The sequence below is a fragment of the Thamnophis sirtalis genome, unplaced genomic scaffold, assembly GCF_051295495.1.
Source record: "Thamnophis sirtalis isolate CommonGarterSnake01/CBP01778 unplaced genomic scaffold, rThaSir2_p1.2 scaffold_5, whole genome shotgun sequence".
NCBI lineage: Eukaryota > Metazoa > Chordata > Lepidosauria > Squamata > Natricidae > Thamnophis > Thamnophis sirtalis.
The window spans coordinates 110,398,814-110,470,902 of record NW_028261385.1 but is presented as its reverse complement, the minus strand read 5'-3'; the positions used below and the strand labels follow the sequence as shown (position 1 = coordinate 110,470,902).

General features: G+C 40.0%; 1 protein-coding gene across 2 annotated transcripts; it reads left to right on the top strand.

The window, feature by feature from the left end:
• Positions 1 to 41,147: 41,147 nt before the first annotated feature.
• On the top strand, positions 41,148 to 71,760 carry SLC22A15 (solute carrier family 22 member 15). Of its 2 annotated transcripts, XM_087716539.1 has the most exons (12): positions 41,149 to 41,426; positions 42,940 to 43,152; positions 46,378 to 46,510; positions 48,619 to 48,783; positions 54,183 to 54,312; positions 56,500 to 56,715; positions 58,927 to 59,067; positions 60,548 to 60,633; positions 61,931 to 62,051; positions 64,279 to 64,351; positions 69,114 to 69,302; positions 71,111 to 71,760. In XM_087716539.1, the coding sequence occupies exons 1-12, from the start codon at positions 41,340 to 41,342 to the stop codon at positions 71,189 to 71,191; spliced, it is 1,635 nt and encodes a 544-aa protein (XP_087572665.1). In that variant the 5' UTR covers positions 41,149 to 41,339; the 3' UTR covers positions 71,192 to 71,760. The 2 variants fall into 2 exon arrangements, with proteins under 2 accessions (XP_087572666.1, XP_087572665.1); XM_087716540.1 differs by lacking the exon at positions 48,619 to 48,783 and having other exon boundaries at positions 41,148 to 41,426.
• The last annotated feature ends 329 nt before the right edge of the window (positions 71,761 to 72,089 follow it).

The following is a 72,089-nucleotide window of genomic DNA, read 5'->3' as shown; positions in this document are numbered from 1 at the left end:
ACCTTCAGGTAAATATGCTTATTATTTATAAGCTACAACTCTGCTACCTGATGAGATTTTGGGAGATGGTTTGTATTCATCTTTTTTCTTTTGGGCCATTGTTTATTAATCAACTATTTGGTTGTTTGTTATTTTATTGTGGTTGTTTTATTGTGTTAATTATAAACTGGTTTTAGGGGATGTGGTTGCTCAGTGGCTAAGACGCTAAGCTTGTCAATCAGAAAGGTCGGCAGTTCAGCGGTTCAAATCCCTAGTGCCATGTAATGGAGTGAGCTCCTATTACTTGTCCCAGCTTCTGCCATCCTAGTAATTCAAAAGGACGTAAAAATGCAAGTAGAAAACTAGGGACCACATTTGGTGAGAAGGTAACAGCATTCTGTGCGCCTTCGGCATTTAGTCATGCTGGAACAGAGATGAGCACCACCCCCTAGAGTTGGGAACATCTAGCACATATGTGCGAGGAGAACCTTTACATTCTAAGCTGCTTAGAATGTTTGTAAATCAATAAATGAAATTAAACTACATTTTGTTGTCTTCATGCAATGTAAAAGGCTAGGCATTTAAAAAGTCTAGGCAATATTCTCATTTAGTTACCACTAAATACAACCCTCTCAAGCATCTAGATAGATCTGCCTCTTTATTTACAACATCTCATCCTGTGGTCTCTTTCTTAGGGAGTGTGTCAGAGAGAAAAAAAAATCAAAGCACTGAGCTTCTGTTAATGATCCTCCTTCTTTGTCCTAAACCAGGATTCACTTTTTTTTGGCAGAGGACCAAACACTTCTTTCAGTGTTCATCCCTGAACACCAAACACTGGGTAAAGCTAGGATGAAGAAGTGGATGGTTACTACTACTACTACTACTACTACTAGTAGTAGTAGTAGTAGTAGTAGTAATAGTAATGAAAAAAGTCTGGTTCATTGATATTGCAATACCAGATGATGTATGTATTGAAGAGAAACAATCAGAAAAAATAACAAAATACCAATATCCGCAAATTGAATTTGAGTGATTGTGGAAGAAATTAATGGTTCCACCAATAGTAACAGGAGCCCTTGGAGCAATACCCAAAGGATTGCCTAGATACATGGACATTTTGAACTTATCAGACCTAAATATTCTGACTTTGCCAAAAAACCAACCTTATATGGAACTACCTATATACTCAGATGTTACCTTAACAACTTTTAGGTTCTTGGTTAGGACTTGAACTATTAAGATTTTATCAGTCCCAGACTGTGAATCAAATTGAAGATTAAATTAACAACAACAACAACAACAACAACAATAATGATAATAATAATCACCACCACAGATGCAGAATTGAAAGAACAGCAAAGGTCTACACAGGGCAAAGAAATCAAAGCCTTGCCAGACAGCAGTGGCAAACCAGGGGGAGTTGGGCAGTAGGGAAAGTCAGCTTGGTTATCAGGTGCTCTCTCATCTTCCTCCTCATCAGAAAGAATAAAGTTATCTAGTTAAAGTTGAAGAATTGCAACATAAAGTAACTGAGCATCTAAACAGAACAAAAACAACAGAATAAGGTTGCCTGCATTGAAGTTTGCTCCAAAGAAACAGCTAGCACAAGTACTAAAAGATGCCAATATTGTAATATTAAATGTAAGCACCAGCTCACTGCAAGAAACATCCAAAAAATTTTAGATTTACATTAGATTTAACTTTATTTGTATGCCGCCCTTTTCCCTAGGGGGACTCAGGGCGGCTCACAATATAAGGGAAGGGGAAGAACAGACAAGTTACAAACATGAAAACAATACACCGTTAAAAAAGCACAACAGTCATACCATTCGAGTGGGGTTGAAGTCTTTAGCCCCAGGCCTGTCGGAACAGCCAGATTTTAAGGGCTATGCGGAAGGTCTGGAGGGTGGTGAGGGTACGAATCTCCACGGGGAGTTCGTTCCAGAGGGTCGGAGCAGCCACCGAGAAGGCTCTCCTCCGGGTAGTTGCCAGTCGACATTGGCCGGCTGATGGAATTCGGAGGAGGCCTAATCTATGGGATCTTATTGGTCTAGTGGAGGTAATTGGCAGTAGGCGGTCTCTCAAGTACCCAGATCCTATACCATGAAGGGCTTTGTAGGTGACAACTAGCACCTTGAAGCGCACCCGGAGATCAACAGGCAGCCAGTGCAGCTCGCAGAGGATAGGTGTTACGTGGGTGAAACGAGGTGCACCCACGATCGCTCGCGCGGCTGCATTCTGGACAAGCTGAAGTCGCCGAATGCTCTTCAAGGGCAGCCCCATGTAGAGCACGTTGCAGTACTCCAGCCTAGAGGTCACAAGGGCACGAGTGACTGTTGTGAGAGCCTCCCGGTTCAGGTAGGGACGCAACTGGTGCACCAGGCGAACCTGGGCAAATGCCCCCCTGGTCACAGCTGACAAATGATGTTCAAAAGTCAGCTGTTGGTCCAGGAGGACTCCCAAGTTGCGGACCCTGTCTGAGGGGCGTATCATTTGACCCCCCAGCCTGAGAGATGGAACACTTGGCCAATTAGTGGGAGGGAAGCACAGCAGCCACTCGGTCTTATCTGGATTGAGTACAAGCTTGTTAACCCCCATCCAGTCTCTAACAGCCTCAAGGCCCTGGCTCATCACGTCCATCGCTTCATTGAGTGGGCACGGGGCGGACAGATACAACTGTGTATCGTCCGCATACTGGTTTTATCCCGTGCCGTCGAATGATCTCGCCCAGCGGTTTCATGTAGATATTGAAAAGAAGGGGAGACAGGACTGAACCCTGCGGCACCCCATACGTTAGGGGCCTAGGGGTCGATCTCTGCCCTCCGACTAACACCGACTGCGACCTGTCCGAGAGGTAAGAGGAGAACCACCGTAAAACAGTGCCTCCCACCCCCACCTCCCACAGTCGTCGCAGAAGGATACCATGGTCGATGGTATCGAAAGCCGCAGAGAGGTCAAGGAGTACCAGGATGGAGGCATGACCTCCATCCCTGGCTCTCCAGAGATCATCGGTCAATGCAACCAAAGCGGTTTCTGTGCTGTAGCCAGGCCTGAAGCCTGACTGGAATGGATCAGGATAACTGGTTTCCTCCAAGGACCGCTGGAGCTGAAAGGCCACCACCTTCTCAACAACCTTCCCCACAAAGGGGAGGTTGGAGACTGGATGATAGTTGTTTAGAACGGCTGGATCCAGAGATGGTTTCTTCAGGAGGGGTCTCACCACCGCCGCCTTTAATGCGGGGGGAAAGACCCCCTCCCGAAGGGAGTCGGCAACAACCGGCTGGATCCAGCCCCGTGTCACCTCCCTGCTGTTAACAACCAGCCAAGTGGGGCACGGGTCCAGCACACATGTGGAGGCACCTACAGCTCTCATGGCCTTGTCCACGTCCTCAGGGGTAACAGCTTGAAAATCAATCCAGCAATGACCCACCAGATTATCCCTTAGTGCCTCAGGTGGTTCTGCAGGATTGGAGTCCAGGTCCGCCCGAAACCGAGCAACTTTATCCGCGAGGAATTGGACGTAATCCTCAGCCCTGCCCTGCAAAGGATCACCCGTATCCCTCCTATTTAGGAGGGAGCGGGTTATCCTGAACAGGGCGGCTGGGCGCGACTCAGCAGAAGCAATCAGAGTGGCAATATAAGTTCTTTTCGACGTCCTGATTGCCCTGATGTATTCTCTGATGCAAGATGTTAAAAGTGCTGGTTTGATTCGGATTTATTGGAACTCCATAAGTGCTCTAGGCGTCTCTTCCAGCGCTTCCTCTCCCGGAGTTCCTCAGTAAACCAAGGGGGCCTCCTGGATCCACTGCCTCGGAGCGGCCGTAGAGGGGCAATCCGGTTAAGAGACTCCATCGCTGCTGAGTTCCAAGCAGCAACCAGAGTCTCTGCTGGACTGTGGGCGAGAGTATCAGGAATAACCCCAAGCTCCGTCTGGAAACCCGAAGGGTCCATAAGTCGCCTGGGGCGGAACCACCTGGTCGGTTCCTCCTCCCTACAGTGGGGGTTTGGTCTCCGAAAGTCAAGCCTCAGTAGGTAGTGGTCTGACCATGACAGGGGTAAGATCTCACTACCCCTGAGACCAAGATCACAACTCCACTGCTCCGAGAGGAATACGAGGTCGAGCATGTGACCCGCCGAGTGGGTTGGGCCCCGGATTACTTGGGTCAAGCCCATGGTTGTCATGGAAGCCATGAACTCCTGCGCTCCATCAGAGTGTTCACCGAGCGAAGGCAAATTGAAATCCCCCAGAACCATGAGCCTGGGGAACTCAACTGCCAGCTCGGCTACCGACTCGAGGAGCAAGAGGAGGGCTGCTGCAACGCTGTTGGGAGGCAGGTACGTTAGCAGCAAGCCCACTTGACCCTTGAGGTCCAACTTCACCAGCAGGGACTCACACCCGACAAGCTCCGGAACAGGGATCCTACGAGGTACTAAAGACTCTCGGATAACAACGGCCACACCCCCACCCCTTCCCTGGGCCCGCGGCTGATGAAGCACCTAAAAACCCTCTGGGCACATCTCTATGAGGGGGACTCCTCCCTCCGGGCTCAGCCAGGTTTCAGTAATACATGCCAAGTCTGCCCTCTCGTCTAAAATTAAGTCCCGAACGAGAGGAGCCTTATGAACTACAGACCTGGCATTTAGCGACAGCAGCCTGAGACCAGGGTCCTGATTACTCACACCATCTGGCCTTGGAGTGGGGCTCATAGGGCCGGAAGGAGGGATCTCTGTGACGTAGCAAGCCCTCCTTCCCCGGTAATCGCCAGCCCTAAAGTCCCCGCCATATCTGCCCCTCCCTGTTAAGACCACTCCCGTGTCCATGGTCCCTCCAATACAGCATAGCTGCAGTTATAACTGAATCCCTGGGTTGCAAAATCAAAACTAAATACCCGCAACACTAAAATGGAAAATGAGGCTAGAAAATAAGAACAATAGGCTAAGTTCAGATGCAAACAGGCTAGAACAGCTGAAAGAAAAGAAATCCAAAAGTTCAGTAGTCCTGTGCAAAATTCAATGTCATAAAAGCAGATGCTGATAAATGGTGATACACTGGTAGAAGTTAATATCAAAAAGGAACGTTTCAAGAGGCTCACTACTACTACTATTACTCCACTACTATTTGTCATTGTGCTGATTCCTCTGTCAACAATGCTGAATAACTTTGTCGAGGTCTACAAAACATCAAAAACATTGGCACACTGAAGTCACTAAAAAGTTTAGAAGTGAATACATCAAGAGAGTAAACAAGTCCAAACTCAGTGGAGGAAATACTATCAAGGTAATTAACATCAGGGCAATTTGAGTCATTAGAAACACAGTTGGAATAGTGGACTGGGCTCAACAAGAACTAAAGGCTCTGGATAGGAAGATCAGAAAAATAATGGCAATGAATCAAGCACTTCATCCATACAGTGATGTTGACAGACTGTACTTAACAAGGAAAATAGGTGAGATGAAATGTTGCAAGAACACCAGACAGTTGAAGAAGAAATTGGTCTAGCACTTTAGAATTTAAACAGACAGGATCCTGACAAATAATTTTAACAATTGTCGATAAAAAAGCCAAAAACGTTTGGATAGTGAGCACTGCAATACCTGGAGACAGCAGAATAGAAGAGAAGGGACTAGAGAACATAGCAAAAATAAAAAACCCTGCAAATTGAAATAGAATGACTATGGTGGGGGGAAAAACATAGTATAAATAGTAATCGGGGCTTTGGGTGCAATCCCAAAACATCTGGAGCACCACTTGAACACCATTGACATTGCCAAAATCTCTTGCACAAACACAACTTTATTTAGAACAGCTTACATCCTGCGATGATACCTTTAACACCAACACCATCAAGCAACATCTGCATATCCCAGGTCCTCAGGGAGGACTCTATAGGTGGATACAAATGCCAGATCCAGTCTAAACATCTGGCTGATTGCAACCATCCACAATAATATATATTTAATTTAATTCTGGAAAGCCATTCTCAATTTATTTTGATTCCTGATGATCACACACACATATTCATGTAGCTTTCTTGGCAATAATATACAACTGGCTGTCTCTGCCTTTTTCATGATGTGTTTTTACATTCTATTTTTGCCTACGTCTCTGGCATTTCAGTGTCTCCTCCGGAAGTCCTAGTTATGTGCGACCCTGTTTAGACTGCCTAGACGTGCCCCTGCAGTTTTCCTGGCAAGGATTTTCAGAAGTGGTTTTGCCATTGCCACCTTCCTAGGGCTGAGAGAGGGAAACTGGTCCAAGATCACCCACCTCATTTTTTGTCTAAGGTGTGGCCAAAATTCACAGTCCCCTAATTTCTAGCCTGATGCCTTAACTACTACACCAAACTGTCTCTTATATGATTATTTTATATTAATTATTTTCATTTCCTCTTCTCTCACACTGAAAATTATTATAGCTTGATATTTCAGCCATTCCTCAAATAGCAACACCACATTTGCAAACGCAATAGTAATAAACAGTAATAATTTTGCATGTGTGCACTTATGAGCAAATTTTTGCCTGACAAAATCATATGCCGGAGTGAGAGTAACATTGTATTGCTGTATGAGATAACCTTATCCAAATAAGATGGCAGCAACCAGCCTCTCTCTGTGTGTCTCTTAGTACCATTTTGCCTAATGGCCTGATCACTGGAATGGAACTTGGTTGCTAAATGAGAAGGGAGTGTAATATCTGGAAGTACTCTGGAACTATAAATGTTTTTAGAGGATGAAAGGTACCATGAAACCTCAAATTATACACCTGTAGCAGTGGTGCTGTTCAGCTGGTTCTATCTGGTTTGGGCGAATCGGTAGCTGCAGGAGGCTCCACCCGCCCGCCTGGATGTCATCATGTCCCGTTTTTGACGTTCTGCGCATGCGCGCACATTTACATTTGCAAACCGGAAGTGAAGGTAAGTTGATTTCACCCCTGACCTGTAGTAATAAAGAGTTACTGTTTTTAAACTACGGAAGATTACAGACCGAGGAATAGAATATGTGTAAATTAATGAATATACATTAATAGTTTTTACATACATGAACAAGATTTATATGCCATTAATAGTGGTTTTCTTCAAACTGGGCTGTAATCAGTACTTTACATTCTCTGCCTTCTAATTCCATTACAGGTGTGTTTATCCAAGGCAGGTCAACCTGAGACCATTTGTCCATGTCATTCTGGAGAGGAACACATTGCCATGGCTCCTCCTGCCTCTTGCGAGTTGAGTTTGTCAGTGCTCGGCAACAGAAGCAGATACGATGCTGCTTGATGCCTGCCTCTCCTGGGAGAAGCAAACTAGTGTAAGCTACTTCATAATAGGATCAAGAAACAAAGGAGCATGAATGAAGACCTAATTGCATTCATAAAGACATTAACAAAGGAGGTAAAGGGGCTTCTGGACTCTCTTCCTCTGGATATCTAGAAACAAATATGAATTATTAGACAGTGAAGGTTAACATTTTTAGGATTGTTTGTGACAATACTTTGCATTAGGATTTGAAAGATTTAAAAAATGCCAGTTTACTTTACTTTTTAAAACCATGAAGATAGCTTTTGTTTCTTAGATAACCCTCAAGGATTGACTCTCTTTGTCTGCTTGTCCAGGCATCCATCTATCTAGCCTCATTAGACATACCAAAACAACACAAATTCACTCACTGCTGACTGGGAAATAAGAACAGATAACTTTTTAACTGTTAAATCAACACCACATATGATCATACACTACAAGGTCCTTGGATTACTTTACATCCTTCACCAGTCCTTAGACGGTCACTAGGTCAGAAATATATATGCATTAGGAGAATGAAAACCTAAGCAAGAAAAGGTGGAAAGGCCATTTTCTCTTAAGCTAAACTAAAGGAACTATATGCTGAATCCTTAGTTTATTGATTGTATTATAGCAGAAGAGTTAATCCTCAGTAAACTAAAATGCATTTGATAATTTGGTAGCTTTTATATCGCTTCCTACATTTATCAGCTTTTTCTCCCTGTCACTGCATTGAGCCTGAATGTGACAAATTGGAGGTGCCTTGGAGGTGTCTCACCTAGAGGTTTGATTCCACTGGAATAAAATATGTATCTCTGTCTAGTCAGCTGAGAGAAACCTTTTCTGCCAACAGAGAAAGAGAGCAGGTGCTGCTAATTCATTTCCATTTTCCAGCTTTGCAAGTTTAGTAACCTATTTAATGCCAGCAGTACACTATGTGCAGCAAATTGTGATTTCTAGTAGAGGTGAAGGGAGTTTTCCATTCCATTCCAGCCCAGTTCCAGATATATTTTTAAAAAACCATAAAGAGGTATTAAACAAAACATTTAAATGGTCCATCACCAATTTTGCTCTGAGTTTTTCTTTACTTTTTAAAATTGAATTGTTATTGTTTTATAATAAAAACACAATTAAACAAAAGAATTATCCCTAGTCCCAATGTATTTACCAAATATTATAATATGGCAACCCTCAAATGCCAATAATTACTTTTCAAGACAAGATTAATTCATTTGTGATTTATGATTAATGTAAGTGTCATATGAAAGCAACAAGATCCTGTTGCCTTTTAGTTTTATATGTAAACTTCCTCTGAAAATGCTGCAACTTGATCTAGTGCAACGCATGAAAGAACGTGCTCCTTTAATGAAAAGCAGCACAGTGCTGGATTCACACAGGACAAGAAGCTTTAATGCAGATATGCAAACCAAACTATTATCATCTACTATATATGAGAATCAGACAATCACCTGATAAAGCAGAGTTAAAAGGCCAAAGGCCTCCACTCTTTGGAACACCTTGCTGCAGAAGATGAGGTTTTGCACCACCCTTCTGGCCTTCAGAAAAATGCCTTAAACTTGGCTATGCGGGTTGGCATGGGATAGGGACATGAAGGAGAAGCTGTTGACTGGAGGTAACAGTGTAGTAACTGAGAAGCCACCACCATCTCTCCACTCTAAACCCGTGGTTTTTTTTTGTAATTTTAATGTTTTTACACTTATAATTGTTTTTATATCTATGTGCATTATTATGTTGTAAGATGCTCAGACCCGCCTTGAACTATGAGATGAACAGCAGATAACTTTGATGAATAAATAATTTTGATAAATAAATGAAATAAAACTTGCTATGTGTAATGTATGAACCATTCAAATCTCTAGTCACATTTGGAAAGTCTTCTCTAGATTGTCTTTGCAGATACACTAATGAGATTCTGACTATTCAGCTGATATGTGATGGAAAGTGAGCATTCAAGGCCGGCCAGCCAAGAGGCTCAGCAGAACATGAATTCCCTGTACAGGTTCATCAGTATCATTTTTCATTCTGGTAAATAGGCAGATAGATGATAGTGAGAAAATATGCGTCCAAATGTTCTTTTAGAATTGTTGCAACAATAGAAATGTCTTTATATATCTCTAAGTATACTTAAGTCTGTAATTTTTGCAGCTCTATGTTGGCTGCCTTACTGAATTACTTTTAATTTGAACTTGGAAGTGGCTAACTCTATTAGCTTCTGTATCACTTGCCAAAAAAATAAAATTGCTTTCTGTCAGTTCTAGTTTCTGTTGAAAAATGACTTTTTACTTCCCTTAGAATCCCTTTCCTTCTTCTCCATTAAGAAACACATATTTTACTACTACTGTCTACTATACATGCTGATATTTAGCGTTACTTATCCTGTTTTGTAAACTTTTTACAAACACTTTACATTCATGATTAATATGAAAATCTCCTCATTTGCATATTAATCAGTCCCTCTGTCTTGCTAATTAACACAAGTGTTTATTTAAATATTTTCTAGAATCCGGTTTTATGACTGTTACTGCACCTGCTTTTGATACTTTCCACTATGAATCTTAAGTGATGAAGTTTGAATCCTGTACTGATTATGTTGGAGCTAAATGGTTAATGGAGAGTATGATATGATATAATATACTGATAACAATACATTTGTAAGTGTTATACTTCAGAATTGGAGATATGTTATATTCCTTCCCAACCTCATTCTAGTTGATGAGTGTGTATCTTTGATTTTCATTGTTCAAAGGTAAGTGCTCTTAAGTAGACAACATGGCACGTCCATGTGCAAAAAAGAGATATTGATAAAACCCAATGATTTGAAAAATATATTTAAAAATTTAAATCCTGTAAATTAAGTATGTTGAGTGATAAGGGAAAGTAGAATAAGTATCCAGAAGATACCACTATACACTGCTATTATTATTAGTATTATCTTCCTTGTAAATGATGATGATGATGATGATGATGATGATGATGATGATGATGGAACAATCTACAAAATGATAGATAGTGGTGATCACATAAATTTCCAGTTAGAGTATTACCAGTAACGTAATTGTCTATCTATACAAACCAGTGAAATATCAGAATTGAAAAGGGCTTCTTAAATGGCAGAACCATATTACAAGTTTCCTTCAAAGGTGCTGGAAATGGGGTGGGAAGCAGACAATTTCACTGTTACAACAGGAATGCAGAAATCAAAGATATTCGTTTTGAATCCAAAGGCATACAGTATATACTGATCTTCCAGCACTGTACACTAAATTAAGCCTGCAATAGCTTTGGTCAATCAAGTAGTATTTTGAAGATATGCTCTCCTCTGCCCCATCCCATCCCTGGAATGTGTCATATAGTTTTAATATTTTTGGCCACTGTTTTTAATCTTGCATAATTTTTTAACATAAAGGGTGACTTCTAATATCTTAAGAGTTTAAATGATTGGGTACCTTTGTCTCGTTGTAAGAATCTTTCATCATATAAAGAAGTCAAATCAAATATTGGGAGGAGAACAAATAAAGATTCAAAATTTTTAGAAATAAACTGCATTAAAACAAACAATAAGTGCTATTTTAAATACTATAGAACTGTGATAGTGAACCTATGGCATGCGTGCCACAGGTGGCATGTAGAGTCCTCTCTGTTGGTATGTGAGCCATTGCCCCACCTCAGCTCCACCGCGCATGCATGCATGCCTCCCACTGGCCAGCGGATTTTCGGGTCTCTGTCGCACATGCGGGAGATGCACGTGCATGCTTGGGGAATGGGGGGTGCAGCATCCCCCCATGGCCCATTTTTGCTACCAGAAATGCTGTGAAGTTTGTTACTGGTTTCCTTCGCGCAAGCATGCACACTGTCCACCCAAACTGGTAATAAAAAAAATGCTACCGCTTTGGGCAAATCGGTAGTTCCGATGATCAGCTGTGCGACACTCAAGTGATTGTCTTGCATTGCATTATTGGTGCAGCCGCACTTTTGGCACATGACGACAAAAAGGTTAGCCATCACTGCTATAGAAGAAAGAGAATGAATGTACCAAACCTCCATTGGGAAGGTTCTCTATATCTTCATATTACTGAATACAAATTAATGATTTGTACATAAAGCACTTGGCAAGACAGAGAGATGCTAATATTTTTCTATTAGATTTTTAGGTGGAGGCTTTAAAAAAAGTAGAAGTTTGAGCTCTCAAGCAAAATGCAATTTGAAAGTGCACAATCCAGTCTTGATAGCAAGATATTGTTTCAGTTCAACACACACTCCCTCACCACACAGCCTGATTTCACTGAATTACCTGAGACTAAGATGAGGACATAGGGGTCCCAAATGTGAGATTCTTCATTATAGCAATCTTCATAGAGTTCACTGCAGTATTTCTCTCTTTTCTATTCAAGCTGCGGGATCTCCCTTCCAACCTAACAATAATTTCTCACTTTTGTTTTGCAGCCTTTCCTTCTAGCATATCCCATCTCCTTTCTTGAAGAAGTTGGCTCTGGGTTCCTGCAGAAGTTCCTACCAATTTCTATAACTAGAATCGGCTTGGCACTTAGGAGGCCAAATGCTTCTTAAGCACTTGCTCTACATGGCGGCTATGCATCTGAAAGAATCCTTTTCTCCCTAGCTTTCCATCTGTCCATATTTGGCCTGGAGTACTGAGGGTTTAGTTCCTCTTCCTTTTTTTACCCCATGCATCTGTCTTTATATACCTTGCCAGCTGATTAACATTTTGAAAAGAGAAATAAATGTATTATTGACAAAGTCTGAATGGCTGTTTTTACAAAGCAGCATACAATTTTACATGTTCCAGAATTCAAATTAAGAACCTGCAGAACTCTTAAGTATTATATACAAGGGAGCATATCTGCTTGAGCCTTGAAACTGTTATAATTAGGTGGCAACATGAAGCCATTGCAGAAGAGAAATCTGGCTGTCTCAGTCAGGAAGCTAAAGGGCAGGCAACAAAAGTGAATTCCTGTAGCCCAAGTAGGGAGGAAACACCCATCCCCCTCTCAATTCCTTACATCTGATATTGGGGATTAATTTTATTCCAGCTTGATGGATCTAATTATTAGAATAATTAGAATTAGGAGAAATTAAGCAAAAATGTTTGAAGTTGTGTGATCAGAATTAAGGGTGGCACAGGTGTTATCCACTCTGAACAGCCTGTTCCCACCTCAGTTCTGTTTACAAATCTCACTTGCCATCCTCCACCATCTGCTACTACTGGAAAAAAGAGCATTGCACGGTCAATCTCAGTCTGTTGGTGCATCTCTATTTTACATTGACAGAGGAAGGAATAGATGACTAATGGGCCAACTTGTTCTTCCAGGGAGTTGCTGTCCTCAGTATTTGAAGGTATTCAAGCATTCAGAGGACCAAAGTCATGTCTGGAATCTGCTGTTGCTCATTCTTATTTTAACAATATTTTAATTAAAGTTTTAAAATACAAAAATAATGCAGAAAAAGTGCAGAAAAAAAAGATATGTAAAAAAATACTTTCCTCTTTATCAACATAAGGAGCCAAAATTTCACTAATTTATTGCCTTCTCTAACATTTCAGTAAAACAGCTGTCTCCAACCTTGCGGCTTGGCGGCCCAGGTGAGTGGTGGAAAGGGAACGGGGTTGCGTGAGTGGTGGGCTGATGCACATGTGTATGCAACTCAATTCATATGAGCGGCGAGCTGGCACACGCACGCATGCACATGCAGCTTGACTGTGAGATGAGCTGCACATGTATATATGCATCGGCCCGCCACTAGTGCAACTTGAGGTGCTCTTGCGTGCATATACACCAACTTGGGGCTGGTTGCGAATAGGCCATGGCCCAGTAGTGGGCCCCGGCTCAGGGGTTGGGGACTACCACAGTAGGTCTCTTCTTTCCATATGTCATCTTTTATCTAGCAACATATTATAAAGCCTTAGCATTCAGTTCTCATCAGAAAAAGTCCATTAAGAGTTACCAGAAATAACAGCTTATATATGTTAACTTAAATCAAATAAATGATTTTAGTATTTATTTCCTTTACAGTAGGAACTTACAGTAACATTATTTTACCTAAAAATGCAACAAAAATATCTTCTTTCCTTATTTTATCTCTTATCTATAAGCAAATTATTAAAGTGGTGTGTACAAGAGGCGGCATCCACATGCACAGGCCCAGTTTTTGCCGCCACATGCAGGGGAACAAAAATAGTCTCTGGGACAACAGTAAAAAAACAATTCAGACCTTCCAACTTCGTGAGATTTTTTGCGGAAGGGAGAAATTGGAAGGTGAACTATTTTTTTTACTGTAGTCCCACAGACTACCTTTGTTGCTCTGCACATGGTGGCAGCAAATGGAGCTGGAAATCAGGTTAATGGAGGGATGTGGAGGGGTGGGGGTGGGGGTTGAGGGTTTGGAATGGGTGGCCTGGCTGAAGGGCCCTCATGTAAGCAAGTGCAGGGCGGGTGGCGCAGCTCTGCACCTCCTACCTTGCTTTGTCCTCCACCCCACCCCGCGTCACTTCATTCTTAGCCGCTTCTTCTCTTTGCTTGCCACCATAATGGAGCATGATACTGAGCAACGGACTGGTGCGGTGGACACAAAGCAAGGCAGTGGAGGGACGGAGAACAAAGGAAAGTGGGAGGGGTGCAGAGCTTCCCCTCCTGCCCCACACCGCCTTACCTGACCACCCCACAACCAGGTCATCAACAACTGCATCATCTTGCAGCGGCTCCAGCCGCCCTGTTCAGGACCCCATGTGCATCACTTAGCCTCTTGCTCCCTTGCGGTGGCAAGCAAGGAGAAGCAGACCGGTGGCTAAGTGGAGTCCTGGACGGGATTTCTGGAGCTCCTGCCATGAGGCCAGGCAATTGTTAAGACGTTGATGGTTTGGCTGTGAAGCCCTCAGGTAAATTGGTGCATGGGGCAGCTCTGCACCCTCTGCCTTGCTTCGTCTTCCACACACCCCACCACCTAGTTTCATCTTCCACCACCACCCCTACCTCACTTTGTGGCCACCAAACTGGTGTGTCGCTCATCCTGCTGCTCCATTTCAGCTTCTGCCATGAGGCCAGGCAAGGAGGAGAAGTGGTGAAGAATGAAGATGAACAAAGAAGAATGAAGATGAACAAACACTTCTTCCCTATGAAGTGGAGTGGGCTGAAAAGGTAGCTCAAGTCACTAAGTTTGCTTCCTTTACAGATGACAGATTTGAACAAAGATCTATCTGTTCCTAATCCAACCCCTTAACTTCTACTCATATTGGCTTTCAAGGAACAAAATTACTAGAACCATTATTAGATTGTGGGATGTGGTTCCATCACAAAACCGCGATCGACTAAACCGCGTCCGACTAAACCGTGTAGCTGACGTCATCAACAGGGCGACAACAGCGCGGAGACAGAAGCACGCTGTAAACCCTAAACCTAAAATTAACCCCTAAACCTAAACCTAACCCCCCTAAACCTAATCCTAAACCTAACCCTAAACCTAACCCTTAACGTAACCCTAAACCTAATCCTAACCCTTAACCTAACCCTAAACCTAACCCTAACCCTTAACCTAACCCTTAACCTAACCCTAAACCTAACCCTTACCTTAAGTTGAATTGCTTTCAAAGCGCTATTTAAAGCGCCCTTCTTTCTCCACGCTGGCTGTTGTCGCTCTGTTGATGACGTCAGCGACGCGGTTTAATCGGGCGCGGCTTAGTCGAGCGCGGTTTTGACGGGTCACGATGGGATGTATACATCATAATACTATTATGCTAATGAATCACTTGGCTCATATGCATATCCTTTACAGCAGAGGTCCCCAACCCCTGGCCACAGCCTGTTACTGAGCCATGGCCTATTCACAACCGGGCCACACGAGTGGCAGGCTAGCATGCATGCATACATATGCAGCTCAATTTGTACAAGCAGCAGGCGAACATGTATGCATATGCACATGCAGCTCAACTTGCACAAGTGGTTGCCACTCATGTAAGTTGAGCTGCATACACGTGCCAGCCTGCCATTCACATGGCTTGGTTCCTTTCTCCCCCGCCTTGCTGGGCTGTCAAGCGACAAAGGTTGGGGACTGCTGCTTTACAGCTTACTCTCCCAATTGCTAATACTAAATAGGAAAATGAACAGAACATTACATTTAATCATAGTTTTCTTAAAAACTATTACATAAACTATAATTGGCTGTCTCACATAATGTTTCAAGTCATAAAGCATGGTTAACATTGGAGTTAAACATATATGAAGAGAAACCTAATCCATAAGATCATAAGAAGACTGTTAGAAAAATTAACTTACATTAGATAGAGATAATATACGTAGAGATAAAAATAGTTTCATTGTTGGAACTCTTTTAACCCCATCCGATTTGTATAAAACATTTTTTAAAATAGATTTATATGAGAATTTTGCTTTGAAAAGAGTCACATTTCCATTTTTAAAAGTAGTCAAAGAGCCTGATAAATCAATGGATAGTTTTAAGATGTTAGGATTAGGATTAAAACTAAACTGAGAGTGACTTCTGTATTTTAGTTTAGGGGATTCCTTTGTATTGGTTTTGGGATATATTTAGGATTAGGATTCGACTTCATTGAAGTTTATGATTAAATTTAGTGTGAGGAGGTAACCATTTCAATTAAATTTTATGAGATATGGTTAAATTTATCCTATTCCTGACACTCAAGAATCTGCAAAGTATGGGTCAAGGCATTAATCATTTTGCTTGCAGAAGTCCAGTTTGCCTCCCAGAGTTGTGGGTGCTCCATTGCTGGTGGTTTTCAAGAAAGCATTGAACATTCACTTGTCCGAGAAACTGCTCTCTTCAGCATGAGGTTGGACTAGAAGACCTCGAAGGTCCTTTCCAGCCCTATAATTCCAAATATTCCCCTTTTGATTAATTAGGGTTTCAGTATCTCTGCCATGTTGAGGACTAGATTTCAGGGCATTGAATTCACTGACATTGATTGGTTACATACGCATTAAAGACTCAGCATTACCAGTATTGTCAACAAAGACGGTGATGTTCTTTCATTAGTATATAGTTACACTACATTCATACCTACAGGGGATTTTTTTTTTCTTCTGAGCTGCCACAGTACATGAATAGTTGCATTGTGCATTAACCATTTTCTTTTGCCACTCTGAGAATTTGTTTCCTATTTTGGCCTTGCAGTCATCCAAAGGCCAAGTTTAGCACATTAGTTACCAACCTCAAGGGAGCTCAGCTGTATTCCTTCACACCTCTGTTTTTTTCATCTCTCCTATAGCTTCTTTCGCTTCATCAACACAATTCCATCTAATAAATGCTTCCATTAAAGGCATTGTAAATGTACTATCTAAAACTCTTGCTTCCACAGAGCCTCAGGTGTTAAGCTCAGTGAAGCAGTTTGAAATGCCAAATCCTTTTAGAATGTCAGGCCCTGAATTTATATCCTACAGCAAATTTATGACAGTGACAGGAGTGGGGCATGTTAATATTACTGAAGCATGCAGGTTTACTCAGAGCACAAAACTCAACTGATGCCTGTTCTCTGCTCATAAGAAATCAGAGACTGATTCTGAACATGTAGCAGACATGTGAAGTGTTACCGAGAAAATATTCTGCTTTTTTCAAGAACCCCAATATAAGGTGTATAAACTGTTTTTTAAGCACAAGCTTCTTTGAGTGTTTCATGTTTGAAACAAAACATCTGTATTTTGAAAAGTTTGATTAAAGCATGGAATGAAATACAGATAGTTCTCGACTTATGAGACTTGAGCCCCAAATTTCTGTTGTTAAGTGGGACATTTATTAAGTAAAGTTTGCCCCATTTTATGACCTTTCTTGCCTCAGTTGTTAAGTGAATCACTGTAGTTAATATGCTAGTAACTCAGTTGTTAAGTGAATCCGGCTTCCCCATTGATTTCCTTGTCAGAAGGTCACAAAAGGTGATCACGTGACCTTGGGACACAGCAAGTCATAAGTATGAACCTGTTGCCAAGCATCTGAATTTTGATCATGTGATCATGGGGTTGCTACAAAGGTAATTGAAAAAATGGTCAAAGGTCACTTTTTTAGTGCTGTGGTAACTTTCAACGGTCACTAAATGAACTGCTGTTAAGTTGAGGACTACCTGTATAGCTCCTTCTAGCAGCATTTATTTCAAGGACTCTTGGTGACTTGATTAAAGTGCTGTTTTGTCTCTTGCCATTGGATTTTTTCTTTCTAAAAACATGTTCTTCCTGGGCCAATAAGGCAGAAGGGATCAGGCTTAGCTTACAGCTGGTTGGTGTATTGGGCTTTGGAGAGAAAGAATGCTTGGGGAGTTCTGGGAGGAGCCACTCTGAATCTGTTTTTGGGGAGAGGAATGTGATTGGACTATGCATTCCATCAGACTGTTACTATTGCTGCTGCAATGTTTATCCTTCCTCATCCCATTTTCATTTGAGGATGCTTCAATTAAGGAACGCTGCAGGTGTAATGGGATGGGTAATTCAAATTTAAAAGAACATTCTCTTACTGTTCCTGATAGGAACACTAATCCCCACCCACAATAAGGCTTGGTTGATTATTTTGGAGAATTCCAATCAAGTAATCATATTGCTGTGCTTCTTACTAGAAATACAAATATATTGTACATAGTCACATTAAATAGAGCTCTTTCCCAATCTGAACTAGAGGCGTACCTTTAAGGCTTTCATCTATGTGATCCTTCCCTTTCTATTGGGTAGTTATGTCCTCCTAATAAAAAAAGTGCTTTATATAGAGATAGAGGAGTTAGGAGTGGAGAAGTCAGAGAGGCATGAAATCCTGCCAGGCAAGGGATGCTCCAAAGAAACTTGATTTTAGTAACATTTTATTACCGTATTTTTTTTTAGTATAAGACACACCTTTCCCCTCCCCTCTAAAAGAGTGTGGAAATGTTGGTGCATCTTATACACCGAATACAGCCATTTTTGGCCTCCCAAAACCCGTCCCCACCAGGGACGTGCAGTCACTAGAGGCAAGGGAGGCGTGGCCTCACCAGTGATGAGGAAAAGAAAAAGAATTTTAAAGATTTTTTAAAAAATAATTAAAGCCAAGGTAGTTGCTGCCAGATTCACAGTGACTTGGAACAGTGCTTTGTGTTAACCATAGGAAGAGGCCAGAGAACTAGGGGCCTCCTGTGCATAAGGAATTTTTTGCTTTTTAAGAGATAACCAAGGGTTAACAAGCAAAAAATTCCTTATGCAAATGAGGCACATATTCTTTCGCCTCCTGTAAAGGGCATTTTTAGAGGCTTTTTAGAGTTCTCTGGGAGCAACTAGCTCAGTCTGACAGAGCCCTGGCCTTTCATGAGGGGAAGGCAGGGCAGGGCAGGGAGAAGCAGAGTTGAAATCCTTTCTGAAACAGCTGGAAAAGGTGCGTGTGTGGGGAGGGGGGAGGAATTCAAAAAGTTTGATTGCATACAAAACCACGTTGCCTTTTCAAACAAACAAATAAACACACACACATACACAGAGCTGGATAAAAGTATATAAGCCCAGCTTCACTGATTACAAGTTTGAAAAGGCAACGTGATTCACCTGCAATCAAAGGCTCCGATTGGAAGGCAGCAGGGGAATGGGGGGGCGGGGTATGGCAGAGGAGCTGCTTTCAAGCCTTTGGAAAATATATCCAATCCAACTTCTGTGTTTGTGTTTGTTTGAGAGTGAGTGAGTGAGAGAGGGATCCAAGTTCTCTGTGTGTGTGTGTCTGTTTGAGAGAGGGGGGAGGGAGGGAGAGAGGGAGGGAGGAGGGGGAGGGAGAAGAAAAAGAATGGGAAAACTTATTTTGCAAGGGAGAAAAATGCTGTCGCTTTAAATCGGAACTGAGCATGTCTGGCTGTGGAATTCTGGGAGTTGAAGTCCACAAGTCTAAAACAATTGCTGCCTCACCAGCCATAAAGCTCACTGCACCTCACTGCATCATCACCATCAGTATGAGGGTTTGATCCCTATTCATATACAGTAGAGCTAGTTCTTGACTTATAACCATTTGTTTAATGACCATTCAAAGTTACAACAGCACAGGGAAAAGTGATTTATAATCAATACACTGACAACCATTGCATGATTCCCATGGTCGTGTGATCAAAATTTGGATGCTTGGCAATAGGCATGTATTTTTAGTGGTTGGAGTTCCCCAGGTCATATGATCTCCATTTGCAACTTATTCTTCCAGCTTCTAACAAGCAAAGTCAATGTGGGAAGCAATATTCACTTGTTAACAACATCGTTATCAATTACAAACCATGGGGGGAAAAAAGTCATAAAATTGGGTTTGAATCACCTAACAACTGCCTTTCTTAACAGTAGAAATTCTAGTCTGAATTATGGTAATAAATTGAGGGCTACTTGTAATTTGCCATGTCAGGGTTGCGGGTATAATTTTCTCCTTGCTTAGGATATTCTCTTCTGTTTGGTTGTTTGGTATTAATCCTTGCTTATAAGGGTGTAGACTACTGGAGAGGATTCATTCTAGTCTTTTTGTTTCCTTCTTAGCCTATTTTATTGTCTCTTTTAGCAGTCAAAGTCATCACAATCAGTGTTTCATGACACAGACTTAATGTTTTATCTAGCTGTGGATAGGTGCTAGGGGTGAACCTCACATGGCTCACAAGAACTGGGCATCTTTGAATATGAAGGGGGACAAGGGGTGCCCTCATGCCACCAATATAAGGATATCATAGTTCTAATAGCAAAGGTGAATGGCAAACCTTTGCCCTAAATTCCCAATGGTTCCTCATATACGTGGTGGTCTCATCTGCTTCTTGGCTGAGAGTCCTACCCCGGAAATGGTTTTAGTGGTTTTGAATTTGATGGGGGATCTGAATTCAGCCTATTTCAGAAATTCCAAATCAATTAATCAGTGGAACGCCTTGTCTCCAGAAGTCGTGGCTGCACCATCACTGGTGGTATTTAAGAAGAGATTGGACAGTCAGTTATGGTGTCGGGTCTTCTTCTTGAGCAGGGTGGGTTGGAGTAGAAGTCATCCAATGTCTCTTCCAGTTCTATTGTTCTGTTAATCAAAGAAAACTTTATTGGATGCCTTAGGATATTTACAACATAAAAAACAAGGCATGTTTTGCAGAGAAAGCTTTTGAATGGAATTGGTCTTTTTTGTTTAAAGTTCTGGAAATTATGCACTTTGACAACAATTTTATTCAAGGAATTAAGTCAATATGTACATCTCAGAAGGTTCAAATTATGATCAATGGTGATCTAACTAAACCATGTTATATCCAGAAGGGGGCAAGATTAGGTTGTGCTTTGTCCCTTTGGCTGTTTTATTTTGGCTCCTGAAGCATTGACCAGTCATGGCCCATGAAAGGAGAGAGGAGAACATATGGAAAGTTCCATTCGGTTAGTTGCCTAACAACAGAGTAAAGAATCAGACAGTGGCAGTTTGCTGCAACAACATTCTGAGGAGTGACAGCGTACAGAACAGACTTGGCTCCCACTCTGCTCTTAGCAGGAAAGGAGGGTTAGCTCAAATGTGATCCCTGTGCATTAATTTCACATTTGAACCTTCGACCCTTGGACTGGCTGACAACCCTGACTCTGCTCTTAAGCTTTGGACTGACTGTTGCATGCTCGTCTTTGGAAAAAACGTTTTGTAGAATGAAATTCACCCCGAACATCCAGTTTCAGGAAGGATTGGCAGAAATTCTGAAAGAGTTAGCAGAAACCGAGGATCCGGGCCCAATTCAACAATTCAGCTGTGCTTGCGGATACTTATAAAGCAAAATGTCAGTCTGAAGTCACAAACCTGTTGTTATGGAGATACGTTCTGGCAAACAAAGCTCCCCGTGGAGATTCGGACCCTCACCACCCTTCAGGTCTTCCGGACAGCCGCTAAGACCTGGCTGTCCCAGCAAGCCTGGGGTTGAGTTCCACCCCCCCTACTCGAACTTGTTGTGCTTGCTGTGTTTTTTAAATTGTTGTATTGCTGTCCTGTTTGTCTTACTTTTTGTATTTGTTCCCCTTCCCTTGGTTTTTGTTCAGCCGCCCTGAGTCCCTTCGGGGAATAGGGTGGCCTACAAATCGAATAAATACCAAATACCAAATACCAAACCAAGCCCAAACATCATGTCCTCCTTTTTCAAAACACCTAGAGGTTTCAATGTCATGGCAGATACAGTAGAACCTCTGGTCATGAACGCTTCTGATCATGATCAAATCGGGTTCTGACCAAGAAATTCACAAAAGTTTTGAATCTGATCACAAACACATACTTGGGTGGTGATCAACCATGGCCACTGCCAATTTCCCCTTCCAGGCCATTTTTTGTAAGCACCGAGAAACAACGTCCTCATGTGGCCGTTGCATTAATTTTGTTTTAATTTTGGTTAGGTCATGACCTAATCAGGTTGCAACCAAAATTATGGAACGAATTATGGTCATGACCAGAGGTTCTTCTGTACCATACACACCCTCCAATCCCCTCTAGTGCACAAATCAACCAATGGCTGTCCTCTATGATGTGATACTGGAGCTTGGGCTAGAACACCATTGAAACATTATTTTATTTTATTATTTATTTTAACTGCAGCTAATCTTCCTGTAAGTGAAAGTTGCAGTTTTTTCCAATTTTCCAAATCTTTTTTTTATTCATTGCATAGTCTTATTATAGTTGTCTTCTTTGATTGTTGGGCATTTTCCTAAATGTCCCAACATTTTCCCAAATTCCTAAATATTTCACTTTTTTTTTTGCTATCTGCATGGCCATTATTTCTTCCGATCCTCTCTCCCACCCTCTCTACCCCTCCCTCTTCTTTCCCTCTGCTCCTCCCTTCGGTGTATTTCTACTATCTATCGATATATTCAGCTTCTTATTTTTACACTAAAATTAAAAAAGCAACAGTATACAAGTGCAATCATGTTACTTTAAAATCTGGCACATACTATATTTCCCCCCTCCCCCCTATGACCCCACCTCCCTTCCCCCCTCCCGACTTCCCAGAGTCCGTACACGGTATAGCTTCCCATCAAACACAGTCTAAGATGTATTAAAACCAAGAAAATTAAAAAAAATAATAATAATAAAGAAGAAAAAGAGAAGAAAAAAGTCAGTAAAATCTCTGCGTTGAACTCAGCTTCTTACCATTACACAAACTTTAAGCAGTTTACATTGTTCCTAATCTTAATTGTTTGATTACCTGCAGAATTTTCCCAGAAGTTATTTGTTGATTCAGCTTTTGCCTGTACTCTTCTCTAGCTAGGGACCTTATCTCTGTATCTAAGTATCTGTCTATTTTTAAACCCTTAATTTTGTCCCCTTTGTGCCTCCTTCCTCTATAACACAATTTGGATACATTTCAAATTTTTCTTTTGGTATCCTCTTCCAACTCTTTTCGTTTTTGCCCTTGTTTATGTCTATATATATTTTTTTATATTCATCAGTACTCCTCTCATATATGCTTTACTTACATCTCCTACAAATTCCCTGAATATACCCTTATTCATATTCAGAACAAAGTATTCAGATAGCAATTTTTTACAATCATTAATATACTTTTCATATCAAAATAAACTCCCATTCGACCTCCAAGATCTTCTTGCCTGCACTACCCTTCCCAATTCCGTCCAGACTGGGTTATGATCCAAGGGAACCCTCGCCGCAATCTTTGTCTTCTTCACCCTAGAAGATAAATCATTAGTGATTTGTATAAAATTCAAAGTTGTCCATCAAGTCTTTTTCCCTTCTAGAATTAGGTCTAATGCGATATATCTTCCAAAGGGATCTGCTTCAGTTCACTCAGCCTTAATGTCTTTTCTTAAGTATACAACTATACCATTTTTCTTTTGCGTAGCAGAGGTCACAAAATATTGACCAAGTTCGAGGTTGAGCAGATATTTTGGATCAGTTAATTTAATATGAATTTCTTGCAGACAAGTTATATCGTTCTTGAACTGTTTGAGATAGTAAAATATTTTCTTTCTCTTCTGTAAAGAGTTCAGACATAACTCCTTGATCAATGGCCAATGATTATTGAGGTTGTTGCAATTGTTTTCCCATTCGTCTGGTAGTCGTACGGCTAGGTCCTTGTTCTCTGGTCCCTTGCCCTTCCGGAAGGAGGAAATGGTGCTTTCTGTCTGGTAGTTGTGTGATTTGCTGTTTATCTTGTCCTTCTCGTAGTCTTTCTCCAGATCCAGATGATTCAGGGTGTCCCACCTTCAGGGTCTTGTGATAGAAATCTCTGGCTTCCCATACAGAGTTGAGACGATATTTTTGCTTATCAAATGTAATTATAATACCAAATGGCACATCCCATCTATACTGTATCTGACGGTTTCTGAGTTCTTCCACTAGAAAAGCATAATCAGGGATTGCTGAAGCCATTTTTCAAGAAGTGGTATAGCTTCTTCAGAAAATGCAAAGCTTTCTAAGGATCCTTGAAGCCATTGAAATATATTTTCCACGGTTCCTTCAGAACATTGCTTCTTGAGGTTCTCTATTGATTTTTCAAACCTTCTCATCTGGACTTCTGTAGATCCTGAATGCTTTTAATAGAGGCTTCAAGGCATTCCTGAGTAACTAGGTGGCATTTTAGGTCCTTCTTCCTCAAGATTCTTTATAGCTATTTCAAGCCATTTGTTGGCATCTTGTTTAGATACTTCAGGACCTTCCTCTTCCAGGTTTTTCAAGGATTGTGGAAGACATTTTTCAGAAACTGGTCTAGGTTCTCTAGAAAGGGACAGGCTTTATAAGGATCCTCGAAGTCATTTAACATATTCTTCAGATCCTTCAGGACATTACTTCTTCAGGTTTTCTATTGATTCTTCAAGCCATCCCTTTTTTTTCTGGCTTCCACGAGACTCTGACTTGAACTTTTGTAGGATATTTCCTTGTCTGTTTAAGGGGTTTCTCCTATCCGTGGGGGGATTTGCCTTATCACCCCAGCATCTACAGAGTATCCCCTTTAATCTGTTGACCCCTTCAGGATCAACAGTGCTCAAAAAAGAGGCCAAACAAAGGAGTTAGAGTTAGAAGTTAGGAGAGCTTCCTTCCCTCCACTCTAAGCACGGTGACGTCACCACAGGAAATCCCCTTCTTCAGGTTTTCTATTGATTCAGCAAGCCATCCCTTTTTTTCCGGCTTCCACGAGACTCTGACTTGAACTTTTGTAGATGTTGAATGCCTATAATAGATGCTTTTAGCCATCCCTCCACATCTAACTCACACGTTTCTGGCCCTTTTTCCTGGAGATGATTTATTGATGCTTCTAGCCAATCATTCACATCCTCCCTGGCTGCTTTAGCACATTCCTCCGGGAGGTTGGTGGCAGATGCTTTAAGCCATTCTGGCAGGGTGTGTTTTGAGGTTCCACCACAAAAGCGCGTAGGACAAAATCGCGCTCGACAAAAGCGCGCTGTGACGTCATCACAGCGCGACGAAAAAGATCGAAAAATGTAAAAATAAAGCGAAAACCTTACCCTAAGCCCCCCAAACCTAACCCTAAACCTAACCCTAAACCTAACTCTTAACCTAACCCTAAACCTAACCCTAACCCTAACCGTTAAAGTAACGAAAAACCTAACGCTAACCCTTATCCTAACCCTAACGCTAACGCTCTAAAGCTAACCCTAACCCTTAACCTAACCCTAACCCTAACCCTAACCCTAACCCTTACCTTTATGTGAATCGGCTTGCTTTAATTTAATTTTTATTAATTTTTATTTGAATTTTTCGATCTTTTTCGTCGCGCTGTGATGACGTCAAAGGCGCGATTTTGTCGATCGCGCTTTTGCCGTCCGCGCTTTTGACGGGTCACGGTGTTTTGACCGTTCAGAGGAATCCTCTTTTAGGAGTTTGAGAGATTTCTGCAGCCACCTCAGAATATTTGACCCGGGTTCCTTAGATTTTTTAATTTTGTCTACCGAAGCTTTAAGCCATATGGGGTTCAATTGATATTCCGCCATCTGAGGCTTCATTTTCTCTTGAGCTTCTGTCTTGTCTTCCATCTGGTCTCTGTCTGTCAATAAAGTGCAGCGGCCTATCTTCAGTAGTTCCTTTCTGAAAAAAAATCAGAATGTTAGCTGTGAATCTGGGTCAACAACAAAGTATTCTTAGTTAAAATAACAGGAACTACTTTGATGTCAGGAAACTCTCACTCTGAAAGTATATAAATATTATTGGGCACCGGGGGATGGAGATTGAAAAGTCTCTTCTATACATATCTTCCCATTCCATGAGACTAACTCCTAGATTTGTATATGTAAAAGAATAAGAGACATAGTTTGTTAATTTCTTTCTAAAGTAAGGAGAATGTCAGGTTTTTCCAAGCTTTCTAAGATAAGGAGACCCTAATATGAAATTCTGGAAGAAGTATTTTGTGGTGGCTATCTAAAAATTTCTCACCTGCACAGTATTTCTTCGTACGCTCTGAAGATCTCCTCTTTCTCATCGGTAAGTTCAATATTTTTGAACGTCAGAATCTCTGTTTTGTTTCGGAGCTCTTCACTTTCTATGGTCAGTTTTTACATCACTGCTATCTTTCTGTAAATTATGAGGACCAGATAGATATTAGCCCTCTTAATTTGTTACTTGAATTACTAATTATTATTGCATTCCATTATAACTATTGCTCTTCTCTTACTCAGTTATACATACATACATACATACATACATACATACATACATACATACATACATACATACATGAATGGAATATTTATTTTATCCAGTATATCTGGCCTAAGGGATCTAATAAATAAATCTGAATTTGAAAGAAAAAGTCAAATCGCTATCTAAATATTTCTCACCTATAAAGTTCTTCCTTGAGATCATTATTCTCATGTAGGAGTTCTGCTTTCTCCACAGCTTCTTTCTGAGCCTTGCAGAGGAGTCTCTTGTTCTCTTGCCTCAGTTTCTCCAGCTGCCCAAGTTCCTCTGAACTAATTTTTCTGTAAAATATCAAGAGCAAAGTGTAATTAGCTCCCTTAGATTTTTTTATTTGAAAATAAAAATAAGATTTCTTCCAACAACCGGTTTTCCGAACTGCTTAGAAAGTTAACAACCGGTTCTCCCGAATAGGTGCGAACAGGCTGAATCCCACCACTGATTCCATCACATGTTTATTGTGACAGCCTATGAACAAATATTTTCTCTTACCTCTTTTTGGAGACACTTCATGTTTTCTCTTAATTTTCTCAACAGATCTTTTTCCATCGTAAAATCAGTGATGGAAACTAGAAGATAAAGAAATAGGTGACAAGGCAGAATAGCTTTGGCATTTTTATTTCAAAAATTGGAATGTAAACTTGAGAGACAATGTCTAGAATAGGACATGATTGGTTAATTACATTTGCCCTCAAATTCCTCTGATCCTTTAGGACAAGTGTTGCCCTTCCCTCCCCAGCAGTTTCCCTTTTCCTTTTTTTCTTTCAACTAAATATTTGGTATTTCTATTCCAATTGATAAGGTCCCATAACCTTAAGCTACTTTTCAATCTCCTATGACTTACAGGGGAAGTTTATGACCTTTTTCATGAAAGCAGATGGATAGACAATTCAACATGTAAGAGACATTCCTGTTCCCCATGTGATTTCCACCCCTTCAATTGTTCCTAGAAGCTACAACCTACCTATCTAAACCCCACAGAATTCAATTTTCCTATTTATATGTGGCCCATCTGACCTAAAGGCAACACTAGGCAGCTAAATGAAATAAAACATTAACAGATTATAACAGGTAAGATCAAAACTAACATTGCTTTAAAAATGTAAATCCTACAATGTAGGGGATGCAGCAGTGATGGGATTCAAATAATTTAACAACCGGTTCTCTGCCCTAATGACCAGCTGGGTAGGCGGGGCTTGGTGGTCATGTGACTCTTTGGGTGTGGCCAACTCAATATCACTCAGGTCGATGGGTGCTTCACCTTAGCTGTTACAATGTAATTAGGGTTAACCAGAGAGGCAGTTTCTGTAAGGAGGGCAATAAAGATTAGGCTAGAAACAGCACCAGAATGTTTCCTTCCTGCCTTCCTTACAGGATTAGCCCTGTAAAGTAGAAAAAAAACAAAAGGAGATTTCTTCCAACAACCAGTTCTCCGAACTGCTCATAAAGTTAACAACCGGTTCTCCCGGATAGGTGTGAACTGGCTGAATCCCACCACTGGGATGCAGCCATGGATCTGTGAACTATCTCAAATGATCTATGTAACTGGCCGTCAATATTCCCCATGAAGAGCCTTTCAATTCAAAGAATGTTTTTCTCTTTCATGCCACAACAGACACAAACAATTCAAAACAATTTCTAGAGGTACATGTTTTGATTTAGTGTGTGGGAAAAGTTCTCACTTTGTTCCCAAATGCCAATCTGCAAAGGTATCCCATCAAGTTACTTCCTCACAGTACCTTTTTTGTGAGATCGCATGACATCACAATTGCATCAACAAAATTTGCAATAGTGATGAGAGCTTCATATGCAAAACAAGCTCAACTATTGAGGTTTGCAGCTTTTTTCCTTCAAAGTTTGATCAGAACGGAGGTCGACAAATAGCAGAAGTCTTCTTGATACTCTATATTGATTCTATGATTTATCTACCTTTAAAATGGGGATTGGCAACAGGATTTTACAGACATCCACCAAGGTGTCTGCCCCCCCCCCCATTTCACTAAATACTGAAAGCAAACTTATCATCAAGGCTTGGTGCAAGGTGGGCAATGGCATCTCAGCTCTAGAAGTGTGACCTGTGACCTACTGGACCATAATTCCAGAAGTGTGTCCTTACCAGGATCCGCTGGTCCTCCACACGTTAGCACCTCAGCACCTTAGCACTTCTGCACCTGCGCACTTCAGCTCCTCAGCACTTCAGCACCTCCGCACCTCAGCTCCTCAGCACTTCCGTACCTCAGAACCTCAGCACTTCAGCACTTCTGCACTTCAGAACGTCAGCACCTCAGAAGTCAGCACTTCAGCACCTCCGCACTTCAGCACCTCAGCACTTCAGATCTGTAGCACTTCAGCACCTCAGCACTTCTGAACCTCTGCACCTCAGCTCCTCAGCACTTCAGTGCCTGAGCACTTCAGCACCTCAGAACCTCAGCACTTCAGCACCTCAGAACCTCCGCACTTCAGAACCTCCGCACTTCAGCACCTTAACTCCTCAACACCTCCGCACTTCAGCACTTCAGTACCTCCGCACCTCAGTTCCTCAGCACTTCAGTGCCTGAGCACTTCAGCACCTCAGAACCTCAGCACTTCAGCACTTCAGCACTTCAGCACTTCAGCACTTCCGCACTTCAGCACCTCAGAACCTCTGCACTTCAGAACCTCCGCACTTCAGCACCTTAACTCCTCAACACCTCTGCACTTCAGCACCTCTGCACTTCAGCACCTCCGCACTTCAGTACCTCCACACCTCAGCTCCTCAGCACTTCAGTGCCTGAGCACTTCAGCACCTCAGAACCTCAGCACTTCAGCACTTCCGCACTTCAGCACTTCAGCACCTCAGAACCTCCGCACTTCAGAACCTCTGTACTTCAGCACCTTAGCTTCTCAACACTTCCGCAATTCAGCACCTCAGCTCCTCCGCTACTCAGCACCTCAACTCCTCAACACCTCAGCACAAGGATTGGGATCCTGGATATATATATGTGTGTAGCAGTCAAAGTCATCACAATCAGTGTTTCATGACACGGCCTTCATATTTTATCTTGCTGTGGATAGGTGCTAGGGGTGAGCCTTATATGGCTCACAAGAAATGGGCACCTTTGAATATGAAGGGGAACAAAGGGTGCCCTCATGCCACCAAAATAAGGATATCATTGTTCTAATACCAAAGGGAAATGGCAAACCTTTACTCTAAAATCCCCATGGTTCCTCATATATGTGGTGGTCTCATCTGCTTTTTTTGCATTTTTATAAACTTGAAACAGCAGAAACAAGAAAAAAATCCTACATGAAGGTTTTCCTGGGAAAATTGTATCCACCGTGGTATCCCCTTTAGCCAAAGAATTCAATTTAATTCAATATTTTATCATCCCAGTTGTTGAAAAAAAATGAAAGAACATCACCAACTTGCCACATAGGAGAAACACTGTAGAAAATACATTTTCCCCCATGTTTAAATTTGCAAGATGAGATCTAATGGAAGTGAATCTTTGTAGCTCAGGGTTGAAATGTAGAGTCTTTGGTGCTCTCTGAGCTTGGTTTATTGCTTGCAGACATTTCATTACCCAACATCATCATCACAGGGACATGCAGTCAGGGGAGGCGTGGCCTCACCAGCGTCATGAGGAAAAGAAAAGAATAATTAAAAGGAAAAAGGCTGAGGTAGTTGCTGCCAGAGTCACAGTGGATGACTCTGCTTAGTGCTTAACTGCAGTAGGAGGCGAGAGAACTACGGGCTCCTTTACTCTAGCTTTATGATCACTTGAGCAGAGTTAAGCAAGGGTTAAAAGACGAAAAATTTCTTATGCAAAGGAGACACGTGTTCTCTCGCCTCCTGTAGAGGGCATTTTTAGAGGCTTTTTTTCTTTTCATGAGGGCAGGCAAAAGCAGAGTTGAAATCCTCTCTGAAACAGCTGGAAAAGGTGCGTGTGTGGGGAGGGGGGAGGAATTCAAAAAGTTTGATTGCATACAAAACCATGTTGCCTTTTCAAACACACACACACACACACCTGGATAAAAGTATATAAGCCCAGCTTCACTGATTACAAGTTTGAAAAGGCAACATGATTCACCTGCAATCAAAGGCTCCAATTGGAAGGCAGCAGGGGAATGGGGGGGCGGGGTATGGCAGAGGAGCTGCTTTCAAGCCTTTGAAAAATATATCCAATCCAACTTCTGCGTTTGTGTTTGTTTGAGAGTGAGTGAGTGAGAGAGAGGGATCCAAGTTCTCTGTGTGCGTGTGTCTGTTTGAGAGAGGGGGGAGGGAGAGAGGGAGGAAGGAGGGGGAGGGAAAAGAAAAAGAATGGGAAAACTTATTTTGCAAGGGGGGAAAATGCTGTCGCTTTAAATCGGAACTGAGCATGCCTGGGTGTGGAATTCTGGGAATTGAAGTCCACAAGTCTAAAAAGTGCCTCACCAGGCTTAAAGCTGACTGCATGTCACTGGTCCCCACATACCATTTTTGCAAACAATGGGTGAAAAACTCTACTCTGCAACTTCAGCATGGCTGCGGGAAAGGGGAAAATGCCCCCGTTTTGCAAAAAACTGTCTGTTTTTCGACCGTTTTTCACAAAAATGGGGGCGTTTTTGCCTTTCCCCCAGCCCTGCTGAAGCCTGCAGAGTGCTCCTGGGGGCCAGGGAGGACAAAAAATTTTTTTACTTGCCTCTTCAAAATCTTGGTGCGTTTTATACACCAGTGCATCTTATAGTCCGAAAAATACAGTCTTTATTTATTATGAAATTTATTTGATACCCATCTCATGCCCAACAACTCTGGGCAGCTTACAACATAAAAACATTAAAATCTCCCATTATAAGGTAACGCAGCAGATAAAATCATTAACACAAGATGACAGAGGGAGCCGGATGCATAATGGGGGGTAGGTGGAATTAGATTTTAATTAGTCAATCACCTCCAGTGTGAAGCTTCCTCATTTGTCCCAAGTCATGTGGCAGAGCCAGGTCTTAAGGCAGGTGGGAGCCAATCTCACCTAGGAGGAAGGATGCTCCAGAGGGCAGGAGCCAAGGCAGAGAAGGCTCTTCTTCTGGATACCACCAGCCAAAATTCCTCGGCTGATGGAATCCAGAGTATGTCCATTCTGCCAGTGCGGGTGGGGTGGGCCAGTCCCATCGGGGTGAGACAATTGCTTAAGTAGCCTGGACCCATGCCATGCAGGGCTTTAAAGGTGATAACCAAAACCTTGATTTGCATTCAGAAGGGAACAGGCAACCAGTACAGCTCACGAAGCGGTGTTGTCATTTAAGCCACTTTAGGGGGCCCTAGAACTGCCCACATCATGCACTCTATGCCAGCTATAGCTTCCAAATGCTCTTCAAGGGTAGCCCCATGTAGAGCACATTGCAATAGTCCAAACATAAGATGACTAGGACTTGAGACTGAGCACAGGGACTACTGATCAGAGGTGGTATTCAACCAGTTCTGACAGGTTCTGGAGAACCAGTAGTGGAAATTTTAAGTAGTTCGGAGAACCGGCAAATAACCCCTGCTGCCTCCCAGCTGATCTTCTTTTGTTGCCCTCAACAGGAGAATGGAACTGGAAAGCAGTTAGTGGAATGGGGATTTTGCAGTACTAAATATATTATGTCCACAGTATTTCACTGGTCTACTAATTTAGTCACTATGTTGAAGAACGAAATAAGATTGGTTTGTCATGATCTGTTTTTAACAAACCCATGCTGACTGCTAGTTATTACTTTACTCATTTCTTGATGTTGGCAGATCTGTTTTTTTTATTATCTTTTCCAGTATCTTCCCAGGTATTGATGTTAGGCTGATTGGTCTGTAGTTTACTGGATGTCCCCCCCCCCCTTTTTAAAAAAAAGATAGGAATCACATCAGCTCTTTTCAAGTCCTCTGGTAGTTCCTTGGTGCTCTTAGGAATTTTGAAAGATGTGGTACAGTGGTTCTGAGATGACATCGGCCAGCTCCTTTAGAACTCTGGGATGTAGTCCGACAGGTCCTGGTGATTTGTATTCATCAAGATCAGACAGGTGTAGGACTTCCGGGGAGGGGCTTGCTGATGGGAGCTGCTCATTATAGCTGCTCCTGAATTCCTGGTCGCGTTATCTGTCAGATGATCAATCCATCAGATGTCTGGCAGTTTGTTTACCTTATTCTTCAGGCAAAGGAGATAAGGTGAGCCGTTTTGCTGAGCAAAGTGCCATCCGATCCTCACAGTTTGTGTCTGCGAGGAGGGTAGGCCAGCTGAGGGCAGAATTGTCTCCGTTCCGGGAATTCCAGCTGCAATTTGCAGTGCGAAGCAAGCTCTCTCTTCCTCAGAACAAAACTTGATTTATTGAGTCCAAGGCGAGCAGGACTGGTACACGTGAGCCCCTAATTGTTTGTTTAAATCTTAGCTTCATTTTTATAAGACCTTCTTCCAATAACTTAACTATTAAAGAGACAGTTAAAATGGCGCTGAGCTCGCTGAGCTGCTTCGTAACACTGTTTATGTTTTGAATTTCTACAGCGTTTTAAAACTTCAAGGGAAAGGAGTGATTTATCACTTCACTTCACAGCTGTATAATTGGCTGGCAGAGTTTTATTAATTGGTTGAAGAAGAAACTTGGAATGGCCTCTAAGCCAACTCTTACTTTAAAGATGCCCTCCCGGCTCCTACAGGCTCGGGCACATCGCCCACACCTGGCACAAAAGTGCAGTCTCTGCCTCCCACGCCCCCTATAGGCGACCCACTAACAAAAGAATTCTTCCTGAAGGAGCTGGCCGAGGCTTTTAATACTCAGACAATTACGGTGGAATCAAAATTCAAATAACTCAAAGAAGGGCTCGAAGAAGAGATATCTGTGGCGCATAAGGAGTTGTCTGATAAACTTGAGACCTGGGTTTCCAAAATCAGAGATGATATGTTGGGGATTGTAAGTTTATTGACAGAACATGTTTCCGGAATTGAAGACAAACTAGATTATCTTAATGATGCCAATATTAATTTGGTATCGAAAACAGAGGTGGTGCAACAAAAAGTTGAAAATGCTGAAAAAGAAATTATTATGATACAGTATAGACAAATGGAACTGGCATTAAGAGTAAGGGGCTTGTGTGAAGACAAGCAGGAAAACTTGAAACAGATTCTTTCAGAAGCGTTTGATAGCCTGATGGGAAGACCAGGGGGTAACTTTGATTGGCAAATTGATAAAGCTTATCACGCTAATTCTTTGCTGGCGAAGCAGAAGCAGCTTCCACGGGACATTGTGATATATTTTACTACAAGAGACATTAGGAATATGATATTACAAGAGTCCTATAAAACTAAGCTTCAAATTGGGGGTCAGGAATTGACCGTTTTGAAAGAGATACCACCTCAAATGCTAAGATCCAGGAAAGACTATGCTTTTTTAGTTGAAGAGCTTAGAAATAGCCAGATACAGTTTAGATGGAACGCACCATTTGGTCTAGCACTCACATTCGAGAGGCAAAGATACCGTCTTAATTCAGTATGGAAAGCTCGAGATTTTTACCATAATATTTTGAAGGCTGGACATCCCGCACCATCTGGACCTAGAGAAAGAGCACAAGAAGGACAAGATAGACAGCAAACTACATAATTACCAGATAAGATGGATCATCTCTCTCTCTTAGAAGCACAAGGAGCCATGGAACAAAGACCAAACCGTATGACTACCAGACAAATGGAGCAACAATCCAAAATGCCACAATCCCAACAATCACCTGCTATCGGTCAAGAAGCTACAGTAACCAGTCTAGAAGCAGTGGGAGGAGCCAGGCCAAAGGTTAAACTTCAGGTTATCCAGGAGGCTCTAAAAAAAGCTTCAGGAAACCAAAGATGACAACTAAGCTTCTAATATGGAATGTCAATGGATTGAACTCTCCCCAGAAGAGAAAGAAAATATTCCACTATCTTAAACAGTTCAAGAATGATATAATTTGCTTGCAAGAAACTCATATTAGATCAACTGATCAAAAATATTTGATTAATACAAGACTTGGTCAACATTTTATAGCTTCTGCTACGGAAAAGAAAAATGGTATAGTTATATACTTAAGAAAAGACATGAAAGCTGAACTAATCAAAGCAGATCCCCATGGAAGATACATCGCATTAGATCTGGTATTGGAAAGGAAAAGGACATTGATACTGGGAATATATGCTCCTAATCAACAACAAGATGGATTTTATAGAAAACTTCATGCTAAATTAGTACAGTGGGATTATAGGTCTTGCATACTACTGGGCAACTGGAATGGTGTTATGGATACTAAGAAAGATAAGAAGGTTTCCCGCCCAAATACTCAAATGCGAGCAAAACTACCTAAGTCCTTTTTCAATATGATGGATGACTTCAAATTGAGAGATATTTGGTGAGAAAGAAATGCAGAAGAATATGACTTTACCTTCTTCTCTGATAGACATCAATCCTTTTCTAGGATCGATTTTATATTAATTACTAAAGATTTGCTTTCCAGGGTGAAGAAGACAAAGATCTCAGCTAGAATTTTATCAGATCATAACCCAGCTTGGATGGAGTTGGGAGGGGTGGCACAAGCAAGAAGGTCTTGGAGATTGAATGAAAATTTATTCAGATATGAAAAGTATATTAATGATTGTAAAAAATTGCTAACAGAATACTTTGTTTTTAATATGAATAAGGGTACACCTATGGAAATTGTATGGGATGCAAGTAAAGCGTATATAAGAGGAGTTTTGATAAATATAAATAGATTACATAGACATAAACAAGGGGTAAAATGAACAGAACTGGAAGATGAAATCAGGAAGAAAGAGCTAGAGTTAACTTTAAATCCAGGAGATACAAAGATTAAAGAAGCAATTACTATATTAAAGGCCCAATTTAACATGTTGATCTCAGATCAGGTAGCTACTAGTTTGTTATACGCAAAACATAATACCTTTTGTAATGCAAATAAATCTGGCAGATGGTTAGCATATCAGATTAGGAAAAAACAAAACTCTCGAAACATAACTAAATTGCTCTATAGAGGGAAGGAAGTGTTCCAACAGGATGAGATTCAAAAGGCCTTGCGGGAATTTTTTACAGAGCTGTATAAGGGTGATAAAATTAACGGCCTAGATATAGAGAGATACCTAGACAAAGAGAAAATACCCATGGTTAAAGAAGAGCAGAGGCAAAAATTGAATCAACCAATAACTTCGGGGGAAATTCTGCAGGTAATTAAGCAGTTAAAGGCAGAGAAGGCACCAGGCACAGATGGCTTGACAGCGGCTTACTATAAAAATCTACAGTTAGAAATGGTAGAACCTCTTAAGGAATTATTTAATAAGATTCAAACGGAAGGTAAGGTGCCCCCATCTTGGAAGACAGCTTTATATCCCTGAAACCCAAAGAAGACCAAGATATTACTCAACCAAAAAACTATAGATCTATCTCATTACTTAATTTAGATTATAAAATCTTTACTAAAATACTAGCAAATAGGTTAATGTTGGTTATTCAACAATTGATACACAGTGATCAAACAGGCTTTATTCAAGGGAGACAAATGAAAAGTAACGTAAGATTAATTATTAATGCATTAGAATACTTGGGAAAGAACAATCAAATTCCTGCCGCGTTCATATTTTTGGATGCTGAGAAAGCCTTTGATCGAGTTAATTGGCAATTCCTGTTGAAAACACTGCAAAAAATGCAAATAGGAGAAAGTTTTTTACAATCAATCAAAGCAATATATCAACAGCAAACGGCTCAAATTATAGTCAACGGAAGTTTAACAGACTCTTTTCAAATTGGAAAAGGTACAAGACAGGGTTGTCCCTTGTCTCCACTATTGTTTATTTTAACTTTGGAAGTACTGCTGAACAAAATACGGGGCTTGGAGGGTCTAAAGGGGATTAAGATTAGGCAGCAAGAATACAGAGTGTGTGCTTTTGCGGATGACTTGGTTATAATATTGGATCAACCGCAGGAATCTAGTATGATCTTAATGAATACGATTAACCAATATGGTCAAGTGTCTGGCTTTAAAATAAATCTAGGGAAAACAAAAATACTAGCTATAAATATGAATACTAAACAAAAGGAAGAACTAGGAGGAATGATAGGATGTGAAACAGTTAAAAAGGTCAAATATCTGGGAGTTAATATTTCAACCTCAAATGGGAAATTATATAAGTATAATTATGAACCACTTTGGCATAGTATATAGACAGAGATGAAAAAATGGGACAAGTTGCAGTTATCTTTGTTGGGAAGAATAGCAGCAGTGAAAATGAATATCGTACCCAAATTTTTATTTCTTTTCCAAATGTTACCTATACTTTAAAAAGATGCGAATCTGTTAGAATGGCAGAAGGGTATTAATAAATTTGTAGGGGCAGGAAAGAAGCCGAGAGTAAAGTTAAAAATAATGCAAGATGTGCGTGAGAGGGGAGGTTTGAAATTACCCAACCTAAAATTATATTATGATGCAGTAGTATTATCTGTAATCAGTGATTGGATTGATTTAACTAATGATAGGATACTTAATATCGAGGGACATGATTTGGTATATGGTCGGCATGCTTACCTGTTATACAACAAAAAAGTTGACAAAAATTTTAAAAGTCATATTTTAAGGAATGGTTTATTGTGGGTTTGGAAAAAATATCAATACAAATTAAATGACAAGATACCCATGTGGGCAATTCCTAGACACACAATAGAAAATATGAACATAGCACAAAAACAGGATAGAATTACTTACAGACAGCTTCTTACCCTAGAAAGTGGTGTATTACAACTAAAACCCTTAGATGTATTAAAAGAGGAAAAGGTAATTCAAACATGGTTCCAGTATGGGCAGTTACAGGCCAGGTGGAAAGCAGATCAAAAAATTGGTTTCATGCAAGTCGAGGATAATCTATTTAAACAAATAAGAGATCAAAGTTTAATGCATATAAAGAGGATATATAATGTATTAGTACAGATGGAGTCCGAATTTGGGTAAGAAATATGAAATTTACACAAGCCCAAAACCTGAGAGAAAAATTTTACAAGATGTCCTATAGATGGCATTTAGATCCCAAAAAGTTGGCTTCTATGTATTCGAATTTACAACCCAAATGTTGGAGATGTGGTTCTCTCGATGCTACATATTTCCATATAGGTTAAGGCATTTTGGATAAAAATATGGTGGATTATGCAAAATATTCTTTAAAAAAGGATAAAGTTTACTCCTCAGTTATTTTTGTTAGGTATAATTACTGATTGTACAGCGGTAGAGATTAACTTGATTTTACACTTAATAACGGCAGCATGACTGTTGGTGGTGCAATACTGGAAGAAGGAAGACTTGCCTACAATTCAAGAATGGACATTGAAAGTCACAAATTTAGCCGAAATGGCTAAAATATCTGCATATCTTAAAGACCATTCAAATGAGAGATATAAATGAGACTGGAAAAATGGATTGATTATATATAAAATAAATACGGGACTAAGAAATTCCAGATAGCCTATGCTTAAGATCAGAAATGATTTAAATTGTTTAAAGTTAGTTTAGCAAGGAGGAGCTAAGTTCAATGTAAAGATGTTATTAATTTCTTATTCTTTTTTTTCAATATATCTTAGACTGTGTTTGTTAAAAATCTATACCATGTACGGGTTCTGGGAAGTCGGGGGGGTAGGTTGTGGGGGGTTGGGGGGAGGGTTGGGGGGAGGGATATATATCAGGTTAGATGAGATGTGTTAGATTTCAATGTAATTTTGACTCCACATGTATACTGTTTTTTTTCTTTATTTTATATTCTCATTACTATTATTACTACTTTTTCTTTAAAAATAGGATAGGCTAAGCATATTGACATGTAGCGGAAATACACCAAGGAGAGGAGGAGTGGGAAAGAAGAAAGATGGGAAGAGAAGGATAGGAGAGAGGGTAAGGGGGGAAGATGAGAAGGATAAGAAGGAGTGGATTGTAGAGAGAGGAGCAGTAGAAAGGGAGGGGAAGTAGAGTAGAAAAGGACAATGGAGGGAAGACAGAAAGTTGGAGGGTGGTAGAAGAAAGAGGTCTATGGAGAGCAGAAGAGCTATAATGGGTTTCTATTTGGGGGGGGCATTGTTGACAAGAGGAACTGATGTAATTATTATTTAATACTATATGATATGGGCTATGTATAGTATACATGTGAGTGTGTGTTATGAAAATGAAAATGGAAATAAAAAATTTAAATATAAAAAAAATAAAAAAAAGATCAGACAGGTGTTCTCTTACTATTTTTTTTTGCTTATTTTAACTTTTATTTCTAGTCTCTTTTACTGTTTTATTTTTGGTTGGTTGGGCTATAATTTCTTTTTGCATGAAGACTGATGCAAAAAATGAGTTAAGCAGCGCTGCTTTCTCTCTGTTGCCTGTTACTTCCTTGCCATCTTCTCTCTTTAGTGGACCAATTGTTTCCTTGATTTTTTTCTTGTAATTTATATGTTGGAAGAAACTTTTTAAAATTATTTTTGACTTTTGTTGCAAGTCTTTGTTCATTCTGAGTCTTTGCTTTCCTGACTTCGTCTTTCAGATTCTGGCTATCTGCTGATGTTCTGCCCTAGTTGTATGTCCCTCTTTCCATTTTTTGTACTTCTCATTTTTGTTTTTCTATTTGTCAGAGAGATCTTTGTGCAACCACGATGGTTTCTTCTTGGGTTTCTTGTTTCTCTTTCTCATTGGTATTGTGCTGGTCCGGGTTTTTATGATCATATTTTTCAGTTTCCCAAGATTCTTGAATTGTTTTCCCCTTTAGGATTTTAATTCAAGGAATCTTCCCAAGTTCTCTCTGAGTTTATTAAAATCAGCTCTTTTTAAATCTAAGCCTCTGGTATCATTATGTTCTATTGCTTGTGTTGAATTCTAGTATGACATGATCATTCTCACCCAAGGTTCCTGCAATTTCAACTCCATCACTTCTTCTCTGTTTGTAAGAATTAAGTCCAGTATTGTTGTCCCTCTAATTCCCATCTCTACCTTTTGGACAACAAAGTTGTCAGCTAGGTTGGTTAGGAACCTATTTGATTTCGCACTTGCTGCAGGATTAGTCTTCCAATTGATGTCAGGGTAATTGAAGTCCCCCATTACTACTGTAGTGTGTTTCCTACATATATTTGTTAGTTGGTTAGCAAAAAGGACATCTATTTTTTCTGCTTGATCGGGTGGCCAATATTATATACCTATGGCCATATCATTCTTTTTTTTTCTTTTATATTGCACCATATCCATTCTAGGAGGTTTTTGTCTTTGGTTTCATGCATTTCTGTAGCAATATAGTGGTCCTTTACATACAGTGCAGCTCCTAGTCTGACCCTCTGCTCAAGCAAGAGACCCAAAATAACTTCAGGCAAGTAGAGTTTTTTAAAAGACTCCAGTGATGAAGCACCTACAACTTCTGAAGGCAAAGCATTTCACTGGTTTATTGTTCTGTCAGAAAATTTCTCCTTAGTTCTAGGTTGCTTCTCTCCTTGATTAGTTTCTATTTGTTCCTTCTTGTCTTGCCTTCTGGTGCTGTGTAAAATAGGTTGACCACTCTCTTCTTTGTGGCAGCTCCTCGAATATTGGAACACTGCTATCATGTTGCCCCTAGTTCTTCTTTTCACTAGACTATAGACGTACCCAATTCCTTCAACCATTCTTCATATGTTTTAGTCTCCAGACCCTTAATTATCTTAGTTGCTCTTCTCTGCACTCTTTCCAGAGTCTCAACATCTTTTTTGTATTGTTGTGACCAAAACTGGATACAGTATTCCAAGTGTGGGGTTACCAAGGTGACACTAACATTTAACATGATCTTGATTCTATTCCTGTTAATGCAACCTAGGATTACACTGGCTTTTTTGGCTGCTGCATCACACTGCTGTGATTGTGCATTAGGATGCAAAGATCTCTCTCACAATACTGCTATTGAGCTATGTTTCACCTAATCTATACCTATACATTTGGTTTTTCATGCCTCAGTGTAAAACCTTACTTTTTCCTGCACTAAATTTCATTTTGTTAGATAAGACCCAGTGTTCAAATCTGTCGAGATCCATCCATATCTTAAGCCCATCTCCCAAGGTATTGGCTATTCCTGCCAGCTTGTTGTCTGCAATTTTGATGAGTTCTCCTTCTATTCCCCCATCTAAATTGCTTATGAGGATGTTGAAGACTAATGGGCCTAAGATGGAATCTTAGGGTACCCCACTGTTTACTTCCCTCTGTGTAGATGAAGATCCATTAAGAACTACACATCGAGTGCGGTTTATCAGCCAGCTACAAATCCATCTGATGGTGATACTGCCTATCCTACATTTTTCTAGCTTCCCAAAAAGTAGGTTTGGTCTACTTTGTCAAATGCCTTACTGAAATCCAAGTATACTTATGTCAATATCATTTTGCTGGTCCACTAAATTTGTTAAAGAGGGAGAGAATACCAAGCTCTGCAGCACCCCACAAAATAACTGCCTGCTTCTCCCACAGTGGTGATACCTTATCACTAATTCACTAAGGGAATGTAGCTGAAGCAGAACCAAGTGCTAAGGAGGGGTTCTTCAACACCCCAAAGCAGTACTGACTCTTCATTATGTTGGCCTATACTTCTCTATTAGCAACTGAGAGCAACTTTTAGTGAATGTCAGGAAGGTTCATCTCCCTTCTGAATTTGAGTAATCAGCTGTTGTTAGTGGCAATAGAAAAGAACTTACAAGCTCATCACTCCCAAAGTAGGAATAATAAGCACTCAAGGTAAGTCTAAACTGAATCAGAAAACTGATTCGCATTAGGTACATTCACATATTTAGATATTTGATTCAATCATCTTAAGAAGAACCAAATCTCTAAATTGGAATTAAATCATTAAAATGCTGAACAAAATGGATTCTTGCCACTTCTTCCAAATAGTATGAATCGAACAATGGGCTGGTTTGAATCCTACTCCTGCATAATAAATCATGGCTGCATTTATGCAATCATTTTAATTGGGTTGAAGAAACTTGGTTGATAACTGTCAGGAGAGCAATCTGAATTCTTTCTCCGGGCCTCAGTTAATAGTGCCCTGCCTTATTAGCCGTGTTGCACGGTTTCCCGGGCCTCTAGGTCGTCGACTTCCATTTGCTTAGTTTTCAAACCACTTTGCACCCTGAACCTCACTTTTCATACGACGAAGGCGCAGTTTTAAGGAGAATCTGAAGGAGCGGAGACCAGCGCCCCCTAACGCCCAACCTCAGCTACATCTTCTGAAATGAGCACCTATCCCGCGGGACAAAGGCGACGTCCGACCCAACCCGGAAATCTCTTAGCCAGCTGAACGGCTTTCCTAGAGCGGAAGTCGGGATTCCTTTCTGCGCATACGTACTTCTGCCCTCTGCTTCTTGGGTGCCGATTGCTCTGTTAGCGCTGCTTCACTTTGGCTCCGGAAAAGAGCGTTCTGGGGAAGGGGATGCGCGACCCGAGAAGAGGAGGAAGACCGCCACCTCGCGAGTATCGCCATGGAGGTGGAGGAGGCCTTCCCTCTGGTGGGTCAGATGGGCCCCTTCCAGGTGTGGCTTTGCGTCTTGATGGCGGTGCTGCTCCAGGTGAGAAAGACTCCCGAGGGGCATCTCTTGCCGAGAGGGGCGGGATGCTCGCATGGCCCATCAGGAAAGGGCCGCTTTTGGTCCTGGGTAGGGCAGGGTTCGCAAAGCGGAGTGTGCGATTTACGACGGGAAGGAACGTCTGTCCTGGTGGCGTGAGGGTTCACGTACAAAACCCGCAAGAAAACTGGATGCAGGGAATTTAAGGGGCGATTAAGAGAGCAAGACGGTGGTGAAAAGGTGTGCTGTCTGTTTTAAATGAGACGCCTCAGCCCTGTTAATAAACTTCCAGGAGAATTTAGACAGACTACACAAAAGACATGACTGAAAATATTAAATCATGTTTTGTGTGCAAATCAATCGAAGGAAGTTTGAGATGTAGAAATTGCATGGTTTAAAATGTATGAGTCATTTAGCAATAGCAATAGCAGTTAGACTTATATACTGCTTCCTAGGGCTTTCAGCCCTCTCTAAGCGGTTTACAGAGTCAGCATATTGCCCCCACAGTCTGGGTCCTCATTTTACCCACCTCGGAAGGATGGAAGGCTGAGTCAACCTTGAGCCGGTGAGATTTGAACCACCGAACTGCAGCTAACAGTCAGCTGAAGTGGCCTGCAGTACTGCACTCTAACCACTGCGCCACCTCGGCTCTTTGTTGGTTAACATTGTGTGCTTGTTGAGTAAAGACTTTACAACTATACATTGAATAATTTTGTCAATTCACTGTATTTTTTTATAGTTCAAGTACACCAGGAAGTCTGAATTATCAGATTTTTCTATTTCACTCAAACTGATTGAAGTTGGTCAGATTTTATAATGGTTTCATGGGCAGGCAAAAGCTCAGCCATATATATCTTAGTGTGAACAAGTTGTAATTGAAGTATCCAAAGAGTTGATTTGGTAGTATTTGAAGTCCAGTATAATCCAAGAGATAAAAAAGATCACCCTTTTCACTTTTAAGAAATTTGTTATTTGAAATTTATTTGGGTTTTTTTGTTTATTTATTTCCTGCCTTTATTAAAACTCACTTTTTATGAATCTGCAATCCCTTAATGTGGGGTAGAGTCAAGACAACTGGATGAAGCTGAGCGTTTACTTGCCAGATGCCCTGAAATCATGTAGACTTTGCAGCAGATATTTTTTCTTTGTGTCCTAGGTGAGAAATATCTCTATCTAGGCTTGAACTCTCAACCTTCCAAGTGGGATCTTTACCACTAGGACACCATGCTGCTCTTATCCTGCCTTTATTATGTTTACAAATAACTCAAGGTGATGACATATCCCACACACCATCCTCCTATTTTCCCCTGTGAAGTGGGTTGGGCTGAGAGAGAGAGATTGACCCAAAGTCACCCACCTGGTTTTCATGACTAAGGCAGGTTTTGAACTCATGATTTTCTCCTTTCAAGCCTGGTACCTTAACTGCTAGACCAAACTGGCTCTTCAATTTTGGAAGGCTTTGAATGTTGTCTGTTTTTCTGGCATTGATCTTGATGTTATTTTTTTCTTGTTTCAGCTCTATGTAGCCAGTGAATCTCTCCTCATTGCATTAGTAGGAGCAATACCACCTTATCACTGGGATCTTGAAGGAATACTACCTAATCATAGCCATAGTAATGACACAACTATTGAAGAAAACAACTTTAGAAAGTGGCTTCTAACAGCCAATTGGAATGACCTTCATAAATATGTACATTTTAACAAGAATTTTACATCAATAGCCTCTGAGGTATGAAGCATAACAATTTCTGTGAAAAGGCTGAATATTATAATGTTAGTATATTACAGTGATGGCGAACCTTTTTTGGCTCGTGTGCCAAAAGCAGGGGGAGCGCAGGGGGGTTGTGCGCTGGTGTGCCACACCCATAATGCAATGCGTGATCCCCAGCACGCATGCGCGCATGACAGGTGCTCCCTCCCATTTTTTGCATGCTTTTTTCGCCCTCCCCAGGCTCCAAAGGCTTTAGAGTAGCCTGGGGAGGGTGAAAAAGCCTTCCCAGCCCTCCGGAGGCTTCAGGAGCTTCCTTGAACCCTCTGGAGTGCAAAAAACTGGCCGTACAGGCAAACTGGAAGTTTAGGACAGACTTCCGTTTTGCTCGTAAGGTCCTTTTTCGTCCTCAGGAGCCTTCAGGGAAACCGCCTGAAGCCTCCGGAGGGCTTAAACCAGCCCTACAAGCAAACCGGAAGTTCGTTCCTGAATTTCCAGTTTGCACGTAGGACTAGTTTTTTGTACTCCAGAGGCTTCAGGGAAGCTCCTGAAGCCTCTGTAGGGCCTCCGGGAAGGGTGGGGGAGGCCTCTAGAGCCTGGGGAGGGTAAAAAAATGGCCTCAAAAATGGCTAAAATCATCTGGCCAGCACGCACATGCGCTCTGGCCAGCTGACAGGGCAACACCTCGCATGCCCTGACAAATGGTTCTGCGTGCCAGCACGTGTGCCACCGATTCACCATCCCGGGTATATTAGAACTTGCAGTCGTAAGCAGCAATGTTGAGCTTTTGGAAAAAAATCAAATTAAATGAACCTTGTTTTAAAGGCAGAATGTCCCAGAATAGCGATTGAGCTGTTAATAGACAGAAACTTAGTGAAGGATGGAAGAAAGGACCATCTAAAAAGCTTTTATTGTCCAGTAATCACCACCTGAGGAGAGGAAAATCCTTATTCGCTGGTTTTTTCTTCATAGAAAGAACATGAGATTTTTGTCTTTATAAAGTGATTTCATTGCTGCATCTGTATACATCTGGAGAAAAGAAAATTGTTAGTGGGTTTCAATGGTTTTGATAATCTTTCCATCACATCTTGAATATAGGCATCTAGAAGACAGCACAGTTCCTGAGCTTCCGACGCTCTTGTTCCTTCGAGTCATATTCTTCCATATATTTGTTATATAAATGTAAAAAATGCTATTTACATTCTCCTCAGACAGGAAGACCAATGTCATACACACTTTGAAGGTCATGTTGTTTTCCTAATTTATGTTGCTTGAACCCTTCCTTGATGTCCTCTGAACACACTTCCATGTAGCTCTTTCCTGTTTGCATTTTGTAGTTATGAGCTCCTGGAAATTGCCTCTCGAGCTAGTAATAGTCTGGATAAAAAAAAATAGGAAAGAAAGAGAAAATAAGAAAAGAAATATGAAAAAATGCCTCCCCCTCAATCTCTAATGCCAGATTCCAGTTCGTTCTTTCTGCTTGCTCACCTTGCCAAACTCTTATTGGAGGTGTGACTCCAATGACACTGACTCTTAGTACTCATGACTTGTCCACAGTGGAGCAGCAAGATATACATTTTAAAGAATGTATTCTTTGTTTCCTCTTTGTTTACAGTTCTGCCTGTTCTGCCTATCTAGATGATGATATTTCAAATAACTTCCTTCTGCCTTTGTATCCAGTAAATGGATATCACTTCTGTTATAGTTATAAAATCTGTTTCACTAATTATTGTTCAAGCCAGATAATAGCTATCAGGAATGCTCTCTTGCAAACATAGAACCTCCAAAACATCCCATGTTGGTGCCAGTGTAAAAATGGGGTGACCCCGGCTGCTGCCACGCACTCTGCCCACCATTGCCATCTTTAGCCTCTTTGGCCTAGAGCTCAGTGATAGCAGCAGTGGTAGCAAGGAATGTGAAAGTGTGATGCCCCCAGCCACCACTCTGCACTCTGCCAGCTCTTTTGCTCACTCACACACCCAGCTCTCCCTCCAGCCACCTGTGGAAAGTTATCCCCTTGGCAAGTTGGCTGTGTGGAGTTCTGCTGCCGCAACATGACAGAGGCTATTGGTGGTGAGCTGCTGCTGGTGAGTTGGCTGCAGTCAGTTATCCTAGGTTCACTCTGAAAGTCAGCCATTAAGTTGGAGTCCCTTGATGTCAAAGCAGAAATAGAATTCCCTCCTCATTGATATGAGACTCATAGTACTCCAAAATTTCTATTGAACAGCTTTGATCAGCAAGTTTGAAATGTTAATTGTTTTGCAGAAGTACATAAAAGTAATTTGATAGCAAATAAGTAGTTTTTGATGAATGTTTTTGGTATTAAATTTAGCTTTAAAAGGCCTTGAAAAATAGAAAGTATAAGAAAGCATAAATAAATACAATTATAAAAATTACTTTATTCACTGAAAAACATCAACTCCTAACTCTTTTATGGGGAATTTATTCATTAATTTGATGGTTTCTGGATACTACCTAAAATCTAGGAAATTTAACCACCAACCTAAAAGGCCATTGTGTTTTTTGTCAATCTCTTTTTCTGGAAAGAATAAGAGTTATTTCAGTGACTATTTGTCACGGCTGCCTCTCTCCTATCCAAGCTTCATAAGCTGAAAACCTGACAGTAGCAATGCGGTGGAGGGGTGGGGGGAGGAAAGACAGTTTCAGCGGGATGGTTGACACTACTGTTTTCTTTGGTCTCCAACCCTACTCATATCTCTCTGGAAATCAATTTGTTTAGGTATTGTATAACTATATTCTAGACAGCCCTGCCTGCAATTTCAACAATTGTAGTAATGGCAGTGATTAGTTTATTCTCTGGGGGATCTGATAGTCAATACAGTTCTAAACATGTATTACGCATTTTTCCTGAAACCTTAAGAAGGGCCTTTAGAATTTTCCCCAGCCCTGGTGCTTCATTTGAATCTGACTCTCAAGTTTGCAGACTAAGTGTTTAAAAGGATGTTTGGTGTCTTAGTGGCTCTGTGGTTGAGCATAGGAATCCAAGGGAGGATACTGAATGAAACTTGATGTGATAAATAATTCATATCCTTTTCAGTTTGCATCAGGAATGTCAGTGTGCTCTTTTCTATTGTTCTTAGATAGCCATCTGTCAAATAGAATATCTGAAAAATGAAAGACGGAAGATTAGTTTTGAACAGGGTTTAGTTTTCCTCTTGTTGAAAGATTCAGTAATTCTTATAAGTTCCATTAGATTCTACCTAACATTCTCTTTTCTGTCCATAGTGGTTTTTAATTGGCAATACTTCATATAAGATCAGTGTTGCCAGTTCATGTTTCTTTGGCGGTGTGTTTGTTGGAGTAATTACTTTTGGGCAACTATCAGATCGTTTTGGGAGGAAAAAAGTCTTTCTTATAGGTAAGTTGTGTTAGAATTTAGTAGAAAATGTTAGTCTTCTCTGTTTAATCCTTGGAAATATGATGACCAAGAAAGCTGAGTAAATCCTCAGGTAGCCAAGTTTAATCGGCTTGTTGCAGGATTTACTATTCTTTATTCCACCTTCTTGCACATGGAAGGGAAGGAACTTTTCTCTGAAATGTGTGTTTGTGGAAGAAGCAATATGTGTAGCAATTGAGAGCCTCTTTGGTTGACTAATCTCTCCAATTGATAACTAATTTCTCTAACCATCACAGAAAAACAGTTGGTTCCTCAGAATGAGAAAGAACATGGGAATTTCTTACTGAGTAATGTACCTAGTAATACCTGCACCTAGAAATGAGGTATCTTAGTGAACCACACTTTAGTATGAGCCAGCAATGTGCTACAGATACCAAAAAAGCCAATGCAGTCCCAGGCTGCATCGACGGAAGAATAGCATGAAGATCACAAGACATAATAGTACTACTTTATGCTGTAATAGTATAGCCACTCTTAGAATATTATGTCCAATTCTGGTCACCATGCTATAAAATAGATATTGAGATTGTAGAAAGAATGCAGAGAAGAGCAACTAAGGGGGGGTCCGTGGGATAAATTGTACAAGGAATGATTAGGTCTGTCCAGCCAAATTATGGGACTGCCACCCGGGTGTGTGTGTGTGTTCGACTTATTCTCCAAAGTACCTGAGGGCAGGACAAAAAGCAGTGGGTGGAAGCTTGTTAAAGAGAGATTCAATCTGGGTCTAAGGATAAACTTCCTCACAGTGAAAACAATTAACCAATGGAACATCGTGTCTCCCAGAATTGTGGGTGCACTGTCCCTGGAGGTCTTCAAGAAAAGATTGAGCAGCCATTTGCTCAGGATAATGTAAGATCTGCCTTGGGCAGGGGACTGAACTTGAAAACCTCCCAAGATCCCTTCCAGCCCTATGATTCTATAAATATTGTCGCTCGAGTAACCATATCATATCACATGAGTGGTTTCCAATGTGTAGAAATGAAAATCTCTCTACATAGTCCTTAGTTTATTACCATTCAAAATTATGGTGACTCTGAACAAAGGTATTTATGACTGGTCCTTGAAAATATGGCTTTGCAGCACTTCCATTGTTCAGATGATCAACATTCAGCCACTTTGCAGCTCATCCACACTACAACTGCGGAAATGCTACAACTTTCCCTGCCTGTGTTTTAGCCACCTTGCACAGTGGCACTCCTTGGTGTCAGTATTAGGGTGAAGATGTAGTTGAGGCCTGGGTCCTTCACCAGTCTTATCCGGTTGCCACTGTCTCCTATTACAACTACCCCCTATTACAACCCCATTGCCACCACTGCCCCTGAGAAATGCTGCCTCAAGCCCCACGCTGTAAGCAGCTATCTCAACTCCGCCAGCACAAAGTTGCATGGTTTTGTGGCTCTTGCCATCCTATAAGGCAAGGTGCAAAAGGACAGAGATGATGGGGAATAGACAATTGGGGAGAGTTGAAGGGGAGTCAATCTCTTACCTTAGAAAAGCCAAGGCTTTGACTGGGCAAAACCTAGCCAGGGATGGCTTTGATTGCAATGAGTCCTCACCTAATGACCAGTAGAATTTGTTTAACGATGGAAATGAGGAGTGCCAGGATTGCTGCTATTGTGTGATGTGGTAATGTGATGTCACATTTATAACTGCATTAGCAACAGATACTATGGTCCCAAATGTAGTAAATCAAGGATTACCTGTATAAGACAGGAGATAAATATTGATTGTACAATTATATTTGGCTTCATAGTTCAATCAAAAGGTACTTAAAGCACTTCCAAACATCAGATATTTTTACTTTTAATCAAATGTGGTCTTTAAGGTTTTCTTCTTCTTTTTCCACAAAGTGAGTCATGTGAATTTTCTTAAAAGTTAATCTGAAACAATATACTTTCATTCTTAACCGAGATTAGTAACTAGTGTCTACTGTTTTTGAGTAACTCAATGCATTTTAATACTAAATGATTTTGTTTTATAAACGTGCTTGATTTTGGGGAGGAAATCAATAAAATCAGCATTAAACACTATCAAATAGTTCTAAAGGATTTTTTTTCTTTCTCTTCTAGGTTTTGGCCTTGACATTGTATTTGCTGTTGCTAATGGATTTTCTCCTACATATGAGTTTTTTGCAGTTTCTCGTTTCTTGGTTGGAATAATGAATGGTGGAATGTCACTGGTTGCTTTTGTCCTGTTGAATGAATGTTTGGGAACTGCTTATTGGGCATTGGCAGGTACAGATTTAATGGTTAGATCTTTCAGATTTACCCTTATAGCAAATACTCATGATAATTCACTAATAATTAAAAGCTACATCACATATTAAAAATTAACAAGTAGTTTGTCTACACATGTATAATGTTAATTTCATAATGTGCCATCATGATGTTTGATTCTGTGCTGATAGATATCCTCACCCAGAAGCTTCATATAGATATTAAATAAGAGCTGGGAGTGAGTTTGAGCCTGTGGTACTCTCCAAAGCAGAGACTTATGACTGGGTCTTTGTCTTCCTCCTACACTGACTGGGATCCACCTCCAAAAAAGAGGAGAACCACTGGAGAACCATGACTCCCTGCTGCCAGTCCCCTGAATTGATCCAACTACCATGAACAATGGTATATAAGTCAAATAAATAAATAAATAAATAAATAAATATTAAAAGCCACGGAGGTATCAGGATTGCCAGAATGGATACACAGCTCCATTTAGGGTCTTCCAGAGGTTATCCATGAAGATGCCCCATGCCATCTTAGTTCTCATCTTGATGTGAAATCTGACTGCAGTGGTTCCCAATAATTCCCTTCCTCCAGAGCCCTAAGAGCTGCAAGTATACCACCTTCTCGGCAATCTTCCCCAGAAAGGAAAGTTGGAGACTGGATGGAAATTGTTTGGTACTCTGTTGCTGGGCCCAGGAATGACCTGTGTATCATATGATTAGCTTTAGCTTCTGTCAGTCTTGTAAATCGTTTGTGATTTTTAAAAAAATCCTTACAAATATACATGTAGTTTAGTCAGGTGCCATCGAATTAAGCTCAATTCCTGGTAACATTATAGATAATGCTTCATATTCTGATCATCATATTCTGAATGATAATTTGCAGCTCATCAGTGATATCTCTGATCCTATCTATATATATCTACCTGAACCACCTGTTGTTCCATCTTCTAATCTCAAATTTGCCAAACTTTTTTCTAGTACACCAGGTGTTTACATTATATATGTGAGTTTATGCTTGCTAATCATTGCCTTCAGAAGAATAGTCAGTATCTCTTCAAAACAGATTAGTTCATCCATTTGTTGAATCTGAGCAGTTAGCACTTTAATTGCCCTCTTTCTTGAAGTTTTAAACAGTTCAATGGGCATTTTATTTAGACTGGCACTTCCCTTTTTGACAGCTGGTTTGTCACCTTACTATCTAGTGGAGTTGGTTTCTGAATAGATTTTATCTTTAGATGGTTTTGTTATTCTTTAATCCTGCTTGTAAAAGGTTTCAGTATAGTATTTCCATTTGCCTTTGTTATAGATGTGTGATTGTTCTTGTATTCATATCTTAGCTATAAGTTTTTCTTTGATTTTTCTGATCTTAAAAATGTATCTCATTTTCCATATTTTACTCTACTTCTTGGAGTTCTTGACTGAGAGCTCTTTCCTTTCCTATTGAATGTGTCTCTATAGAGTCTGGCTGTTTTCTTTTTATTGCCCAAGGGTTTTATCCTCTTGCCAATGAGGGTAATCCAATCTAGAAGCTTATGTTTCTGTCACCATCACTTTCATTAAAGAGCTTCCTCACCATGCCAAGGTGATAATGCCTTCTGAGATGTATATCATCCACCTAAATGTACCATTTAGTAACAGACATTTTAGCAGTTCTGGTTGTGGTCATTAGATGAGGTGCATGTGGGTCATTAAGCAAGGACTTCCTGTGGCCCTAGCTTCCCTTTTGACTGTGCTTGTGGGAAGCCAGTACGAAAATTGCAAATTGCAATCTCATAACTGGCATGCTGTGTTTGCCAAAATTCTGAGAGCTACCTCTTATTCAGTGCTTTCATAAATTTGAACAATTGCTGAATCCGTGGTCATTAAACAAGGACCACATGTAATATCTGCATGTAATATGATTCTACCCATCACTATAGCAGATTTGCCAAAGTGCTATTTGGGAATGGCAGATTTGGTTTACATTAAATGCAAACCCTTCTGTTTTCATTTTCTCTGAATGTGAATGTTTCTTCCCATCTCTTGGACTTGTTTCTGCTTCTGTCTTAACGTGCACCCACTGCTGTTCTCATTGCATTTTTCACACCTGCCTTTGTTCTCTTTTTGATCTTAATCCTTGATCTTGACTTTAAGCTATCAGCAGTTCTTTTCTTAATTGTCCTCTATTTTCTTTCTTCCTCCCATCTTTAGTATTTTAATCCTAGGAGCCCTGCTTTTTTGAAGGATCCCATATGAGCTCAGTTCATAATAAATGTTTGCGGTAATGTATTTGGAAGAATCAGATAGGTTGTATCTTATTTATTTTGATATTGTGTTTTATTTATTATTTAAGAAATGGGATGTTTTTGGTTTTTCCATTTTTAAAATTCTTGTTATGTAGAAGTCCACCATTTGCCCTTAGTCTAATTTCAGTGTGGCAAAATTTTATCTTGAGAACATTTTGAAATGTAGTCCTGAAGTTGGAGTATCGGTTCCACCACAAAACCGCGGTAGACAAAAGCGCGCTCGACGAAAGCGCGTACGTGACGTCATCACAGCGCGACGAAAACATCGCGCTGTGATCGATAAATGTAAAAATAAAGCGAAAACCTTACCCTAACCCCCCCAAACCTAACCCTAAACCTAACCCTAAACCTAACCCTTAACCTAACCCTAAATCTAACCCTTAACCTAACGCTAAACCTAACGCTAACCCTTAACCTAACGCTAAACGTAACCCTAACGCTCTAAACCTAACCCTAACCCTTAACCTAACCCTAACCCTAAACCTAACCCTTACCTTTATGTGAATCGGCTTGCTTTAATTTTATTTTTATTTCAATTTTTAATTTTTTTCGTCGCGCTGTGATGACGTCAAATGCGCGCTTTCGTCGAGCGCACTTTTGTGGACCGCGGTTTTGACGGGTCACGGGAGTATCTACTAAGAATAGAAACTATACAATAATAAATTCTTAGAAATGACTACAGTTATGTTTCTCATAAAATATATTTTTATAGTATAGTTCTTTTACTACTTTCAATTAAAATATTTTAATTTATTTTTTTAAATAAAATATATTAATGATGTTACATGTCTAATAATCTGCAATGAAACTATAATATATTACATTCACTTCTCTAATAGATTCATCTTAAATCCTGTGAGTTCCCTCCTAATTCTTATTTCTCGAGAGATGTTTGAATGTTCAGAATATGTCAGGCATCAGTTTGGTATAAAATTGTAATTGTACCCACTGTTTCTGTCTGTTAATGGCAAATTATTCTTGAATATAAAAGCAAATGTCTATAATAATGGTTTAAGTATTTATCTTATTTAATTAGTTCATTCTGGTTGCCCTCTATTGCCCATATCTGTGGATATTATAATGTCATCTGCCCTCCTATGTAATAAGTTGCTTGAATTTTTGAATCTTTAAAATTCAAATTTTAAATTTTAAAAAATTACCCAAAATGTTTGTACAGTACTGTTCCTTTTCCTGGTAGTTGGGCCATCAGTGCAGCTGCCTGTTTCCTTTCTGATTGAATAACAAGTGTTGCTTGGGGGGAAAAGAGGATCAGTGCTTGTTTGTTTCTAACTATCTCTGTTGAAACAAATATGAAAAGACAGAAAATAGAGTGAGTTGGGCCATGAGCATGTAAGGAATGAATGGTAAGAAGGTTCAGGATCATGACAGAAAAGTGGGGAGATTGAAAATGTGGCTAGGAAGGGAGTTGGAACCATGAAGGATTGAGACTAATTTACAGGGAGATTGAGGAAGAAAGGTGGCCTCAATTGCTTGTATATTCTATATCATGGATATCAAACTTGATCATGTCACGTGACATATCGTGATGTATTGTAATTTTTTTTTGCCTTTGTGGAGCCAGGGTGGGCGTGGCCTGTGTGTGACACATCCAGCCTGCAGCCAGTTTGACAAGCCTGCTCTATATAGATGGGTTGGGAATGAAACAGCTCTCTCAAAATGAGAAATTTGGGAGAGAGTTGAATTTACTGACACGGTAAAGAGACATTTGGAATTGACTTGACTGGCATACCTTCTATGGATTGAAGTTAAAGCTAATTCAAAGGAAAAATGTTCTGCTTTGGGAACCACATACCTCCTTTTTCAATCATGGTCAGTTTCCTGGGAAAATTGTTTTCTAGTTATTGTGGAGTGCAAAAATAGGTTTTCTGAATTAAACTTTGATTTTTATTCTAAGTCATGTTTTCTGTGTAAGAAATTGCAGAGAATTAAGACAGTGACACTAAGATGGGGGGAATGCCAACACTGTAGAAGATAGGCTCAAGTTCCAAAAGGACCTTGAGAGACTTGAATATTGGGTCCTATCCAGTAAGAGGCAGCTCAATGGTGAGAAAAGCAAGATCCCACACTTAGGCAGGAAAAACCAAGTACATAGGTATAGAGTAGACTAGATGTGGCCAATTAATTTTCCCAAGAGGCTACAAGAGAAATTGGGACAGTTGTGGAGGCCTGAACCAATAGGGCTGTGATGGTGCGTAAGCGTGCGCAGTCACATACATAAATTGAAAAAAATTAGTTTCCAAAATAAAAGCAATGTAGTTGTATTGCATGCATGATTTATACTTATTTACATTTGATTTCTAATTCCCAATTGACTTACAGTATGCAGGCTAGACAAGGACAGCCAAAGGGCTATATGCAGCTCAGAAGCCATAAAATGGAATGGGACAACTCGCTGCAGACAACTTGCCATGGCCCGTTCACCATGGCCAGCTTACCATGGGACAACTCACCATGGGACAACTCGTATAAATTTTAAAAATATTTTAATTTTTGTTATTTACATTTCATTCTGTCCCTCCTTTTGCATCCTTTCTTTAATGATTCTATTCCACCATTTCTTTGATATCAGTCTAACTCTTGTCCCGCAGTGAGTTGTCCCACAGTGAGTTGGCCGCAACAAGTTGGCCATGGTGAGTTGGCTGTGACAGGTTGGCTGTGGCAAATTGTCATAGACCCGCTGTAAAAAGACCCAGGTTTGGAATAGGACTCAACATAAGTAACTGTGAGAGGGATCTAGGTGTCCTAATAGAAACCACTTAAGTATGAGCGGTGTGCTGTGGCTTCCAAAAAAGCCAATACAATCCTAGGCTGCATCAAAAGAGGGAGAGTTTCAAGACACTAAGAAGTGATAGTACCATTTTACTCTGCGCTGGACTACACTGCACTACATTTTGAATGTTGGAATATGTCTATAACAGCCTTTTTGGATGGCATCTACCACTTTTCAGAGTTTTGAATGTTCTTTAACTGCATTTAACTGCAGTTGTTTATGTATTATGAACAAGGTCTGCATATTTGTTCTTCTCCGCTTGTCTAATAAATCATCACTTTGGAAGTCACTACAAAATTGTCAATAACACTTTCCCCCCTATCTGCATTATAATAGGATCACTTGGTTGCCTCTTCTTTGCTGTGGGAATTGCTCAGTATGCTTTGTTAGGATATCTCATTCGCTCCTGGAGATTATTAGCATTGATGGTTAACCTGGAGGGAGCGGTAGTCTTTCTCCTTTGTCTGTAAGTTATATACCTACATTATTTTGCTAAAATATGGGTAGTATTTGTCACTGAATAAAAAGAATAGTTTTTTGTCCTCTTTTCAGTCTCTTCCATCCTAATTTTTCTATACTTGAAAATAATTTTGGCTCTTTTCTTGGTATTTATCTTCTAAATTTCTTTGTCTTAATAATTCTCCTTTTAAATAGTTTCCACTGTTACTCCTAAAGTGTACTGTCTTGAATCTAAAAACACAAGCCAAGAGGTGGTTGCAACACTGCTACTATTGACACTGTCTGGGGTGAGCCTATCTTCACGGGTTCCTGTGTTGAACATACTTTTTTTTGCTTGTTATATCAAGTTTGGTTCATGCAAGTTAGTTTCTGTCTTCAGATTTCATAAGATACCAGCTATTGATAACCTGTACTAAGAATCTGAAGCCTTGAGATACAACAGAGATTACTTAAGTACCATTCAGAGTTAGAACAGCCCCTCCCCCAAGCTACAAAGCCTGTTTCAAAATTTTAGCAACTGAAGTATCCCCACAGTCGTTTTCCCTTACAACCAACCACAGAGACCCTGCAGTGCCACCCCTCCACTCTTGCCCCTACCCTCCACAGGCCTCGTGCCTACTTTCCACCCCATCTCTGCTACCAATCATGCCACCCCACCCCCAGTGTTCCTGGGCCACTGGACTTGACTTTGTCCCAAAAGTGGGTGCCATTTTCTGAGCAGCCACAATTAAACAGCAACCTAATCACCCAGCAAGTGGCTTCCCTCCCACTTTTTCCCTCCCACTGGCGGCTTTTCTACAGTGGCAATGCTTGCCTCAGCCTTTGCCTGTCCCCCCACTCTGCTACCTGTGTTGGGTTTAGTCCACTCCTGCACCACTCAGGACCCAGGTTTTACCTGTCTGCAGTTGCCAGGGATTTCCCTCCACTCTCCAGGGGACTACCAGTTAAAAAAAATAGATTAAAATATACCAAAGTTGGGGGGGAGGGACTTTAAAGAGTGGAAGGAGAAAGGCTTCCTTCAGAAGCATGTGCACATATACAAACACATCTTAAACACTTCTTGTAATAACTGAAAGGAAGGTGTATATGTTAGTCTTGTGTGTGTTACCTCCCCTGAAAGAATCAAAACCGGTTCAATCCAAATACTTGGATGGGAGACTGGAAATACCTGAATCTAAGACAGCTTTGGAACTTGAATGAAAATAACTTCCCAGAAACAGGCTGTAGTGAACTGCTTGTGTATTGCTGCCAAGAAATTTTCATGGACGTGTCAATGAAGCCACCAAAATCTGAGTTTAGCTTTTTCTCACTATGCTAAATAACTGAAAACCTCAAAATATTTTGTTTGATTGATTGTTTTTCAAAGCTCAGTCCAAAGAAAATTTTGCTTACATCCCTACATCCCTCTTTCATTCTTAAAGTAATGAAAGGATAAAATGTGAACATTTGAATTAAAACTAGTAGTTTACTTAAGCAATTTGCATTGAGAAGAAAGAAATGCATTTCTTCTTATTGCAAGTTTGAATTTATAAAAGCGCCTGGTAACAGAATGGAAACTTTATTGGGAGAATATTTGAAAAAATGTATTCTATATACTTCTTGTTTAATATTTAATCTATCTGAACTTTAAGTTACTTAGGGGAATGAAATAAAGAAGAGACAGTTCAGATGAAGAATGGATAAATTTATGATCAACCACTATATTGTTGAAATATGTTTTTTGAGCTGCGAATCAACATTTGTATGTCACCCTTTCTCACAATTATAGGTTACATGAACAAAACAATAATTTGTCTGTAAAATATTCATAAAATCATACAACTAAAATTTACAAATACTATTAATAGAGCTACTAATAAAACTGATCTCCTGCCCGGCAGATCTGAATCCCCCCTGAAGATTAATTGTGCTACATCCGTGGTTCTGATTATATTAGAGCAAGCTGTGCCAATATCCAATGTTTCTATCTTCTTGCTTTGATACTGCATAAAATATTCAAAATTTGGATTTGCATGTTAAACATATTTCTTTAAATGTTTTAAAACAGTGCTGCATATTTGCAAACTTGTTCTCATTTATTCATAAGATGATGCTTATTTTTTGTTTAAAATATGTCCATAATATGTGCACCAGCATGAAGTTTTCAGTAGTAAAATATCCCTAGTTTTCTCAATGAATGGTTCTTTCCTTCTAGATTCATTCCTGAGTCACCTCGTTGGTTATATTCCCAAGGTCGGCTCCATGAAGCTGAAGATTCTCTCTACCTCATTGCAAAGAGAAACTACAAGCCCAAGTGCACTTTTTCACTTAAACTTCCAACTGCATGGAGTTGTAAGGAGTCTTGTAGTATTATGGATCTGTTCCGATATAAGATCCTTTTGGGACGTACTCTGGTCATGCTGTACATCTGGTATATATGCTACTTTTTAAAAATTATCTTTGAAGTTCTGCTTTCGGTTTACTGAAATATGTCATAAAATAGTCAGGTAGTGATTTGGGGACTGTTGTAATTTATTGTTTTTTTATTGTCTCTGTAGTTCTTAGTTTGAAACCATTTACTTAAAAAAGGGGTTGTGGCAAACCTTCTGAGTGGATTTGGAATATAATGTAGACAGTGGTAAAGATGGCAATTTATTGTGAAAATGTTTTTGTTTCAGCCGTGTTGTCATGGAAAACATTGAAGTGTAATAATACTAATTAGATTGTAATTCATCATAATTTGCTGTTTCTTGTACTGTATAAGATTGGTACACTTTTGAAATCAAGACAAAAACCAGTCTGCTGACCTTTCGGAGGCATATCAGTACTTTTTAATTCGCTATGACAATACCTCCTTCCTTTCCAATCAGCTCAAAATTACTGCTAAATTTGATTGTTTTTGGTACTAAATTTCAGCAGTATGATTTTGGGGTCATGTTATGTTTTGAGTGGAGATGAAGATGAGGATTTGCCTCCTAAAACCTTTACATTTCTATCCCTAAGCTTAAATATATGCCCAGAACCAATCCTTAGACTATATGTTCACGATAGGGTAGGTATCTAAAGTCAAATTGATTGGATTGTACATGAGATGTAGTTCTAAATACCACAATGCAGAGCCATTTCATATATTGAATGCTCCGATCAATTGAAAATGACAAATATGATGGTATGGTATGCTATACATAGACACATTCCGAATTCTGAAAAGTTATATATGTATAAAATACTGTGAAAATGGTTACTTTATGTTATTTTACTTTGCTATAGCTAACCATGATGCTAGCATTAATACCTAACCATGATATTATAGTTAATCAGCCAAACTTTATGTTGTTCAAAGATCAGTATAGAACAAGTCAGTTCAAAACTGTTAAAAGCAAAATAGGACCAAACACAAAACCCAAGCCAAAAGAATAGTAGAGAATATTATTGTTTCTATTGTTACCACTAACAAACTGCCTCTCAAGGACCAAAAAAAGTCCAGAATATTATTTGTCTAAAACTAAGAAATAAAGATTCCAGACTCACTGGAGAAGAGCCTAATGCTGGGAATGATTGGTGGCAAAAGAAGAAAGGGATGACAGAGAATGAGGTGGCTGGATGAAGTCAGTGAAGCAGTCGGCGTGGGCTTAAATAGGCTCCGGGCGATGGTAGAGGACAGGAAGGCCTGAAGGAATGTTGTCCATGGGGTTGCGATGGGTCGGACATGACTTCGCTACTAACAACAACAAAGACATAAAGCCAAAAATCCTACCTAGAAGTATATTAAAAGAAAACAGAATAAAGTGACATCTATCTACATATACTTGATGATGATGATGATGATGAAGAAGAAGAAGAAGAAGATGATAATGATATCCATTCAGTTATGTCCGATTCTTGGCAGTTCTTATTAATATGGTACAAAAGCTAGGCACAAGTCAGGTCTTGAGCTTGCTTCCCACTATGCCTGGCTCCACACCCTCCTCCCGAACCCTGATCACCCATCGTGAGGTGATCTTAAGATTTCCAGAACTTCAGAGGCATGGAATTGTGGCTGCTCTGAAAATGGCTATCTCAATTGCATCTGTATTACTTAGGAATGAAATCATACACTTTGCTTCCCTAACACACTCTACAATGCTACAGAAAGCTCCAGAGTCAGGCAGCTATGCCCCTCCCCGCCTCATTTTACATTTTGCATCTACTTAACAATCTCATAAATCATTTGTTAAAACACTCTTTTCAAACTTTACCTGATAAATTTAATAACTAGAAGATCTATAAATGAGACCAAAATTTTGTCTTTACTATATTAACTTCCAAGTGCACTTCTAAATATAATTTACTCTTAAAATCTGAAACTCTGGGCAGTTTACAAAGTCAGCATATTGCCCCCAACAACTGGGTCCTCATTTTATCCACGCCGGAAGGATGGGGCAACCTTGAACTGAACAGAATCAAACTCTTGGCAATGGGCAGAATCAGCCTGCAATACTGCATTCTATACACTGCACCACTGTGGCTCCAATTGGTCTTCTGGAAATTGTAGATGATGATCAGGCATAACATATTTGTTTGCTTTCAAGTATATAGTTATTTTATACACAGGATGTTAAAGTGTATTGCGATTAAAATGTTTCATTTTTGTCACCTCTAGGTTTGTATGCAGCTTGGTTTATTATGGTCTTACTCTCAATGTGGGTGATCTGGGTGGCAGTATCTATGCTAATTTGGCTCTTTCTGGTCTAATAGAGATTCCTGCATACCCACTCTGTATCTATTTGATAGGCCAGAAATGGTGAGTTTTGAATAGATGTTACATATATGTCAGATTATGCTTTGGGACAGATCAAAAACATGAGTCCATGGAATCATATATAAGCATCTCTACACATTCAGTTTATGTATTTAGAATGAAAGACATGTTTTTATTTTATAATGAGATGGTCCAAGTACATCCCATTGACTGTACTTCCCTTCTATCCCTTTTTGGAGACCCCCTAAGTTTGTACTAACTGAAGATTCCATCACCAAATAGTGGCATGGCTTTCCTTTTTGAAAAGAAATGAGCAGGAAAATACACATTTTCCAGTTCAGTATAGGTAGTCCTCAACTTACAACAGCGTTGAGCCCAAAACTTCTATTGATAAGCAAGTCAGTTATTAAGTGAGTTTTGCTCTGTTTTATAATCTTTCTTACCACAGATGTTAAGTGAATCCTTGCAGTTGTTAAGTTAGTAACACAGTTGTTAAGTGGCTTTCCCACTGACTTTGCTTGTCAGAAGGTCGCAAAAGGTGATTGCATGACACCGGGACACTGCAACCAACATAAATTTGAGCCACTTGTTAAGTGTCTGAATTTTGTTCATAAGACTATGGGGATGCTGCAATGCTTGAAAGTGTGAAAAATAGTCATGTCACTTTTTCAGGGCTGTCATAACTTTGAATGGTCACTAAATGAATGGTTGTAAGTAAAGGACTTCCTGTATGTGCAGTCCTTGTGTGTGATTTTTTGAGCACATGATCAAACAATAATAACAATATCAATAGCACTTCAACATATACAACTTCACAGTGGTTTATAGCCATCTCTAAGCAGTTTACAGAGTCAGCATATCCACCCAACCATCTCATTTTACCAATCTTGGAAGGATGGAGGGCTGAGTCAACCTTAAGCCAGTAAGATTTGAACTGCAAAACTTCTGGCAGCTGGCAGTCAGCAGAAGTAGCCTTCAGTACTGCATTCTAACCACGGTACCACCATGACTCTTCTTTAGGACAGGTCAAGAACATGCATCTTGCAATAGTGCAAGTTTCTAGACCCATAGTAGTCTTTGTAGTAGTCTCACTTCATCATTTCAGTGTTCTTTGTAACTTTTGGCAACTGGAACAAAAGATTGGGGAAAATTAATGAAGTGATATTTCAGTTATGAAACCTAATTGACGCAATCCACTATAAAATAGTTTCTATCCTATTTTAATGATATTACTAAACATGGTAACATAGAAAGCTGTGTAAAATACATTTTATCTAGCAAGAAAATGAAGCATTGTGAGAACTGCAAATGCATTATTATCTGGAAAGTTTGTGTAGCTCACTATGGTGATTAGTAGAAATCAGCACAGGTATGACGAGCAGTAGGTCCTCAAATTGTCCTCATCTCATGGCATCATGATATAATAGTGCCTTTTTACAAAAAGGAGGATATAAATCAAATACATTCATTAATTTCTCCTCATGTTGCCTTTTTTTTGTTTTCATTTCCTTCTGATTGTCAGGTTTGGCCGTAAACGGACTCTTGCTGCATTTTTGTTTCTAGGAGGACTAGCCTCTCTCCTTGTCATGTTCCTTCCGCAACAGAAAGGTAAAAGGATTTATTTAATTATGGAAACTAGTGTTAATCAAATGTGGAGTTGGTCCCCTCTCTAAGAGTGCTCTGGTTACCCCTGAACTATGAACCTCATAGCCTAGAAACATAGGACAGGCAGCAGTCACAACTCCTTTTCTCCAATGAAAATATTTCCTTAACCTTGCCAGAGTTGGGAGGCTATCAGCTTAGACTAACCTAACAAGTGTACAGTCCTGGATTTACAATGGCAGTGGGGACTACTAGGATGGCTGCTATTATGCATTGTTGTTGTAAAGTGTGATGACACGTGATTGCATTGCTTAATGATAACAATTCCACACTCCCCATTGCTGTCTGTCAGGCCTGCAGTGGTTGCTTTAAGAATCTTTGGCCTGCCACACTCTCATTAAGGGGGGGGGGAATAGCAAGGGGTAGAATGTGTTGTTTTCAAAATAAAAAAATCCTTTCTAGAAGCTCAAGGTCATCTTTTGTCTCCGCACCTTTACACCTGACCGGAAGCAGCTGGGTGTAGATGCCAGTGTGGAAGAAAAAGATTGGACCATGTGATGGAGTGTGGGTGTGGGGACAAGATCATGAACTTTTAACTGGGTGGGATTCTGATGTAATTTCCAGAATTGGGATTTCACAGATGTGCTAAGATATCTGATTTATTAAATTGGAACTTTAAGGATCATTTTGCCTTGGACTCTGATTTAATTCTACATGATATTTGGAACGCTGACATTATCCCAATTGTGGAAATTACATCAGAATCCCACGCTGACACTGTCATCACCCCAGAACTGTACAAGAGAGCGCCAGCAATGCCTTTTGTGGGAGCAGAGGCTGGAACCAAAGCACCATTTTTGGCTTCTCTGGGACACTGAGCTGCCCTGAAGGGTAGGGCAAAAAAATTTAAGACATCCCCCCCAAAATAAGCCCTGGCGCTTATTTCGGAGGTCAAAAGAAAATAAGAAAATAAGACGGGACCTTATTTTCGGGGAAACACAGTATTACAAAACGTTTTTCTTGACTAAACAAAAAAAAATTGTATGTGTGTTTTTAATAAGATCATATGATTTTATTTAGTTCTGATTGTCAATGGTAGTCTATCACATAAATACTCTAAATACAAATCAAAGCCATCCATAAAGAAGATCTCAGGAGTTCAGCACAGGGAGGGGACCTGTGGTGGGACAACTTTGCATAGGACTGCCTGGAGAGATGAAGGGCAGTGCCTAAATTTGATACATAAATAAACCAATTCTGGGATAAATCGAATTCTAAAAGTCATCCTTTTTTGTTCCAACAGCTACAGGAGTATTTGCAATTGTGAACAACCGTTCTTTGTCTTTACTTGGAAAACTAACTATCAGTTCAGCCTTTAACATTGTGTATATTTACACATCAGAACTCTATCCTACCGTTATCAGGTAAGTCAAGTTTGGTTTGTAGTCACTTAATGTAATTTTATGTGATCTACTTATCCATTCTGTTTTTGTGGAGGTAGAATACCATTCTTAAGAGTCTCACATTCAGCAGAGAGGCAGCAAATCAGGAATATCAGAGTTGATGCTCATTAGAATTTGTATATTAGAATTTGAGCTCTGTCTGAAATATAATGTTTAACCGGTTAGACTAGGGGCAAGGTGACCCAGGCTCGAATCTACCCTTAGTCGGTAGAAACTCATTGATATTTTGTCAGTCATTCTCTCTTAAGCCTACCTACCTTACAGGATTGTTGTGGAGAAAAATAGGAAGAGGAAGTAAAGCCTGGAAAAAACCTATAAGAAATAACTGACTTCTAACTAAAAAAGATACTAAGTCCCTGCCAAGATATCAAAGTAGTTAAATAACTATTTATCGTACTAATAGTTTGTGTCAATGAAGAAATAGAGGTCAAAATACAAGCTCTGTGAACCAGCTGACAATGAGGAAACTTGAATCTACTATCTTTGTGTGTAAGACATTGATGAGAAAACCCAAGGATTTGCCTATCTTATGAAAAAAACATTAGTATCTAATAATCTGTTTAAAATATTTAGTAGGTATTGGTCTAATTAGAGTGTATGTAGGCTAAATTGAAGTAATCTTAGTCAAGGAATAAAATATATTTTCAGGCTAGAAAAAAATGTTCCTGGTTTCCAAGCATGCTTGCTTATTTTTTATTTGAATTTATTTAAGGCCAGAACAATCTTGCTTAGAATTAAATTCATGACTTAATCTGATTTAATTTAAATATAAGTAAAATTAAATAGGTACAGTACTCTTCAATATCTCATAAATGATTTAGATGAAGGACTAGAAGGGGAGCTCATCCAATTTGCAGATGTCATTAAACTGGCAGGAATCTCCAGAAAACAAGCTCAGGATCCAAAAGGATCTTGACAGACTTCAACAATGGACCTTATAATGGTTCTATAAACAGAGGCATGGAATCAAAATCATGTGATGAATTAGTACTGATTTATAAAATATTAGTAAGACCACCTAGAATATTGCGTCAAGTTTTGGTCACCACATTACAAAAAAGATATTGAGACTTTGGAAAAAGAGTAACTAAGATGATTAAAGGTTTGGAGACTAAAACATATGAAGAATGGTTGCAGGATTTGGGTATGACTAATCTAGAGAAAAGAAGGATTAGGGGTGACATGATAGCAGTATTCCAGTATTTGAGGGGCTACCACAAAGAAGAGGAGCTCAACTTATTTTCCAAAACACCAGAGGGCAGGACAAGAAACAATGAATGGAAACAAATCAAGGAGAGATGCAACCTGGAATTAAGGAGAAACTTTCTAATAGTGAGAACAATTAACCAATGGATCAGTCTGCCTTCAGAAGTTGTGGGTTCTCATCACTGGAGGTTTTAAGAAGAGACTGGACAGCCACTTGTCTGAAATGGTATAGGGTCTCCTGCTTGATCAGGGGATTGGACTAGAAGACATCCAAGATCTCTTCCAATTCTATTCTGAATTGAATTGAAATGTCATTGACATTATTGCTGGTTGATTCCCCCCCCCCCCTTTCTCTCAAAAGCTTTCAAAGTTTTGTGTAGCTTTGGAATTTCCAGTGGTACAATTATCATAAATGTTTAAAAAAATTATGCCCTCAAATAATTATTTTAACTTCTAAGTGCCAGGGTTCCAAATAGCATCCAAAAGTAAATCAGAATCGAAGGCAAAGTATTGCTCAAGGTTCCAATTTATTAAGAGATCCATGTTGGCACATCTGGGAAAACCCGAATCTGAAGGTTTCCTGGTTTTCCCACCCAGTTGAAAGTTCAAGATCTAGTCCCCACACCCACAAGTCCATCACATGGTTCAATCTTCCACTGCCATTCTCGCAGTTTCCACCTATCCAGTTCTAGTCAGGTGCAGAGATGCAGAGACAAAGGATGACCTTGGCTTTCTAGAAAGAATTTTGTTATGGCTACATATCATCTAACTCCGTACAATCCCACCTCCCATTTTCCCACAATAGCAAATGCATAGTAGAATAATAGAAAGTGTGGCAGGCCTGAGATCCACAAGAAAATATTGCTCCAGGCCTGACACTAAGACTTCCTAAATGTCTTGGATTTAGAAGTATAACTCCAATCCTAAATCGGAAGAGAAACCATCACATGAATATCATTCTGTGTTTTTTTTTTCCTTAAAGGAATGTTGGAATGGGAACCTGTTCTATGTTTTCACGAATTGGTGGAATTATTGCTCCTTTTGTCCCATCTCTGGTATGTGTCAATTTTTTTCTATTCTTTTCATACCCATTGCACCTCCAAATGGGATTAGCATAAATGTGTAGATTTATTTAAATTGTCCCAAAGGTGCTTTTTCAAGAGGCGACTGGACTTTCTTGTTTTTTCTTTTGAAGTGGTTTTGCTTCTCATCCAAAAAGCTTCTTCAGCTCTGACAGGATAGTGGGGAATGGAAGGATTTATATTCCTTGCAGACAGCTGATAATTTACATCCTTTTAGGGGGTCGTTGAAGCACTTGGAGGTCTATCTGTGTCCTCAGGGTCACCTGAGTAGTGCTCCTGGTTCCTGTAGTCTGCAATTTTTCCTCTGGAAATCCATTTCTACTCCCACACAATTCAAAGGATGTTCATCCCAAATTGTATAGCTAAAAATCTGTAGAGATTCTTAGTCATCCAGGTCATGGTTGTCCCTTTTTCTCCTGAAAAGGCACCTTTAGGACAACCATGACATGGATGACTGAGAATCTACAGACATTTATTTAAATTGTTTCATTGCAAGAGAACTGGTACTGTTATGTGTTGTGAATCCCCCCCCCTCCCGCCTGTGAATAAACCAGAACACAGGCTTGGCTGTTTGCCACTGTTCAATTACTGAGATAACGAATCCTTTGGCTGAGGGCCCAGGCAACTCACATTCAATAGAGTAGCTCTGCAGCAACCCAGATAGTTCAAACGAAGCAACGCAAATAGTCCAAACGAACAGACACGGCTAGAATACACAGTTAGATTTTCTTAACTATTAATTCGAACGGTTGTTTCCTGCAAATGTCCCCTCCCAACATCTCACCTATAATCTCTCTTGGGAGGGGCCAATCAACAACCACCTGTGCTTAATCATCTTCTGTGAGTCTGCCTACGGATCCTGCTGGGCCACAACAGTTATGGCATTGTTTTTTAGAGACAGATTTTATGATAAGGACTGCAGCTACACAATCCCCTTGTCCTGGCTCAGAGAGGTAGCCCCACTTGCTGAGAACATGTCCTCATAATGGGCTCTCATTGCAAGCCCACTGTTGAGACAGTGCAAGACAATTCAAGATGATATTGCAGGAAAGTGGTGTTTCCATGGGAAAATGGAAGACCACATACACTGTGGACATTCTAGGTCTACTGAAGACTCCAATTTGCTCATTGCAAGCCTGCCACCTACCATCTGGTTGCTGGTCTCTGTTTCCATTGTATTTGTACTGTGGACTTTCAGAAAGACCTCTCTTCTGCAAAGTTTGGAAGTAGCATTTCTTTATTTATTCTTCTGACCCAGGAGGGAGCCAGTAACTAGAATATAAAAGCAACATCTAATGAAGCAATAAGTTGCAGTATTAACCTTCAAGACAAAGTTCTTGCCTTTTCCCACAGAGTGATCAACATGATTATATCCAGTGTATTCATTTTTCAGGGCAACTTGTCTGACATATTAATAGATTAATAGAGTTCGAAGGGACCTTGCAGGTCATCTAGTCCAACCCCTGCCCAAGCAGGGGACCCTACATCTGCCTCTACCTAGGATCGAACTCTAAGTTCCTCTAAGCCAGGGGTGTCAAACTAAATTTCACTGAGGGTCGCATCAGGGCTGTGTTTGACCTCGGGGGGTGGGGGTATAGCCAACTAAATGGGTGTGGCCAGCTTGATGTCACTCACTGGGCATGGCTGACTGGATGGGCATTGCCAGCCTGACGCCACTCCCCAAACTGCTGGCATGTTTCCTCTTTACATTGGATAGACCTGGCCGAAGTGAATCATGTTGATCAGAACTTTGTCCCGAAGGTTAATACTGGCCCAAAATCATGCTAGCCAGATGTTTCCTCTTCGCATTGGGTAGACTGGGCAGAAGTGACACGGGTAGACTGGGCTGAACCGATATAGGCCGGCCCCTGACATTTTCCAGGATAGCCCCGTGGGCTGGATGCGACCACATCTTGCCTTGAGTTTGACACCTCTGCTCTAAGCTCTGATTGCTTGGATGGTGGAGAGGAAGAACATTCTTAGCCATTCTTGGCATGGTTGCTGCATCAATTTGGACATACAGGGTTATAAACCCAGGTTGTAACTGGGACACTCTTGCACAAGATTAATGGATCGGCACTCCGTTGAGTTGGAATCACTCAGCCTTTCACCACAATTCCACTGTGTGCTCCTGCATGCCTAAGGAAAGCCTGTTCATTATGCTGCACTATCTACTTTATTCTACTACATATCACCATTACCAAAACAAGTGGGATCTGAAAAACAAAAGAGCTGTAACTTTTACAGTTTATCTCAACTGTTGCTTTTCCAGCCAGAAATACATACACACAGAGAGAACCATAGTAGACTAAAATAAGGATAGAAGGGCTACCAAAGGGACTTGGATGACTTCCTTGAGTCAAAATGCTAATTTCAATGTAGTTTTCATCAGCCACTATATGTTTCCACTAATATAGATAACTATATTTTTCCTAGATTACCAATCCAACTTTCTATGGGGATTTTTTCTTAACTTGGAATTTGCAAGCCCAGACCAAATTGAGCTACCCCTTCTTTTTAAAATCCACTGGAAAGTGTTTTTTTTTTCCTATTTCTGACTGGTTCTGTAAAGTCTGGTTTTCATGGACTCTGAAGGTCTATGATCATTCCATGGAAAGACAGGTTTAAATTGAGTGGATTGTGTTTTCTTTAAACCCTTTTCAATTTCTTGGGAAGGGATTTTTACATAGGGTCAGGCCATATCCCTATCAGTGTTTCAGGTGGATTCAATCTTCATGTTATCAACCTTCTCAGAGTTCTTTCCTCCTCTTAAGGGCCAGGCCAAAGCAGGAAGCATTGCTTCAGCTCCTTTGGCATTTTAGAAACGTACTAAGAAAAGTCCAGGAAAAAAACAAAAGGGGATGTCCTGTTTCATATCAAATTTCCCCTCCTTCTAAGGAAAAAAGGAGCAGATATCAAAGGAGGTGAAACCAGCGATAAGACAAAGGATTTTATATGACCCAATCAAGGGTAAAAATCTGACACTGCATTATTATTTCTTTCATGAGTTTCCTTGGCAGTAGTCTGTATCTGTGTGTTTTATGCACTTGCAGTAGATGCATTTTTCATTTTCATTTAATTTTCATAGGATTTATCAGTCTAAACGGAGTCCAGATTAAGAACTCTAATCTAGAATGTGTGAGATGTGATGAGAAATCTAGTCCCAAATTTTGTTGCAAATTTCAGTGATTCATTGTGTGTTTTCTAAAACAGTTGGAGGCAATCCATATTGCAAAAGAATGAAATTCATTCTGCTTCATGAGAATTACATTGTACTTTCCCCTTTAAATCAAAGGCATGAGTAAGGTATTATAGATCAGAATCAAGTTTTTCACCAACTTTTCTCCCTTCTATTTTGTCCTCTTCTTCAGATAACTTAATTCTGCCTAGTATAGCTTTGTATATTTATCTGTGCTTGCATAATTTTCACAGAATCACAGGGCTGGAAGGAACCTTAGAAGTCTCCTAGTCCAACCTCATGCCCAAGACAGAACTTCCAAGAACTTATTGGAAGTTATTGGACAAATGGTTGTCCAATCTTTTGTTGAAAAACTCCAGTGATGGAATACCTACAATTCCAGGAGGCAAACTGTTCCACTGATTAATTGTTCTCACTATCAGGAAGATGCGCCTTAATTCTAGTTTGGACCTCTCTTTAATGAGTTTCCATAAATTGCTTCTTTTCCTGCCTTCATTATTTTGGAGAATAACTAGACCCCTTCTTTTCTGTGATAGCCTCTCTAGTACAGGAAGACAGTTATGTCAACTTTCTCTTAGGATGACATACCTAGTTCCCTTAACTATTCATCCTATGGTCTAGCCTCCAGACCACTCATAATTGTTTTTCTTTACTGTATTCTTTCTTAGAGTCTCAGCATCATTTAAAGACTACCTAGATTCCTCTCACAAGTATTATTGTTGAGCCAAATACTCCCTATTCTGTACCTATTCTGTTTTTCCTGCCTAAGTGCAAGACCTTACTTTTCTCACCACTGAATTGCATCTTGTTGCATTTTTGAAAGTATTGGCAGTTCTCCCCAACTTGGTATCATCTGCAAATTTGATCTAATATTCAGATCATTTATGAAAATGTTGAAGAACACTGGGCCTAACACAGAACCTTGAGGCACCTCACTGCATGCTTTCCTCCATGTAGTTATAGTTCCTTTGAGGACTGCACACTGAGTGCAGTCAGTCATTTCAAATCCAACTGGTGATATTGCTGTCTATTCCACATTGTTCTCTCTTATCAAGAAGTAGGCCATGGTCTACTTTGTCAAGTGTCTTACTGAAGTCCAAGTAAACTATATCCACAGCATTTCTTTGATCCACTAATTTAGTCAATTTATCAAAAAATGCAGTAAGGTTTTGATAGATTGAGCTGTTTTTCCCTTGGCGTAAAAGTAGAAGAAAAGAAGGAATTAAGCAGTTCTACTTTTTCCCTGCTACCCATCACCTATTTGCCATCTTCTCATATTAGTGGACCAATCATTTCTTGATTTTCTTGTAGTTCCTTATGTACTGAAATTATTGAATATAATATATAGTATAGTGAATAAACATACGTATTGAAAATACCTAATTTTGGATCAGTTAAGGTGTATTGAAGATACCAGATTCACAGTTCAGAGCATCTAAAAATGATTTAAATGTGCCAAAGGTTTAGTAACTGGGTTGTGGGATTAACATGAAAAGTATAATTGCTGCCCCAAATAATCTTTTCTTTTTTTAACAGAAAGTTATATATTGGTATCTGCCATATGTTGTGTTTGGAGTGGCAAGTGTGTTAGCTGGTTTTCTGAGTCTCTTACTGCCAGAAACCCTAAATAGCCCACTGATGGAAACATTATCTGATATACCAGTTTGCTCATATCGAAGGCTTGAGAGTGAAGCCATGTCACTGAAGATCTTAGAAGATTCACAGGTATTTTATCTTATGTTTATATAATGTATTTTATCTCTTGTCAATCAGGTCGGCAGTTCAAATCTCAAGTGCCACGTAAAGGAGTGAGCTCCTGTTACTTGTCTCAGCTCCTTCCAACCTAGCAGTTCAAAAGCATGTAAAAATGCAAGTAGAAAAATAGGGGCCACCTTTGGTGGGAAGGTAACAGCGTTCCGTGTGCCTTTGGCGTTTAGTCATGCCGGCCACATGACCTCAGAGACATCTTTGGACAGCACTGGCTCTTTGGCTTTGAAACGGAGATGAGCACTGTCCTCTAGAGTTGGGAACGAGTAGCACATATGTGCCAGGGGAACCTTTACCATTACCCTATCTTCTGACTGATAATTGAAAATACATAAAACAGAACAACAGCAAAAATAGAACTACTGTTTTGTATAGTGTTGCAAACGGAATTATTCAAGTTCTATTACTTTGCATGAAAATTTCTAGCTGATTTTCAATCAATCCCCAAATTAATTCATTGTGCTAAACCATATTTTGAGTGGCTTCCAAATAAGCCATAGTTGTCAGGTTTTGTATAGAATACTAATTGGATTGAAGGTGAAATATTGTTGATTATATCTCCCAACTTCCAGTATTTTTGGTTGGCCAGGGAACTATTATTCATCTATATCTCAAAGCCATAGTTCCCATTTTCTGGCATAAATTATAAAGTATGATTTATAATCTACAGAGGTTGTTTCATACGGTATTTTAAACCACAGTCAAATAGGCATAATTAGTGCCAATGATGAGAATTGAAGATGGAAGAAGAGACATCGTAACAGAATCTCTTCTATTAGCCTTGCAATTTCCTGCTGGCTGCCCCACTGATTTTCATGCTGGAAATGGGAAAGCTGGCAGGAATTCGAAGGAGGAAGGATGGAAGGAAGGAACAAAGATTTCTGATGTTCTCTGCCAGCTTCTCACAAGGAAACTGAATGGGGAAGTCTGAATGAATTTCAAAGTCACAGCTGCTCCCACTGCTTTTTGCCTGCACATGGTCATTTTGTTTTTGTTTAGGTAAGGAAATACAGTATCTCTGAAACTATGACTCACTGGGGCACAGATTGAATTTTTGTTGTTCATGTCCGACTCTTTGCAACCCAATGGACCACAGCACGCCGACCACCACCCCCTGTCCTCCTATGTGTCCCTGAGTCTGCCCAAATTCATGTCCACTGGTCAATGACACTATTTACTCCTCTCAGGCCCTGCCGTAATCTTCTCCTTTTGCCTTCAATCTTTATCAACATCAGGGTCTTTCCCAGTGAGTCCTTTCTTCTCATTTGGTGGCCAAAGCATTTGAGCTTCAGCTTCAATATCTGTCTTTCCAGTCAGGGTTGGTTTCTTTTAGGATTGGACCTATTTGATGTCCTTGCAATCTAAGGGACTCTCAAGAGTCTTCTCCATCACAACAATTTGGAAGCATCAAGTCTTCGGCACTCAGCTTTCTTAATGGGTACAGATTGTATAGTATTTCTAATGAAATTAAAAAATATACATTTATTGGAATATACCAGTTTGCTTAGTTCCCATTAGTTGTTACTGCATTTTCATGTATGCTATTTAAATACTTTTTAAATCCTTAAAATCTTTGTAAATTATTCTTAATATTAGGTCTAGTGCAGTTGGAATGCTAAAAACAATAAGAGAAGGTAAACTTGCTAAAGACTTCTGTCTAAATTGGTAAAATATTATTGCAGTCTCAAGATTGAGCCTATTAAATATTTTATCCAAAGCATGCTGAAGAAGTATTACTGTAATGAAACTCTTAACTTCTGTTTTAGTCTGACCAAGATTCATCCAGGACCGAAAGTGACAATGAAGAATTCTATGATGCCAGTGAAGAGACTCAGATGATCAAGTGAGGGATCCCTGTTGAATATTATGCTCTCTTTGTGGAAAAAAAGTTGGATAAATCTTACTTAAGTGCCAGGTGCAATTGTGACAGTAGCAATATGATATTGTGCTTTTAAGAAAAAAATAAATTATGATTTTAAATTATCAGACTGTAATAGAAGACTATGGCCACCAGGAGGCTCCCTTGATACATGGAGCTGACTGATTAGGACAGTAAGACATATGCAAGTGAACTCTAGTTTTGAATCATGGCAATCCATTTGTTACAAAGCCAAATCTTCAGCATATATTAGAATCTTCTTTGCATTTTGTTTTTGTTAAGTGAATTTCATGTTTGTTGCACTTTAGTTTTATTTTACTGTACTAAAAATTGACCATGGAAAGCTATAATTAACTATTGAATAGGAAAAAAAATGGTTCATATATTGCAAGATGTTACATTTATACTGTAAAATCTAATGCTGTATATAATACAGAATTGTGTGAATGTTTAGGATTTTATAGTGTGTGATAATGTTGCAAAGAAGAGAAATTTGTAAGTTGCAATGATTGATACTATAAAAGGCAACTAATCATACTATGATCCATGACATCATTTTTCAGATATACTTCTAGTTATTGCCAAAGATTCTCCGTGATTTCTTTCAACTTATTGTATTTCCACATCTGGGAAAAAATGGGTTCTCTGTCCACTTTCACCTTTGTATTTGTGTAATATCAAGGGACTACAGAAATCTTTATGTGAATATAATGGAATATATCCTTGAAATCAATTATTAATGCAGAAACCTTGTCTACCTCAGTTTACTTAATTTATGAAGTGTATTTGATGGTACCATTAACATCATAAATGGGCTGAGCAATATACTGTATTCCTTTGAGGGTGAGGGTGAATAAGGGTGAAGG

Excerpts from the sequence above, each read along its gene's own strand:
- SLC22A15 (XM_087716539.1), top strand. The coding sequence starts at position 41,340 with ATGGAGGTGGAGGAGGCCTTCCCTCTGGTGGGTCAGATGGGCCCCTTC. Across the intron at positions 59,068-60,547 it reads TATTTGATAGGCCAGAAATG|GTTTGGCCGTAAACGGACTC; the intron begins GTGAGTTTTGAA and ends TCTGATTGTCAG. Across the intron at positions 64,352-69,113 it reads CTCCTTTTGTCCCATCTCTG|AAAGTTATATATTGGTATCT; the intron begins GTATGTGTCAAT and ends TTTTTTTAACAG.